At 32.1% G+C, this 72089-nt stretch overlaps 5 protein-coding genes across 5 annotated transcripts in view; 4 read left to right on the top strand and 1 right to left on the bottom strand.

Moving 5' to 3' along the window:
* Positions 1 to 23904: 23904 nt before the first annotated feature.
* LOC7489087 (NAC domain-containing protein 43) lies at positions 23905 to 26091 on the top strand. The gene is made up of 3 exons (XM_002317023.4): positions 23905 to 24283; positions 24407 to 24675; positions 25060 to 26091. Exons 1-3 carry the CDS (start codon positions 24097 to 24099, stop codon positions 25870 to 25872), a joined length of 1269 nt encoding a protein of 422 aa, XP_002317059.1. The 5' UTR covers positions 23905 to 24096; the 3' UTR covers positions 25873 to 26091.
* Positions 26092 to 41370: 15279 nt separating this feature from the next.
* Positions 41371 to 44055, top strand: LOC7489088 (protein IQ-DOMAIN 17). The gene is made up of 5 exons (XM_002317024.4): positions 41371 to 41722; positions 41826 to 42140; positions 42420 to 42665; positions 42889 to 43026; positions 43147 to 44055. The coding sequence occupies exons 1-5, from the start codon at positions 41597 to 41599 to the stop codon at positions 43978 to 43980; spliced, it is 1659 nt and encodes a 552-aa protein (XP_002317060.2). The 5' UTR covers positions 41371 to 41596; the 3' UTR covers positions 43981 to 44055.
* A 1503-nt stretch (positions 44056 to 45558) lies between these two features.
* Positions 45559 to 47489, bottom strand: LOC18103464 (benzyl alcohol O-benzoyltransferase). The gene is made up of 2 exons (XM_006377832.3): positions 46863 to 47489; positions 45559 to 46687 (listed from the first exon to the last, which is right to left on the bottom strand). Exons 1-2 carry the CDS (start codon positions 47304 to 47306, stop codon positions 45734 to 45736), a joined length of 1398 nt encoding a protein of 465 aa, XP_006377894.2. The 5' UTR covers positions 47307 to 47489; the 3' UTR covers positions 45559 to 45733.
* Positions 47490 to 55538: 8049 nt separating this feature from the next.
* LOC7455041 (uncharacterized) lies at positions 55539 to 56830 on the top strand. The gene is made up of 2 exons (XM_002317025.4): positions 55539 to 55816; positions 56073 to 56830. Exons 1-2 carry the CDS (start codon positions 55661 to 55663, stop codon positions 56547 to 56549), a joined length of 633 nt encoding a protein of 210 aa, XP_002317061.1. The 5' UTR covers positions 55539 to 55660; the 3' UTR covers positions 56550 to 56830.
* An 8119-nt stretch (positions 56831 to 64949) lies between these two features.
* LOC7489090 (protein MOR1) overlaps positions 64950 to 72089 on the top strand; it is an 18755-nt gene continuing 11615 nt past the window's right edge. Inside the window, exons 1-15 of the mRNA XM_024581075.2 lie at positions 64950 to 65292; positions 65403 to 65508; positions 65586 to 65709; positions 67804 to 67883; positions 67970 to 68147; positions 68260 to 68324; positions 68774 to 68856; positions 68944 to 69029; positions 69159 to 69272; positions 70032 to 70151; positions 70334 to 70436; positions 70889 to 71025; positions 71323 to 71388; positions 71474 to 71591; positions 71710 to 71750. Of these exons, the coding sequence (XP_024436843.2) occupies positions 65133 to 65292; positions 65403 to 65508; positions 65586 to 65709; positions 67804 to 67883; positions 67970 to 68147; positions 68260 to 68324; positions 68774 to 68856; positions 68944 to 69029; positions 69159 to 69272; positions 70032 to 70151; positions 70334 to 70436; positions 70889 to 71025; positions 71323 to 71388; positions 71474 to 71591; positions 71710 to 71750 (1581 nt within the window). The 5' untranslated portion in view covers positions 64950 to 65132. The remainder of the gene's footprint in view (positions 65293 to 65402; positions 65509 to 65585; positions 65710 to 67803; positions 67884 to 67969; positions 68148 to 68259; positions 68325 to 68773; positions 68857 to 68943; positions 69030 to 69158; positions 69273 to 70031; positions 70152 to 70333; positions 70437 to 70888; positions 71026 to 71322; positions 71389 to 71473; positions 71592 to 71709; positions 71751 to 72089) is intronic.

Raw genomic sequence — 72089 nt, forward strand, 5'->3', positions numbered from 1 at the left:
ATGAAGAAGAAGGGATCGAGAGGAGAGAGGCTGTCGGGTTTTAATTCAATTTAAAATTGCCAATGAAAATTCTTAACAAGTTATTAATGCCGATGGAATTGTCAATGAATTGTTTTTCTTATTTTTGTTCTATCAACATTTCCATAAAAGAAAAAAATTTTCTAATAAATCGGTGTTTCTGTTGTTGTTTTTAAATTTTATGTTGGTTCATTATTTGTTTATAGCCTAGTAGTTGAGGCCAAGGGATCATGGTCCGCCAGCTCCTTAATTTCAGGCCCATCAAAGTTAATTTAATTTAAGATCAGGTTAAGAAAAAAAAAAGAAATTCTCATAAAAATCAGCTAATTAGAACATGAATATCATGTTCTAATCCGTAGGTCAGGCGTTTATTTATTTGTTTTCTTTTTTCTTAATTTGGGTTCACTGATTTTTAATGCTAAATTAACCTTTCAAGGCTAGATTTAGACTTGCCAACGCACTTGGAAACCTGCCACAGTTTGAATAGACTAACCATTCCACAAGCATATCTATTATTAATTAGGGTTGAAATTATTAATCAAACCAAAATTAATAATCAAGTCAAATAAAAAAAACCGGAAAAAACCGAGTTAATTGGCTGGATTTCGGTTTTTGCTCTAAAATAACCGAACCGAACCGAAACCGGCCGGTTTGAATCGATTTCGGTTTTTTTTTAAAAAATTAGTTTTGTTATTTTTTTAGGTAAAAACCGAACCGAACCGAAAATGATCATCCCTAGTTGAAACTGTATTTTCACCAAAAAAAAAAAAGAAGACAAATCTATATATATATATATATATATATATATATAATCACGTTATAATTGAAGTAAGGTGACAATTATTGTTTCTTGTTCCTAAAGTCGACAAGGTGCACTGGAAATCAATCTCTTTTAATTCAAGATCGTGATTAAGGATTGGAAAATCCATTTTTATTTTTTTATTTGTTTTTGTAAAGTTGAAAGGAATAGACAAATCAGGAAGAAAAAAAAAAGGGGGGGGATACATTTATATAAGCAATTAATGGTTGGTAGTGGATTGAAAATCGAAATAACCCCAGCCACACAAATCTCTATGAACTTCGAAATCTATTTTTTGATTTATTAAGGTGGACCGACTATGTAGCTGGGCATCACACTTCAACAAAAAAATTATTTATTCTCACCCTACTTTTATTGCCTCTAAAAACCCCCGAGTTCTTGATAGTCTCGTACAGCAACAACAACACATGAAGGTTTTCTTGCTACAACTAAATACATTCCAAGTATTCCAACTTCTTTAGTTATGTTTGATCAAGAAAGCGATATGTTTTTTTATTTATTTTTAAACATGGTCAAGTTTTCTCAATTATAATGTGATTAAAGGAAGTTACTTTCATTATTTAAAAATAAATTTGTTCTTCGACATTGCATTGAATTGAAATTGGGTTAGTTGATTTATTTTTTTAAGAGTTATAATGATATCAAAATAATATTTTGATATTAAATTGATGCTTAATTTTACAAATAAAAAAGAATTAATTTTATTGCTTGTATAGTCTAAAATCCTTAACCTTCCAATGAATTAGAACAAGTATCTAAATAATTTAAAGGTAATACGACGATACATACTATGGACACTATTTGAAAATTAATAAATACAAACGGAAATATTGAAGGAATATCCTCGTTGGTAAATTTTCAAGGGATTTTACCGACGGGTATATTCTCTCGGTATATACCGAGGGAATTACAGTGGGAAAAAAAAATTAAAACTAAAAAATTCCGTCGATATTTTTCAGAGAGCTCTAGAACAGTTCACTTTCTAACAACATTGTTAATTGTTGTTCTTTACAGACGAAATCACCGACGGATTAAAAAGTCATCGGTGTTATTTGGTGTTTTTTTGAAAAATTTCAATTGATTTATAATTTTCAATTAAATCTTACAGATGAAATCACCGACGGATTGAAAAGTCGTCGGTGACTTTTGGTGGTTTCTGAATTTTTTTTATTAAATTAATAGTCTTAGATCATTTACCCTTTCGAAAATGCAGGACAATTGAAAATGTATACTTATACGTTCCTTAAGAAATTTGACACTTGTAAATTAATTAATTAGTATTATACATCTATATATTTTACTTAACTATTAATTAGGACATATAAGCAAGGAAGTCAAAAAGGAGCCTTCCTGTCAAGTCCTCATTACTCTTTAATTAGGGTCCCAATATATATTATTTTCATCCGAAAAAAAATCATTGAATAATAATTGCCTTATTATAATGGCCCCCTTTCCCTTTATAAAGCTGCTTTATCAAGATTTTGCTTAGGAGAACTGTACTTCTCTTCTTTAATTATAGAAGCTTCATCAATTAATCTGGTTGTTGTTGATGTTAAATCATCTTTAATCAAACTCTTTAGTTGGCAAAATGGGGCCTTACACCCTTGCCTGAGACACCTATGAGTATCACTAATCAACAATAAATTTCCGTGTGTGTGTGTGTGTGTGTGTGTGTGTGTAGCTGCCTGATTATTAACTACTAATTAATTACATATTGTTCTTTATAGCTTATATATATTCTTCTCATGTTCTTTTAAAAAAATTAATTAAGGATATTTCCATTCAAACCATGAGAAAATTGATTTAACCCTTGGTGATGCTAGGGATTTAACAAAATTGATTTTGTTAATTATCTAAGAAGCATGATCAGAGGAATTAACGGAGAAAATTTACCAATTAAACACACAAAAAACTCACTAAGTTATACAATTTAATTGCATCATTTTTATTCTCTCCGTGCTCGAGAAAATTATGTAAAAAAAGAAAAAATTGTTCACTTACGAATTAACTTAGTGAGATTTTCTCCCTAAAGTTTCACGAATTAACTTATGAATTAACTTAGTGGATCCCCATTTTAATGAAAATTCTCCAATTAACCCTCTCCTTCAATATTTTTTCCTTTAAAATAATAAATAACGAGGACTAGTTTGTCTTAAAGTAACGTTGTTCTGTCATTATTTTAGTTTTGAGGTTAACTTAATGATGTTTGATAAATGAGGGATCCAATTGAAAATATATTTTTATTTGGGACCAGATTTGAAATCATGTGATAGTTTGAGGACAAATATATCATTTACCCCTTTTTTTTTCTTAAGTTCGTAACGGAACAATCTAATGGCTAATATTTGGGATGATTTCCATTTCTAGTTCTTACTTTCAAATCTTGTAAGAGATGAAGTGCAATAATTTAGCATTGGAGGGGGTACCATCAAATCTATTATATCCAAAGATCTATTAAGCTTCACTAGATGTGTGCTAGTCTTGAATTTTTTTCATAAAAAATATTTTAATGCAGCAAAAACATTTTAAAAAAAGAAGAAAAATCTACAACTTGAATATTAGACGTGACTGAGTCAAATAAGTTAGCTCTATTTTAATTAGACAATACAAAAATAAACAACAACAACATATAAACCAATTTTTTTTAAAAAAATTGTGATCATAATAACATGGGGAAAAAATATTTTTCTAAAAAGAGATAAATTATATAGCTTAATTCTCAACCTATTAAATAGGAAAGACCAAAATTAGGTAAAAAAAAAGAACTTAAAAAAGTTGATCTAAGTAAACCCGAGTTAACATGATTAACTTGTAACTCTGGTAATCAAAACCGAGCCAACTCGAGTTACTTGTTTAACCTGCATCCCTAATCATGAGATTAGGACAACACAATAGAAAAGAAAATGAAGAAAATCACGAAGCCGCATTCAAATAATAATAAAAAAGCACCTAAAAGAATAAGGATGAAAACTAAAATACCAAATAAGTCTTATTTTTTATTGAAGGGTAAAATTGAAAATAAAAATGAATTTAACAAAAGGACCCTAAAAAAATAAAACAATCAAAAGAATGAAAATCAAAATTGAAATATAAAAATAAAAATAAAATTTTGATTGAAATGTGAAATTGAAAAGAAAAATCAATTTAACAAAAAAAATCCAAAATAACACTATCAAAAGAATGATGACTAAATTGAAAAAAAACAACATATCACAAATAGGGATTGAAGGGTGCAATTGAAAACAAATCAAAGTTTTACATAAAGGCCAAGAACAAAAATTATAAATCAAAAGAATAAGAATCAAAGTGGAAATCCTCATAAATCAAAGGACAACTCTAAAGTTTTTCATGACCAACATGAATTTCAAGGGGAGAAGAGAAAAGAGAAAAAAAGGTATCGTCGGCGACAAACCGTACCAGTACCAACAACCACACACGCCACTACAAAAGGAAAAGGATGACGTTGTGCTTCCAACAACACAACAGAAAAGGGATTTTGGTTGTCGGGAGGCGCTGCACGCACTGCTCAAAGGGCGCTAAAACGTGTGTTGCACACTCTCGCAACTTTTTCTATTTAAATAATATTTAATATTTACAAAAAGACTAAATTATCCTTGCTCTGCTTGGCAATAACAAGCTTTAAATTTTTTGTTTGCAAGGGTAAAGTTATCATTATAATGTATTTTAAAAAGTAGAACGACAAAAAGGCTTTTATATACCATCTTTGAAAATTTTGCCTTCAAGGGCAATATAGTCATCTTATTATGCTTAAAAATTCATAAAAGACACATTGATCCACAATCAATCTTTTAATGACTAATAAGTCGTGAACTGCTATAGGTACATTATTAATTTCTTTTGGTTATTAGTCCTTGAACTTTTAAAGGTACACTACTAATTTTTATTATTTTGGTTTAATTCGCGTCTAATGATGAAATTGTGGTGTTATTGCTTATTTTTCCTAAAAAATCATGATTTTTTATTAGTTTTATTCAAAAATTAGAATGATTATCCAAGTTTAGACTTTTTACGGACTTAGAGCGTGTTTGGCAGTGTGGTTGCGGGTGCTTTTCAAATAACTTTTCGTGCCAAAATGCATGCCAATGATGTTTTTCATTTTTTAAAAATTATTTTTGACATCAGCACATCAAAACGATCCAAAATGTACAAACCATAATAAATTTTAGTAAAAAAAAAAAATTAAATTTTTTGGGAACGCAGCCGCAGCCGCGTTCCCAAACGTTCCCTTAATAAGAGAATTGTTTTAGGTTAAAAACATATGCTAACTTTATTGTGAGGACACACTAAAGTACTTATAGTTTTTTCTAGTTGTATAAACAACTTTTTAGCCAAAACTTTTAAAATCAGGTCCTTTTAGCTTTCACTTTAAGAAGGAAAAAGAAAACCTAGATGACAACTCTAATCTTTATGATTGTATTGAGTATTGACGTTGGGTGTGACATTTACTATAGCTCATAAAACATTTTTTTTCAAGACGTTGGCTACATAATTTACAAGACTATGCATTTAATAGTTAATGATTTAAATGGAGGGCTGTCAAATTAATTAATAACTCCAAAGAAAAACAATTTGATTGCATTTTCCAACATTTGATTCTCTTTTTATATAAATTATGCACTTTTCACTGTTGTCAGATTCTAATATATCTTGAAATTAAACTAGAAGACCCACGGGCATTTTACTTTTTATATATATATATATATATTTGCGATGACAGGGTGCATCATTACCTACCTAAGATTTTATAAATTGGATAGATTTTTGTTTTTTGTTCGCTCACATTCCCCCTCTTTTCGAACAAACATTATTATCCCTTTGATCCCCGAACTAGACACCAGAATTCACATGGTATTTGTCGCAGTCAATATTGCATTGATTTAAAATTTTTAGAAAAAAAATAGATATCTAGCATTTTATTCTTAGAAAAAAAAATTTGGTTTATGTCACCTAGTATTATAGTTACTATAAACCATAACTGGTTAAAATTTTTTTTATGATATGTGACTGGTTATACGAAAGAAAAGATTTTATCACCTCTTAAGCATCCTACCTGAGATAGGTTGCGTCGCTGATTTTGTTTAAAATTGCTGAGGGTTTGTTGTATTATGCAACTGATGATCTGCTTATAATATTTCTGACTCTGACGCTAGCGAATATTTAGCTATGAATACTTCTAACTCTGACATTGATAAATATTACATAACAAAAAAAAAAGAGTATGATATTCTTGACTCTAACACTAGTGAATAAACCAGTACCATTTAAATTGAAAGCAAAAAAAAAAATATTTTTTTAATAGAAAAAAAGTAAGGAAAAGACAAATATGTATTGTATACTAGATTCGCATTTCACAATATAAGTATATCATCCAATATTAAGTCAAGTCACCCAAAAACAAAATGCGAGGGACCAAAAGGATCCTTGATTTTTTTTAGAATTTTCTAATATCTAAAAATGTCTGTTTGGCTATATATCAAAGTAAATAAGAGTGCAAAAAAAAAAAAGACATAAAGGTGTCACCCTTAGCCCAAAAAACATTAGGCCCGAGGCCTAGGCTTAGACCCATCTCAATCCTTTTTTTTTGGATGGATCTAGACAACTCGTATGGGCTAGGCTTGATCCAGCCGGCCCAGCCTAATCACTGACCCAAGCCCCCAATAATAGCGAGCACACGTGTATCAAATCACTCATGGTTTGCATAGTAAGAAGGTAATTAAAATGCAAAATGAGGGAACAGAAGAACTTACCAGGTTCGCTGGAGACGAAGCTAATGATGGTGCGCTTGTTGGCCAATGCTACTTTCCTCCCTTCTATTTTTTTTTCCTTTGTTTCTTATATAGTCTTCCTTTTCTCTGCTTTGATTTTTTTGCCTTTTGGGTTCCTTCCTTTTCTGCCTCTATCATATTATGTTTGTCTCTCTTTATGTTTGTCTCTCCTTCGCCCCCTAGCGAGTGATCTGTCTCTGGCTTTTATAGGGCAAGAGAATGCCCTAGCGGTTCGTCTTATCTCTCTCAGGATAACGATCCTGGGGATGAGGATAAGCATGGATCGTTCCTCCATGTTTGAGGAAAACAGGGCACCATTGCAAGACTGTTGGAGACGAACCATCCTTGCATTGGAGGAGCAACGTGTGGGTGAAAGAAACTGAGGCCACTAGTAGGTTTGGTTAGAAGATAAATCCAATCCATGTTTTGGATCAAATTTGGTGCAATTTTGGATGAGCCGGTCTCTTCTAGGATGAGGAGGAAGAGGATGAACAATTGGTTTAGAAACATCACTATTTTTTTTCAACTGAAATGGTCATCTTTAATTTGCCCCCTGAAGTTCTGCCATTTAGCAATTAGGCTCTTATTCATGGAAATCTTCCTTCTTTTTTTCTTCTTTTTTTAATTTCACCCTGGATCCATAGTTTTGAAACCCAACCCGGTCATTGACCCGGTCTAGTGATTGGGTCACGGGTCAGATGGGTTGACCCGGGTCAACCCAAAAAAAAAACAGCGAGAAAGTAGAATGGAATAGAAGTAACGGATTTGAAACGCCATCTTCAAATTCAATAAATGGAAGAACAAATGACATCAACATCTATGTCGGTGATTACTTATAATTTTCATGGAAAATCCTCACTTTATGGTCAAGAATCCTTTCAAAGTTTTACATTTTGGTGACCTTTTCACCTTATCTTAAAGAAAAGAGAAACATAAGAGGATTGGTTTGTGGGTCTAACATGTCCATCGACACCAATTCACCTCGTTCTCTGCTGATATGTAGGGCTAAACTGTAGAGGCAGAGCTGTAAATCAAAATTGAAAGAGAGGTAAGTAGCTTTGTATTCCTCAAGCTTCATTTCTGTTATTTGAATCCACAAGCAGAATGTTAGGGAGTTTTGCAAGAGCTTCAACAAATCACAAACAACACTATTTTCTCGAAAACCCTTCTTTATTATCATCTCTCAGACACATCTCATCAAGCAAAAGCAATGGAAATGTAAATCAACACTCATTTACAGTTTCTTACCTCGTTAACAACAGCTCATCTAACCTTATTCTTGGATTTGAAACAGCGATCAAGGATTCAAGAGTCTTCTGCTCCTCCACTCTTCTTCGCGACTGAAATGGGTTTGAAGATTTCTTGAATTAGGTTTGAAATCAATTGGGTCTTATACACTGTGTTCGTTCCTCTGCTCTTCTTGTTTTGGAATTTGGCCTTTTAATTGTAAAAGTTGAAAACGACATCGTTTCGGTCATACATATATATATATATAAAACCCGGGTCTCAGCCGGGTTTGCCCAGGTCGGCCGGGTCCCGGGTCGACCCGCCAGGTCGACCGGGTCTCATCGGGCCAGTTCCCAGCCTTTTTTTGCTTAGACCCGGCCCGGCCACAGACCCGGGTCGGCCGGGTCCCGGGTCGACCCGCCGGGCCGGGCCGGGATTCAAAACTATGCCTGGATCTATTGTAATTAGACCTCTAGCTTTTAGCATAATTTACATAATAGTCCTTGGTTTCAAGTTTAATCAATTTAGTCCTTAATTGACTCCTTAACTTTTAATTCTTTCAAAATTACCCTTGAAAAAGTCAATTAACCCTCCTATAGTATCAATGCCTATTCATTTCGGTCCCTGGAATTTAATTTCTTATAATTTTGACCCAAATTAACCTCAAACTTTGATATTTCTTCAATTAAGCCCTATTGTATTAATTAATTAATTAAATCAAAGTTTAATTAAGTCCCTAAACTTATCAATTCTTTCAATTTTGGCAAAATAAACTTCCAAATTTATAATTTCATCCTTAATAGTCCTCAAACTTTCAATTTATGTTGTCTTGATCCAATTCTCAAATTTATTTTTCATTCACTTTTTTTTTATTAATATATTTTTTCATAATTACTAACAAATGCTCTCAAAAGAATAAAATTTTAATATTCAAAATGCTTAACAATAGTTATTTTAGTAGTTGGATTATGAATTAATCATAGGTTCTAACAAAATAGTCTAATCACCATTGTTTATGAAACTTCTAACTTGTTGTAGAATGCTTGTACCTTACAAAATAATTCTTTTTGCTGAGATTTGTAGACCCTCAGATAACAAAGTCAATGACCTTTAAACAAATAATTATTAATGAATGAGAGAATGAGCATTTATTTTTAAGAACAAAAATGTTTGTTCTTAATTTTGATATGATAAATGCTCTAAAATTAAGAAGGTATTTTTGTTTAGAAGAGAAATTGTGAACCTTGAACTTGGAGGATTCATAAGGTATTTATAACTTATGAGTTTTTTTTTTTTAGAAGAAAAGGGGCTAGTGTCGCATGTGTGCGGCGTCCAACGATCATCCTCCCGAATCGGGATGGTCAGGAATGATGTGGGTGGAAAGGACAATGAATTCTTGTCATTTATCAATAAAAAAAGAAATAAGAGTCACCACCTAATATCATGGTCACAAGGAAACCTAATGATTTGCGAGGGTCTGGGTAAGGGTCTGGGTAAGGGTATTGATTATGCAAGAGAAAGACGTATCACCCCTAGTGCACCCTATCTATGTTTTAAATCATATTTTTATTCATTAGTCTATCTAAGATTCGAGAAAAATCCTTCTTAGTAAGGAGATCCTTATTTCATCAAGTTAAAACCTAATCATCCTAAAACCCAGAAAAGTTTATTTAAGATTTAAGAAAAGTCCTCCTCAGTAAATAGATTTTTATCTTATCAAGTTAAAACCTAACTATCTTAAAGGCCAAGAAATAACAAAAAGTTTTTATTTGAAATCCTGGTCAAATCCTGGTTTCAACCGACAATAGCAAGTTACAAAGAGTCAACTAAAAGGATATAATATCTCTGGTTTGATCAAATGACAATAGCAAATTATAAAGAGTCAACTAGAGAGATATAACATCTCTGGTTTGAATCTTACGATTGACTTGGAATCTCGAGTTAACAGGTTCTTTTTCGTGATTTGACTCTTGAAAGTAATCACCCACCCATGGATCGTCCATTAGTGCATCCATGATATATATAAAAAAATTGATCCAAAGATACAACCAAAATATTAAATAGAAAAAGAAAGAAAGATACTCCATAAATTCTATTCTGCACTAAAAATCTTACACTTAGAACAATGATTGCAGAAAGGAGTTTCCTACAAAACGACAAAAAAAAGGGAGAATATAATTTGATTAAAATTTCTATCCTAGTCGGTACAAAAATAATTGACAAACAATAGGGGAAAATTCAAATATTTCAAAAGAGTGAAGAGGTAAGAAGCATAATAAAAACACTTATACTGTTCAGTCACATGGTAATTACTAATTAAGATGCCAAGTTTACTTAATGTACGGTTAAAAAAAATTAAGTTTACTCACTGTTTTGTCTTATCAAGAGACTAATTTCAATTTTGAACCGCAGTGCATGCTTATCAAAAGACTAATTAATTTCAATTTTGAATGCATTTCATGTTATATGATTTTTTTTTCACGAAAAAGATTATTTCTCGATCAAATTTTTTTCATATAAAACTATTTCTTTTAGCTAGATCTTATTAGATTATTTATCTAAGCTTGGAATAAAAATAATTTAATGGCAGAATATCTTCTTAATTACCCTAGCTTTCGTTGTCTTTCCTTACCTTCTCCCACCTGATGAAGAAATTTCTTTCTCGTATATGAAATAAAATCTCTCTCACTAGATCTGGAAAAAATCATTGAAACCTCATATATTTTTTTTTATAAATTTAATATATAAGAATCCATGCAACTAGTCTTATAATCACTATCAGAAAATCGATAAATACAAATAAAAATACTAAGAGAATATTTTCATCGGTAAATTGCTGACGGCTTTACCGACGAAAATATTCCCTCGGTATTTACCGAGGGAATTACAGTGGAAAAAAAAATTTTAAACAAAGCAAAAAAAACAATGACGTGCTATTCTGTCGGTAAAATTATTGGTAAACTGTGAACACTATTCATCATGTCATTTGCAAAGGGAATCACCGACGGACTTTTCTGTCGGTATTTTACAGAGAGCTTTAAAACTATTCACTTCCCAATTGCATTGTTAATTACTATTCTTTACAGAAAAAATCACCGACGGATTGAAAAGTCATCGGTGTTATTTGGTGGTTTTCTGGAAAATTTAGCTTAAATTAAAATTTTAAATTAAATATTACAAAAGGAATCACCGACGGATTGAAAAGTCGTTGGTGATATTTGACAGTTTCTGAAAATTTTTGATTAAATTCAAAATTTAAATTAAATATTACAGACGAATTCACCGACGGAATGATTAAAAATATTAATATTTAATTAGCCGTCGGTAAAACACCCAAATAAAAAGCCTAGAATCTCTAATTTCACAACAGACTCGTCTCCTTTCTTCTTCTTCTTCTTCTTCTTCTCTTCTCTCCTCAACCCCTTCCCTTCTCCTCTATGCTCAGGTATGTCTTCTTCTTCTTTTTTCTTCTCAGTTTTTTTTAATTAGTATACTTTATGAATTTTTTTTTCTCTTCTTAACTTCACTTGAAACTACATTAAGGTAAAAAAAACAAATCTTCTTTTTTCGTGTTTTTTTCACTATATTTGTTTTTTATTTTATTTTTAATTGTTTTTGTTCTTAATAATTGTATGAATGTTGTTGTAGGATTTTTTTTTTCATATGAGATCAATTTTTAGTTGATTTATTTGTAGGATTTTTTTAAAAAATTCATATGAATTTATTTTTTCGTGTTATTTATTTGTTGCAAATTTGTTTGAGTTGATTTTCTTCTCTCTTTTTTTCCAAGCATTTTGAGTATTATAGTGTTGATTAATATTAATTTAATTATTTTATAGTTTTGTAAAATAGATTTTTAAAAATATATTTTTAAATAATTACCAGCAGAATTACATACGGTATTTTTCCGAGGGAATTATCGACAAAATGAAGAGGGCAATTTTTTTTTGCTCGTCTTTTTTGTCAGTGAATCTATCGATAATAATATTTTTTTATTACCAACAGACTATCGACGGACAAAAAATTACTGGTGAAAGATTAACTGACGGAGCATTTCTGTCGGTGATTCCGTTGGTAAATTAATTATCAACAAAATGGTAATGCAAATACCAACAGAAAATTCCGTCGGTAAATCTAAAGATTGTGGTAGTGAATGGAAATGTACTGAGGCCCAAAAAATATCTTATAATGAGGAAACTAGATTTTTAAGAGTTATTTCTTCTTCTTCTTTAGTTTGGTATAGAACTTTTTTTTCTTTTTTTTTTCTAGTTAGCCAAATCTTTTTGCACTAACTTTTATATATATATATATAACATGCATATATTGCATCACAAGTTACAACAAGAAGTGTTTCTTTTACATTGCGTCTCATGCAAACTTAAATTCGTACCATGCACATTTGGGAATATCTTGTGTTGTATATACCATCACCAATCATCATATTTTATTTAATTTAATTAATATTCTTGCACCATCCGTGTCCCTTTCTAGAGCTAATTCAAGTGTGTCGTCACAGCCCACGTCATTTGAAAGAAGAAGATCGACTTATTTTCAAGATGGGTTATAAAGAAAAAGAAGCGTTGGAGAAATGGAGTGGTGAAAGTTCATTCATGTTTACATAGTTTTCTCCCCAACTACAACCAACCACAACAACATGTAAGGCGATAGGGGGAGGAGGATTTAATGGACAGTGCTGGTTAGTAAAAGAAGTGGTTGCTCCATCAATTGCTGGCCAAAATCATGATTAAGAATAGAATTTGGAGGAGTAACGATCATGATTAGAATTGCGACACACAAAGACCTCATAACAGAATACTTTTGATGTAGTGCTAGCTAGTGGTACCGTTATATGAGAGAGAGAGAGAGAGAGAGAGAGAGAGAGAGAGAGATGGCCATTAATCTTACAAGGTAATAATCACCACTAATATTGTGTTAGCAAGTGGCTAAAGTGAATGTATGTTGGTGAAGATAAAGAATGTTTAGTCTCTTTGCTTACTCAATGCATGCCATCATCAATGGTATATAATATATATGTATATATTTAATAAGGGAGTGTAGTGTTCGTCTCATATGGGCAAAAAGATGTGTAAATTTTCTTGTGACTAGTTAGTTAGTTAAACGTGGGATATTTGACTTGATAGGACTTCACTTGGTAACACAAGTGATCACGTAATCACTCCCCGCTTTATATGTTTTTATTATTAATATTATTTTTAAGAAAAACTCTTCTTCTTGGTATAATTATTTTTATTATATTATTTTCTTAATTGTTAACTTAAGGAATTCTGGATAAATAATGTAATGTCTGGTATAATAAAAGAGGGCATAATGTTTTATTTGATCATTGAAATAAGCTAAAATTTTACCAGATTGTTCTAAAAATTTAATTATATAAGAACGACTAGCTTGCAGTTGTTTTTGTTTTCAAGTCTAAATTAGACCCGGAAACTATTGTTTTGAAATTTTCTTTATTAATCTTTCTTATTGTTTTTAGATTATAACTTTTAATTTAACTAGGGCTTTACTAATTAGGATATTTTTCTTGTATTTAAACAACTGTTAGCTATTTTTCAGAAGAGAATTAACGGAATCAAGATTTTCAAAGACTTTCAAAGTTTTTGGAGTTTCTCTATAGTTAAGGTTTATAATCTTAGGATTTGAGAACCCTAGTTTTTTTCTCTATGGATTAGGACCGTAAAACTTTAAAGATTGAGGAACACTATCCATACTATATGTTGTGTCAATTAGTATCATAGTAGGTTGGCATGTTCGATAGATAAAGGTGTTGCTAATAACTTCTCATTCCATCATGCATGAGTGGTGGTCGTCTAGTACATTCTGAAGCTTAGAGACAGCGCAAAGAACCCAATCGAAGATACTAGTTTAAGTGGATCGTTCATTAGCAAAAATCACAAAACACTCAAACCATATGATGTTAGAGAATAATATAAATCATATCCTAGGACCTCACCTAACAGTTTAAGCTATTGCGTTGTGATGGTTCTGTGACATGGTATCAAAGCCTTGATGACCAAGCGGTCACGAGTTCGAATCTCACCATCCCCATTTATTTGATAAAAATTAAGCACAAGGTAAAGTGGACCTGTGCAAGTTTCAAGCTCAAAGGGCTTTCACTTGAGGGGGTGTGTTAGAGAATAATATAAATCATATCCTGAGACCTCATCTAACATCTTAAACTATGGTGTGCTTGGAGACTTACCTTGAGGCAAACCAAATTCTAAACCTATTTTTCCAAACCCATAAATACATCATGTTCATTTGCAGAATGTGTATATAACAAGCAGTACAGTGAAAACTCAATTTCTAATCAATTTTTTTTGTAGATGTCTTCCTAAATTTAAAGAGATTCTTTTCTTTTAAGAACATTTTTCGAAGAAAGAATTTACTAAATGACTATCGGTCTTGAAAACATATTTTTTATTGAACAAGGCTCCTTGTTATAAAAAAAAAAGTAGGAATTGTCATATGCAAAATTACTTATGTTGCTGATAATTTGGTGGATTAAAGTTCTAGAAGTAGAGCTTATACTGATAAGCATATGATTCAATCATAAAAAACTATGAGAAAATTATTAATTTTAGAGTTGGTTTAAGATGATTAGAGTTGGTTTAAAATGATTACGATGAGATTTTATGTGTGGCATATGAAAAATTAAATTATTATTAATAGCTTAGAAAAATACAGAGGATGAGATTGACGGAGACTATAGAGATTTTTCTAATTACAATAGAACTATACCTAAAAGGTGTTCTCATTAGATGAATGAATTTTGTTTGAAGCTTGATATCCCTAGTTTCAATGGAGATATGAGTTTTGAGGTATTTATCAACATTTTTCGGGAAAAATGCATTAAAAAGATATTAATTATAATAAATCAACGGGAAATTTGAAAGTAGCCTTGGATTACTAATTGTGATAGAGTTATGAAATATTTAAAATGATCTACAGAGGAGATGAGGCAATTGGTTGAATTCTAATTAAGGGGAATAGCTTTTTTATATATGGTGGAGACAGGTCCAAGATACATTTTTTTTTTATTAGAAAGTAAGATGTATGTTCATTGTTGGTTTCGAATGAAAATATTATTGAGGAATAGATTTGATCCGCTAAATTACACGTGGAAATCAAAAACTACTATGTACTATTGTTAATTTGCAAAAGTGATGAATACGAGAGATTACAAAGTAATGAATTTGAGATATTATAAAGGGAAAAATTAGAAACGAAAGTCTCTAGTTTTGAAGTTGTTAACCGACCTGTAGTTAGTGAAATTGTCCGGCCAGTTTTCGAGAAGGCTCCTTCACCAACTTCCTAGAAGAAAAGTAAACTCTAGTAATGACTTTGATAATGGTAGCTCGAATTCTGAAAAATCTTTCTTTGAAGATGAGGTGAAAACTAAAACTACAACCCTGGCTGCTTTAAAAGTTCTACCAAAGATGAGTGACGAGAATGACACTTCAGAAAATGAATCTGATGAGTGTAATGAATCTGACAATTCAGACACAAACGAAGTCACTTTTTGACTATTTTGTATTATTAAGTGTTTTTTCTTAGAAAGAACAACCTAATTAGCTCTAATCCATGAATTCGTACGAAATTTATAGTTGAATAACTAAAATATATAACGTATAATAACTAATCGATTTGATTTAATCATTTTGAATTCTGCTCTTTCAAATGTTTGGCCCGATTCACATTGACTGTAAGAAAACATAGTAAGAAACATATTTTTACTTTTATTCAATGGTCTCAATTAACTTTTCAAGTTAATTAGTTGTTTAACATCATATGATAACATATTTAACCAAGTGATTGCGGAATTCAAATGCAACACTCTACTCCTCTCTTTTATATATATATATATATATATATATATATAGACAATCACACGAAGATTTTTTTGGAAATAGTCTAATTGTGAACGTTCTTGTGAAGACCTTTTTTAATTATAGTTCATACTTATGATAGAATTCCATATGGGAAACTTACCTCGGAATTTATGTAGAAGGAGTCTTTTGTTTGGTTGCTAGGAACCACAAAATTCTTACTTGCACATTCTGGTAAGGTGTTGTTTTCAGATTTCCAGATATATTGTCATTGGTACAATATGAACTCATGCATATTGGAGCAATAAATTAGGTACAAGAGAGGAGTCATCATTACATTACCACTTCTTTAGTCCTGATAAAGACGATGCTTAGAATCGGACTCATTAACTTATTGCATTACAAGGGAAATTAGAAATTTCTTACCCCATGTAGAACAAAGGATGACATCAGGATCGGTCATGAAACTTGGTGGTGTTCCCCTCCTGTGAAAGGCGACTATTGCGTTCCACTAAGGCTCTGTTTATGTTGCTTAATTCTTCTTGATCTGCTTTGATGATTTTAAACCAAGATAAAATTGTAGGACATATCGATCCTTCACACAATATAGCGTTCACGTCCCACCTTAAAAGAGAGAGAGATCTTGAGTTTAAATCTATAGATCATATTCAAAATAAATAGTTATTACTCTTATCTCCAACCCCATGAAATTAATTCGTTCAAGACTAGATTGTAATAATTATTCTACTAATTAATTTCATAGTCCTAAATCAAAAAGGTGAATTAAAATTATCTCTAACATGTATCCCTATTAATGAAAACATTTTATATTTGAAATTTATAGAAATTCATTATTATCTTATCATGAAACTTAATTTAATTAGAAAGAGTGAAGATGATTGGACTTCAACTTAGAACAAAGTTTTATCATAAATCCCTACCAGATTTAATAGTTTTACCGACAGAAATTTATATCGGCATTTACACTAGCAGTCCATCAATACATATGTTACCGATGAACTCACAAACAGAAACAGTACGTCAAAAAAACTATCGTCGGTAATTTATAGATTGTCGGTAATAAATTTGCAGACGAAGAAAGTGCGCCAAAAAAATTTACCCGCTTTATTTCATAGGTATATCCATCGGTAAATATAACATATCACCGACAGAATACCACATGTAATTTCATCGGTGTGTTAACAGTAACAATGATATTTTCAGTAATTCTTTTTCAACTCTATAGAATATATTGACGGTCTAGTTTCATCAATAACCCAATTAATAATAGTGGCATTTACAGTAATTATTTTCTAACTTAGTGAAATATACTAATAGAGTTGTGTCATTAGTAACCCCGTCAGTAATATTAAAAAAAAATTGGATAGAAGTAGAAAAATAATTAAAATAAAAGATATTGGGCACCGTAAAGACTAAGTTGTGTAAAATTAATAAATTTTATGGAAAAAGACTTACATAAGCCAACTTGAGTAGGCTAGAAGCCAAACGATGAAGAGGACTCAAATAAAAAATAGCAAGACCTCACCAATCAAGCAACAAGGAGATTGAGAAAAAATAGAGGCCTATATTTCAAATCAGATAAAGATGCATGGGTATCATTTGACTCCAAAACATTGAACAAATGTGTTTTGCCAAAATTCATAAGAAAAATCCCCGGTGGGATCCATCAAAAGGAAGGCCACCTCGAAATGGCCAAGAATTGAAAATGTCTTTGAAAATTTTTCACTTTTGAGAAATTTTTTACCCGAGCAGGCCGCCCATGAGAATTAGGCCACATGAAAAATCTTTTTATTTTTCAATTGGAAAGGTCACTCATCACAATGAGATCAATGTTGAAAAAAAAACTTTCAAGTTTTTCACTAACGGGCAGGTCGCCCATGAGAATTAGACCTCTTTTGAAAAGTCAAAGTCTCTGACTTTTTTACCAACAGGCAGGTCGCCTTGAATAATTAGACTACTTTAGAAAAATCTTCGTATTTTTCACCAACATGCAGGTCGCCTAGAACAATTAGACTACTTTCAAAAAATCATTGTATTTTTCACCAAATAGCAAGTCGTCTGGAACAATTAGATCACTTTTAAAAAATCTCTGTATTTTTCACCAACAAGCCTAGAACAATTAGACCACTTTAAAAAAAGCTTCGTATTTTTTACCAACGAGCATGTCGTCTGGAACAATTAGACCATTTCTGGGAATTTCTGGATCTTAATTGATAAGGTAGGTCGCCTTTCAAATGACTAATTGTTTTAGATTTCACTCTCTCTCAAGGAAATTCATATGTCAGTTTACTACTTTCGAAGTTTTCAGGATTCTTGAAAGAAGTAAAAGTTATTTTCCATAACTACTTTTCTTTATAAATTTGTTACGCAAGGCCAAAAGGAAACAAGATCTTTCAATGGCTTTACATCGTAAATATTATAAAAAGAGGGCAACTGTCATAACCTAATTTTTTTAGTTTCTAGGAAAGTACAATATATATATATATATATATAATTTGAGAATTAGGTCAAGATAACAAAAATTGAAGGTTTGGGGGTGAAAAGAAAAAACAGAGACAAAGGAAGAAGGAGAGGAGAAACTAGGGAGACAGAGAAGGAGAGAACCTAGAAAGTAGAGAAAAAGAAAACCTAAAAAAAAAAAGGAAACAACAGAAAACAACAACACAGAAGCAAGGATCTGGTGTTGATTTGTCCAATCCAACAAAAAAAACAGAGAGAACAAAAAGGGAGATTACACAGAGAAAGAGCAAACAAAAAGAAACACAACAAAATAGAAGGAGCCAGAGAGAAGAACAACCAGAGAGAAAACAAACTAAAAGAGGAACAGAAAGAGCATTGTCTAGCCAACACACCATCACCCTCAACTTCGCCTTCAGCAGCAACTCACAAGTAAAGTCATTCTTCTTTCCCCGTATGTAATTTTAATTACTATGACACTGTTGCAAGCATGCATGAATAATTCACACATGCCTACTGCTATGACCAGCTTGGTCACTGGTCTAGGCTAGTGATCAAGCTAGGCCGGCTGGATCAAGCCCAGCCTATATGGGTGGGCTAGATCCAGCCCGCCATAAAAAAGACAAATATTAGGACCGGCCTGGACCTGGACCTTAGGCCCAGTCAGCCCAATTTTCTTTAGGCTAAGGATGTGTTTGGAAAAACACACCCTTATGCCATTTCCCTTTAATCTTACTCATAATTATTTTGATATCTAGTCAAATAGGCCTTTTTAGATATCATAAAATTTTGAAAAAAATTGATGACCCTTTTGGAATTATTTATGGCTCCCTCATATTTTATTTTATTTTTACTTCACTGAGTATTTGGGTTATAGACTTTTACTATAAAATGTTAATCTAGTATGCGATACATATCTGTTTTTTTCTTTTTCTCTAAAAACAATAAAATAAAAAGATATGTTTTGCTTTCAATCCAAATTTTACTGATTTATTCACTAACATCAAAGTAAGGAATACCATACTTTTTTGGTTACGTAATATTTACCAACATCATAGTTGGAAGTATTCGTAGTCGAATATTCACTGGCACTAGAATCATGAATATTATAAGCAGGCCATCAAAAACAAAATAAAACAAACTTGTGGCAATTTAAAACAAAACCAGCAATGCAACTATCTCAGGTAGGACGTTTAAAGGGTGATAGTATCTTTTCTTTTGCGTAATCAGTTATGTACCGTAGAATCTCTATTAAGTAGTAAGGGTTTTTAGTGACCGTAATACTAGGTGGCGACTCCTTAAACCAGATCTTTTTCCCCTCTAAGAACAAGATATCAGATATATGTTCTTTTACCATAAAATTTTAAAGGTCGTCGTGATGTCGAGTGTGACCTAATTAATTTCAACCAAACTATGATGGGGATCTATTATGATTCCTCTATTAGTGATGTCATACCAATAGTATTTGAATAAAAATACTCTATTATACTTGCTATGATATTGCAATTCAATGACCTCTTCTAACTTCTCATAGTAGTCAACTTCAAACTCATTGAAGTCGATCTCTTATAATAAACCTCACTGTTATATGTCTTTCTACCCTGCCTAAATTCTTTAGTATGAAACACATGTCCATTGACAAAATACTCATTGTAGAACTTCACCTTTTTTTAAGACCTAGACCTAGTAAAGATTGTCACAGCCCGGTCCAACTTGCAAGATATTGTCCGTTTTGGACCTTACCGCCCTCACAGATTTGTCTCGGTGACCACGCATAGCTCTAAAACACATCTGAGAAGTTAGCAACCAGCACTACTAATAAGGCCAACTACCAACTCCTCACTTGTCAATGTGGGATATTACAATCCACCCCCTTTAAGGAGTTTGGTGACCCCGTCGGCACAACTGGACAGCCAGTAAGGCCGGCTCTAATACCAAATGTCATAGCCCAGCCCAACCTGCCAGATATTGTCCGCTTTGGATCTTACCGTCCTCACAAATTTGTTTTTGGTGACCAAGCATGGCCCCAAAATGTGTTTGACAAGTTAGCAACCAGCACTACTAATAAGGCCAGCTACCAACTCCTCACCCGTCGATGTGGGATATTACAATGGTCACTCCCCCTTGCAGAATATTGTCAGCTATGGCTCAGCCCAACCCGGCTTCCATGCCTCACGGTTTTATTCCTAGCAGCCCACAGGCCCCAAAACACGTCCTACAATGTTAGGTACCAACTGCCTTAATTAATATGTCCTGGCTCTGGACACTTTTCTCTCGATATGGGATGTTACAATCCCCCCACCTTAAGAACGGGCCATCCTCGACTCTGATATCATATGCAAGGCCCGGCCCACTCCCCTTTGCAGAATATTGTCCTCTATGGCTCAGCCCAACCCGGCTTCCACGCCTCGCGGTTTTGTTCCTAGGAGCCCACGGGCCCCAAAACACGTCCTACAAGGTTAGGTACCAACTGTCTTAATATGTCCTGACTCTGGACACTCTTATTTCGATGTGGGATGTTACAAAGATAAAGTAACATTAACATTCTTTCCCGATTGATAAATTTGGTACATGAAGTACAACCATGAAAAGTTAATAAGAAATGTGTAATCAAATTAAGTATCCCGAGAGATAAAAATAATTAATCGATGAAACCTGATTATTCAGCTTTCATGAGGAAGTTATCATCTTTGTTGTGTGGGTTACGTGATTACGAGATTCACATCAGCATGCATCATGTAAGCATCAATGTACTTCTCTCTCTTTCTCTCTCTCATGACTGAAAACCTGGTAACGAAATTTGTTGGTTAATAATTGTGTGTTTGTGCATATGTATGATGGGTATTAAATGTATGATATGTTAAATATTTAATTAAGTTGAGTGAACGTAGATAGCTAGCAAGCAAAACAATTGTCTTCGGGCAATCATTGAAGCAACCAGATGCATCAATATTGGCACCATTGTTGTAATAGAGAGAAACACGCATTGTCAACTTTTATTTTAGTCTGTTGTCATAAAAAGGAGTGACCCAATCGCTCAAATTGTGTGGGGGAATGCTTCTAATTGATAATTTCCCTCCTGTTTTGATGAACGATATATAAATCTCTGGGGTTTATTGTGGATGCTGCCTGGCAATTTGGTGTCCCCATAGAAGAAATGTCAAATTAATAAGACCACTAGCTAGCTAGACCAGTACCATCTTTATCATGAATCTTTTGGATAAGCCTGAGCATTCCATAAAGATGTTCACCATGAGTACTTTTCCCTAGGATGGCCATTAGTAAAATTAAATTTATGGGATGAATTTAACCTAGCCATAATTTAATTTGAAACTATATATATAGACACCCGGAATCTCTTCCAATATATGTAGAGCCTACTTACACAAGAGTATTAAATCAATGAACCATACTTCATGATATATATATATATATATAAGCCTCGTTTTTCTCCTTCAGGCATGTGAAATTTCTCAGATCCATATTGTAGGAGAATTAATAACAATAAGTTCTAAAGAAATGTTTGCATACATATATATGCACTCAATATAGAGGATTTGGTTTTTGGAACTTAACTATCCAATCTAGCTAGTTTTGATCCTAAATTCACAATTTTTTTAATTATATTTATCTAAAAAGCAAATTAAAATAAATTCTATGATAGATTTACATAGTTATGTCATTTCATAATTCTCATTATTATATATTTTTAACTGTATTTTTCTTATTTTAGTGGAAAATATCGTATATCTTAATTACCAATATTGGATAGAAATATTGCATTTGTTTTAAGTGTCATTAAATTTTAATTGTATTTGAAACAAATGCCTTTAAATCATAATTACTAGTAAAAATTGATATAATTGCTTTTAAAGGTAAATAAATGTCGTTAAATATGATTAATAAAAACAATTGCTTGAAATTTAATTATAACATGTACTTGTAATGACAATTTATTCAAAATATCGATATAACCATCAAACAATTGCTGCTAAATTTTCATTTTGTATTAATGTCACTAGATAACAGTAAATTAATTTATACCCATAAATTGTAAACTATCAATCTCGCCTGGAATAAATAAATAATATATATAATTAAGAATGAAACATCCACCATAAAATTTAAATTATTTGAATGAATCTCAAACTCAACTATTTGATATTATTTGAGGCCTATTTGTTTTTACGTTTTAAAAACGCTTTTGAAAAAAATTAAAATTTTTAATTTTTTTCTTTACTTCAAATTAAATATTTTTTTAGTATTTTCATATAATTTTAATGTATTAATATCAAAAATAATTTTTAAAAAATAAAAAATATTATTTTAATACATTCCTAATCAAAAAATAATTTTAAAAGCAATTATTATATCACACTCTTATTAATATCTCTAATAAGACCCAATGGATGAATAAAGATCCTAGAGCCCTACTCATTTTTAAAATATCAAAAGATATATTGCAAGCGGGTAAAAATATTAAAATCACAAGTACAATATGGTATAAAAACAATATAAAATAAAATACAAAGGTGAAAATATATCATCAATTCAAACTCGATCATCAACTTTGATCATACTATACAGGTTTCAAAGATGCTACTGCATGAAACCGGATAGACAGTTTCTATCTTTCAATCGATAAAAAGGGGAAAAAGAAGAAAAAATGGGAAAGCTTTATTGTCTTCCTCTCTCACCAATTCTTTCTCAGTGGTTGCGATCTTGACTCAAGAGGAAAATTGTATCTTCTTTTATCAACGAAAGATTCAGCAGATGCCATGTACAATCATGGAAAGGGAAGATATAATAAGTTCAAGAAAGGAAAATGCAGATCTACAAGAGAGTCCTCTCTCACCATTTTGTGGGTACATGACCATTCTGTAGGACTGATCTCCTTGGACTCTAGTAGCCATTCTTATTAAGGTTTTGCAAGGCACGTGTTTGTAAATTATAATATACGGAGACTGATCTTGATATATGCAGTACCATTTGCACTAGTAAAAATGTTTTCTTAAGGGCACCTTTTGTTTGTATTAATTAATTTTGGATAATCTGTAGTCTCTCGTTTGAGCAAAATATTGATCACTCTCATGTTATTCTTATGCTAGCTAGTACCATGATGTACACAGTTGGTGTCTACAATGATAAAATGTGAATAAAGAAGTGAAAGGTAGGGAGAAATATAGAAATTACTCAGTCTCCACAAAGCCCATCATGTCTTTCTCCCTCTAGGGACCATGAAAGGTCAGTGCCTCCCGACCCCATCATCTCTCTCTTGCCCTCTTGTCGTTGAGGTGGTTGCACAAGTAAAACGAGTGATGCTTAGAGAGAAAAGGAGGTAGAGGGAGAAAAAAAGAGAGATTGAGATTTTTTCTTAGCATAGTGGTGGTTTCAGTGGTGTTTTTCAAATGGATATTCAGGTCATGGGTCGTAGTTGAGATGGAGGCGTGCCCCCTGCACATACAAATACAAATAGTTACCTCTAACGCTTCTTCTTCTTCTTTTTCTTTCTTGATGGACCCAATTGGCCAATTGTTAGTACCTATATTGTGGGCCTGAAAAAACCCTACCCTCTTCTCTATCTTTAGTCTCTACTTCTAGGTGGTTGGCTCTTCTCCAAGGCTTAGACCCCACAGTAAGTACACTAATGGAATTGATTCCAAAACTTTTCATGCATTTTTGGACCCTTCCCCCACATGCCCTACAAACCATTATAAATTATCAGGACTGCATTACCCTTTACGCACCCTCTCTCCTTGTTAATGTTGTCTCTCATTTTTGCTTCTCTTTCATATTGATCTCTAGCTATTCTCTTTTTCTCTCTATCATCATCTTTTACATGTACGTTGATCATCTATCTATATATACACATATATTCACTCCCTAGCCAGCTTTATACAATAAATTTGTCCTAGCAAAAATGCCTGAAGATATGGTGAATCTATCGATCAATGGTCAGTCTCAGGTTCCTCCAGGCTTTAGATTTCACCCAACAGAAGAAGAGCTTCTTCACTACTACCTGAGGAAGAAAGTTGCTTATGAGAGGATAGACCTTGATGTAATTCGTGAGGTTGATCTTAATAAGCTTGAGCCATGGGATATCCAAGGTAAATTGAGCTAGCTAGTGTCTCCATGTTTATATTTCTCTACATATTTTTTTTCTTCCACATATATATTCCAAACTTGCTGACTAACCAAATTTTTCCTTGTGTCAAACTGGGACTATGTAGAGAAGTGCAAAATAGGATCTACACCTCAGAATGACTGGTATTTCTTCAGTCACAAAGACAAGAAATATCCCACAGGGACAAGAACAAATCGTGCTACGGCCGCCGGATTCTGGAAAGCTACTGGCCGTGATAAGATCATCTATAGTGGGTTTAAAAGAATTGGATTGAGAAAGACTCTTGTATTTTACAAAGGAAGAGCTCCACATGGTCAGAAATCCGATTGGATCATGCATGAGTATAGGCTTGATGACAGCACCCATGAAACTAATGTAAGCCATCTTCTTTATGCTTAAGCATATTTTATATGTTTAATAAAAAAATTACATTTTATATGCTTTGAAGTCCTACCATACTCCTACCTCTTCTTGTCTTGTCTTTTCTTTTTTCCTCTTTCCTTTTTACTTTTTCTATGTAAAAAGTATATACCTAGATCATTCTTGATAATCAAAAGTAAAGTTGATTTCATAAACGAAAATTAAACAATTCTATCTTTTTATTTATTTTTATTTTATTTTGTGATAAAAAGAAAATTTAAATTTGAGATCTCATAGCCTCCTTCATGTATTTGGTCTAAAAAAATATTAGTATTTCTTCTAGATTGATCATTTCTAGCTTATATGGTATTCATTTTGTTCACTCTCTGAATCCTGCAGGTTTCAAATCCTATAGGAGAGGCAATCCCAGAAGAAGGTTGGGTGGTTTGCCGGGTATTTAGAAAGAAGAACTATCAAAAAACCCTTGAGAGTCCCAAAGGCTCATCAAGCTCATTGGATTCAAAGGCTCACCAGATTCTTGGTTCAGGGAATGAAGGAGTTCTTGATCAGATACTTATGTACATGGGAAGGACTTGCAAGATGGAGAATGAAACATTTAGCAACATGAATATCTCCAACAACAGCAACAGCAGTAGTTTAAGGTTTCTATCGAACAACTGCATCAGTGAAGGACTCCATGAAAGATTCATGCACCTTCCTCGGCTAGAAAGCCCAACACTCCCTTCTATTCCAATCAGAAGTCCATCTTTCGATCAAGATCGAAGTTTCATTTCTTGTTATCATCAATCATACGATGAGATGCTGACAGAGAATGAACCTTCCTCTCCAAACCAAGTTGGCAATGGCATCTTCGACATGACCTCATCCTCAATGACTGATCATGACTCCAAATCCGGGCAACTTAATGATTGGGTAACTCTTGATCGTCTTGTGGCATCACAGCTTAATGGGCATGAAGTAGAGACATCCAAGCAATTATCTTGCTTTAGTACTGACCCAAATGCGAGTTTTGGTCTTTCTCCTGATGATGGCATGCAATTATCACACAAACAGCATTCTCATGGATCATCATCATCAAACATTCAAGCAAACTCTTCCCATGTTTACAGCAACGAGAATGACCTGTGGAGCCTTACTAAATCATCATCTCCATCTTCATCATCCGACCCATTATGCCACTTGTCGGTATAACAAAAGTGCTCGATATTTTATACCCTATTGAATAATATAGAAACCCTGAAAATCTAGGTATGTATACGTACGTTATAGTCAGTCGTCTTTATCTATATATAATGCATGCATGTATTGCATAAATAAGTTTGGGTGATATATAGGCCGGATATATCTATATATTTTGAGATGGGATGGCATTGTCAGTTTACACATGCACCATTATGTTAATATCTCAAATAACGATGCCATCCATATATGTTATTCACAGATTGTTATCAAAGAATATTACAGCTATAGTTTTTCTTAAAAAAACTTTCTGTGTGATTTGCTCTTTCTACTTGTAATCATATCCGCAGCTGATTGAGGTCTTACCTAAATTCGTTAACCAAATTGAAAAAGCTTCACAAGGCAATTATAGCACAGAGCTGACTTTAATGTGGTGTTGGGGTCGACCCAAACTCACACAAATGATAATACCCACATGCCATGGTGATATTGGAAAGAGGTCAATTATCAAATATTGATCAATTGGTTATTGTTTTGTCGAGGAATAGTGAGGCCATGGGGTCTCAAACCCAATCTACGTACCAAGAAAGATGATAACAAAGAGAGAAAGGTGACTATCTTTTTGCCATAGTTCAGATAAGATAGAGTACACATGATACCACTCATAATTCATTATTTGGGAACAATAGACTACACATGATACCACTCATAATTCATTATTTGGGAACAAAGCCTAGTGCATTGGTCTTGTCTTAGATATAAGACTTCTAAGGTCATATGGTTCCTAGATAGAATTAATTGTATGCTTTCCTCTCTCTCTTTTTTTCTTTTTTGGAAATTATTTTCGTGGGTTTACTTTGTTGAATTCTGAGTCATATGACTTGACTGATTTTTTTTATCCATTAAAAAAACACAAAGAAGCTAAATTCTCCAAAATTATATATAACCAACCAATTGAAAATGTGCTCATAATTCACACTTAAAAATTGATCCAACTTGCACGTGGTTACAATTTGGTAATGAAATATTATCTAATTTATAGTTTAAACCCTTCTATCTTTGATCCTATGTCGACCAGAAATTCAAAGCGTATTACCATGTTGTCTAGGGTTTTATATTTTCAAAATATATGGAGATATATAAAAGAAAGTACAAACCAAATACGAGGTTTAACTTATGACAAGAAGTGATAGTACGTTCGTTTTTATTCTTCAAACTCAATAATTACAATCATGGTATTGAAAAAGAATATTAATTATTTCTGTAATCACCAAAATTGCCAAGTGCTCCAATATTCAAACTTCTTTGAATTTCGAAGTATTAATTGAGATGAGCTAAGCTTATTTAATCTTATCTCTAACAGCTAGCCTTGGATGAATGTGGACTGTCCAATATTATATGATAATGTCATCAATATATTATTTTGAAATGACATTTTGTGAGTAATACTTGTAGTTTTGACTAATTAGGTACACCTAAAATAACAATAAATAATAGGTAGACAATTGTTATGTCATCCAGTGCTATATTTTATTTTATTTTATTTTATTTTATTTGAAATTAAATGGGAATCGTAATCATCAGATGTATTTGTGAATTTTGTGATCATTAAATCTAAGAAATTGAAAGGCCCTCTATCAATTCTCTAAAAAACAAAATTGCTTTCTTTGCTTGGATATCTTTTGTACACGTGTCACTTAGTAATGGCTCTTTTGGTTGCAATTTTGAAGAAGAAAATATGGTTGAAGTATTTAAGAATATATTTAAGATCATCTAAAAGGTATGAGTATATAGAGGATTTTAAATAGGATTTTTTTTTAATCTTCATGCACTTTTTAAAACGCCATTGATGGCCCTTTTTCTTTATTTTAATCATTTAAATTAACATGGAAGTTTTTCTTTTTATATATATTTCTCGTTAAGTCGAAATAATCCTTGAACAAATTTATTGATAAAAATTAGTCCTTCTTTCAAGTAGTGTTAGGTTTATTATATCTTTTCTTTTTTATGATAAAACATGCCAAGCCTCCTTATACTATTGATCAAAGCATAAATAGAAAATGAATAAATTATTTAACACAAAGTGGATCCTTTTAACAATGAGCGGCATTGCATTTATAGGAGCAGTGAGTGTTTGGTGAAGTGGATAAAATTAAGGATAAATTAAAATTATTCTTTAATTTTGTTGAGTGGAATTAATTAGATTTTCATATAAATTTTTTAAAAGTAAAATGCTTCAAGTATCCATGTACTATATATTTGTATCATGTTATTAAGTGGGCTTCATGACATAAGCTGACAAAACTCACTAATGTCTTCATGACCTCGCCTCATTTACCTTGTGTTTTCAATTCCTGATAGAAGATGCCTCGAAAAGTAGTCTTTTGATTATTTATTTTATTTATTTATCTGAAATTTTGAGAATTGATTTGGAATATAAATGTTTTGAAATTGCCATGTATATATCATGAATGAGCTCGAGCAGTTCATTTGGAGCATGGATGTGAAATGTTTTTTAAAAATATTTTTTTTAATTTATATTTAATTTTAGTATCAACATATTAATACGAAAAACTTGAAAAAAAACACCATGTTGATATTTTTCCGAGAAAAACATATATAGAAAAACATATATAAAAGATAGTTTTATTAAAATAGGATAAAATAAAAGAGCATGGGAAAATTTCAAAAAAAAAAAGAACTTGAAACGTATGAGTTGGCGTTATATTTGCTGGATTTATTTTAAAAATCTGCCTGAAAAGTATAACATCACAGTTTCTTTTAAGGAAAAAAAAGGGAAGAATGGAATAGGAAACCGTACGTTACATGATCATATGAATTTTCTTTATACTTATTTTTCTCTATTTTTGGTTTCGGATTTGGGTAGAATCTAAAAGATTTTCAAAGTGGAAACAAAAACTTTTTTTCCATGGAAGACTAGAATTTCATTGATCGATTGATTTGGCAGAGAAAATTGCTGTATACTACGATGAATAAAGAAAATTTCAACGGCGACATATGAGTAAGAAATACAGTAATTGTTAGGAAAGCCTGGACCGCTTAATGAAGTTATGGCCATGGCATGGATTAATGTTTGTAAATCGTACGTTATCTTTGAATTAGGGACCATTTTGGCTTGGCGTGATAAAATTGACTAGTATCTAAAGGTATTTTCGATTTTCATGGTGGTAGAAAATGAGGTTTTGGTCTCTAGCTACTGGCTTTGCCAATGATCAAAACGTTGCATGTACTTATGATGAACGCAAGATCACAACCTACTATATATTTAGGAATTGTGTAATTAATTGGTTAAATGGAAGAAAAAAGAGAGGCTAATATACACATACACATGATGCATATATGACGATTGATTAGGGAGAAAGACACATTTTCTGTGAAGCAGCTTCCTGGAGAATATTTTACAACCTTTAAACAAGATTAGACAGAGAAATGACAAATCAGAAGCTTATCTCCATTCAACCAAACTTTAATTTGTTGCTTACCATCTGATTATGACTAATCAATCGTTTTAATTACATTCCAAATAGACGTTAAGCTTCATCGAGAATTTTTCATAATAGGGTCCAAAGTTTTTAATTCATACGTATTTTTGATAATCAGTCAGCTTTGAAGGACCCATCAACAGCTTTTTCGGTGCACAAGTAATTGACCAAGTTATTAGTTCCCATTAGTGATCACAACTAAGTTATTGATTAATCAAATTTGATGCAATTAAGATTGTAATTAACATAGAAATTGATTAGGAGAAGCTTTGATTGAGATTGAACAATTACATTGGATAACCAAACAAGTCTTTGTATATTGGTAAGGTTAATCTATCATGTAGGACTTAATGTATGTTAGGTATCAAGCATTGAACCCAATTAATTTGCAATTCTCCTAGCACACTCATTGGCAAATGGACTGTAATTTTGGCCTTGTACAATTATGCACTTGATAATATATAGAACACTCACAGCTCACCTTATTATATATGTATATCTATATATATTTCATGGGTTTTTTTTTTTTCCTTTGTGGATATTCATTCTTCATGATCGATCGATTATTAGGAGCTAGCTAGCTAGCTAGCTAGCTCATCAAATAATAATTAACATCAAGGAGTTATTGAAGGATAAGGTTTGCACGGGGAAGAATACAAAAGGCTTGTAATGATGGCTCTATTGGATGTGATCAAAATTTGTTGGAACAGAGATGTGGTTACCAAAATTAAAGGCCTGTGTGCCCAAAATTGTATCTATATATGCATGAATCGGTTGAAATTTACGTGAAGGGTTTTGATGCTCCTACTCCTCCAATTCAAAGAGATGGAATTCTGGTAATTATAATAGGGTTTAATTACTGTGTTTTTAAGGTGCGTGGCGTGATGGCAAAGAAAAATTTGTGCAGATCTTGAGTTCGAGTTATTTCTTTGTCAATCTCAGTGATGTAACATCTACTTTAATTACCAACCAGTGATGTAACATTCTTTTTGCTGTGCAGATCTCGAGTTCGAGTCAGGGCGTGCATCTCTTGTAAGAGCCTGGGATAACCGGGATTTTACTCGTTTACCTGAGCCCACAAAGTACGCTTTCCGAGGGTGGGCTTTCCTCGAATTAAAAAAAAAAATTAATTACTCGTGTGTGTCATCTTTATTTTATATATATATATATAGGTCTAATTAATATTAATGAAATTTGTATATTTATTTATATTATGATTAAGATTTCATTCTGTCCGTATAAATACAAGCACGTAGTTGTTATGTGTTAAGATCAAAATAATTCAAACCATAATATATTTCTTTTCCTCTCTTTTCTTATCAATTAGAAGCTTTTCGTGTCTGTTCAGTCTTCCTTTCTCGTTCAAAATTAATTAGATGTGTGTCATGGATGACCAATTGATGAAAAATTAAAGAAGCACGTACCAGCGAAAGGGATGTTACATCACTGGTTGGTGGCTGAGCAAACAAATTAAAGAAAAAATAATTTTTGGGCACTAAAAATGAACCAGAAGAAAATGGGAAACAAACATCCTCCATATGTATGTCCATAAATACCCTACAAGCCTGCGTGCATGAACCAATTAGAATTAATAGCAATATAAATGAAGTAACATCGGTAGTTGGTGGATGCAGAGGCTTGAAAGAACATGTTAAGGAAATATTTTGGTAATAAATTAAAATAATTTGACAACATTTTCAAAAAGTGATTAAGGTTGGTCGATGCAGTCTGTATTTTAAGTCCACATCTTCATACACTTCAAATTATAACTACAAAAACTATCACAACATCAAATACGGGATAAAGAATCCGTCAGGTTATATATAAATTCTTTTTTTTTGTCCGGAAAATCATTATCTTTGCATTCTTATGAAACATATATTTGACAATAAAAGTTAATGGAAGGATAACGGGTAAACAATATGATTGGTGTGGAATTTAGTAGACATATAGTAGTGGGTGTATATTTGTCTAAGATTTATGTTACTGATCTCCTCCTAGCTCCCGCCTAGTGGTAGTGGTGGAGGATTTTGTTTGTTTTTCTAACAAATGATCTTTGCTTCTGTTAGAACTGAACTATCAAGGAATGGAGAATAACATAATCCCATTTTGAATTTGGTTAGATCCCTTTGTCGTCTAATTGAAGTATAGGTCCGAAAGTATTTTTAGCATGCATTTGGTCTTGATAATATATCATTGGAATATTTCTGTTTCAAATCCTTTTTTAGTGCTAAATAATCTACGTTCACGAGGTATAATTCTGCCGTTGAATTATGAAAAAAAATGTGGTTGGTCGCCTTTTTAAACTATATGTTAAAGATCCCTATAAATAATCAAATTAATTATATACTTGCAATATTCATACTCGGATTGCATAGCCACTGTTACGGCAGAGGCTGGGAGCATGCAAATAGTGGGCCCGAGTGCCCACTTTGTGAGATATACCGACTGGTCCCACAAAAAGGGAACTATGGGTTAATGGAGAGGTCCATTCTACCTTGTAGGCCCAAAATACTGATGTCATATGGAATTTTTTTATTTTTTTTTAAATACCGTGGTTATAGTTTCGTCCAGGTAAGCCAATCCAGTAACTAGCCAATTTGGTGACCGGGGATCGGTTCATTTTTTTTTTAAAAAAAAAAAAGAATTGATTCTGTTTAAGTTGACTATAACTCGTTGATTTTAAAAAACAAAATATTAAAACAATATTATTTTTATTTTTTAAAGGGAGTTATTAATTTTTTCTAATTTTTGTGACTTGGGTCTTCCCCTCAATCAAGAATCAAGCGAATGAGGTTTGGTAATTTTGGCCTTAGATACATCTAGATTAGTAGCTGATGACATAGTGGTGATGTTGTTTGTAGTTTAAAGATTGTTCGTTATAATCCCACCAAACTAACTAATGTTTGGAACCCTATATATATATATATATATATATATGCTTAATTAGTAGAAAAATAATTCAGTAGCTGTAATCATGGTCATAAGGACACTTACCTGCATAATTAGTTGAAAATTATTATAGTCGCCTCTTAATCATAGCAAGATGGAAAATTAGTTGCATAATTGGACTCAGATGGTATAATATGATGGTTCTATCTTCCATTCGGATCATGTCAATTGTCATGGTCACTACTTATTGATGTTTATCAAGAGAAAGGCACCAAAATCCCACTCTGTCTTGTGTACAACTACATGAGTTGCCTCTATGGTTGGATCTCTCATGTACATATAAACAGTACTATTTTTGTGATATAAAATGTACGTTCTTGATGTTGCCTTCAACAGAGCCTGGGATGCCCTAAGTGGTCCATCTTTGTATTGGTTTGCCCTCTCCGCTTTTGTATATTTTTTTTTATTAATATAAGTGTCCGGATCAGCTTGTACGGGTTTTAAAATTAATAATCATGCAAGTCTTCAGTGATCCTAAAATTTACAGGAATCGAACTAATGACCTTTAAAAAGCAAATCTAGAATACGACCAGTTGAGTTATACTTTCTTAAGGTTATCTGTAAATTTTAGGATAGAATTTGATGTAAATAGATAGGTTTTTTATAAAAAAATCAGTTGGGTAGAATTTGATGTAAAAGAACAAAATCGAATCAAATCATCATAATTTCAAACGAGGAAGAATAAATAAAAACAATGGGTCCTGGTCCATTTTTTTAACATGTTTAAAGAAGAAAAAAAAGACATTTTTATTGAGCTTCATTGAGTTTTTGTTTCCTCAAAACGTAGCCAGCCAAACACTTGCTCTCTTTTTTTTATTTTATATTATTTTCTCTTTACTCTTTCAACATTTAAGTACTGAAAACATGGGGGAAAAAATAAAGTTTCATGCTAAAACTAAAGAACCTCGACAAAATATATATAATTTAAAAATTGAGAGACGAAGTTAAATTTTTCCATGCCATTTGAAACTACTGTCTGCCTTGCTTTTTTTTGTTTTTATATTGTTTTTTGAATTTTTATTTTGTAAAATCAAGTTTGAATTTAACGTTGAAATAAATATTCAGTAAGACATCTAATTAAGGAGAAAGGTGTGAGGGACCAGATAACAAGGAGGAAGGTAACATCTAGGAGATTGAAATGGAGACACAATGCTATAATTATGAAATTTCGTAGATAAATTGGATGCTTAATCATCGTTTGAAAAAACATGGCACTTAGAATAGATATTCTTCCATATATAGTTTCTTGATGTGATTTTTTCTCTGCTCTCGAAGATGCTTTAGCACTGGTGTTGATGGAAACAATGCCTTGCACGAAGATGTGTGCAATCAAGGCTAACAGGATGATTAAATTTATTTCAACGTCTTTGCAAAAGAAGGTGAATCATTGTCAAATCATACTGTTTTACCAAACCATAGGCTCAACCATATATATGCTACGATTAATAGACAGAGCATCTTATATAGTCAGGATGGTTAAAGTAAATAAATAAATATATATATATATAGATCAGAGAGAGAGAGAGCATGAATTGTCTTGGAAAAAAAATTAATCAGAACAAGAACAATAAAGAGAGGTGACTAAGAAAAATCAATGGCAGAAGTTATTTTTTAAATTATTTTTTATTTTGAAATATTTTAAAATAATATATATTTTTTAAAAAAAATTATTCTTAACATCACCCCATTAAAATAATTTAAAAATATAAAAAAAATTATTTAAAGAAAAAAATTCAAATTTTTACAGCAAAAATAAACTGGTCAAAATCTAAGCACCCAGGATAGTGAGGTGATCGACCTATCAAGTAAGCACACGACGAGAGCATATAATGGTAATCGACCTATCAAGTAATTCTCATACCATATTAGTTTTTTTTTTAAAAAAAAAAAAAAGAAGCTATGGTTGGCCCATACCAGTTATAGAAATACTCCTCGATCCAAACCTAGCCCATGCCAGACCCAGGCTATTTCCATCATGGAGTCAGTCCAATCAAGCAAATCATCTTGGAGGGTGACAACGGAGGCATCTAGCTCCAATCTCTCCACTTATGGAGGTGCTAAAATGCTAGAAAGTAGGCCAGGAAATATAAGCATCTCTCTCTAGAGAGGTCAAACTAGGCAGCATCTGAAGAAGCCTTATAGCTGCTACCAGATAGGGTACTCAGAGCAGCCTTGCAGCCCAAAGTCCTCACCTGAAGGTAAGCTATGCGATGTCACTCAGGCAGTAGGGATGCTATGGTTGAAGATCTTTCACGTACAATTTAAGCCAACTGAATAAAGGAACATGCCTGTAGTTAAGAATTGGCACCATCTTCTCAAGTCCTCCGAATTGGAAACAAGAAATTCCTATTTCTAGGCAATCTTGTTTTAACAAAGATCATACTCAAACTTTATTCATGTTTTCGTGTGTTTAAGGGTATAGTGACTTCTGTTTTAAGGATGTTTTATTTAAAAAAATATTAATTTAATAATTTTTTAGTGTTTTTTAATAGCTTAATGGGTTCATGTTAAAAATATAAAAAATTATATTAACTTATTTTTAAACAAAAATATTTTAAAAAATATATTATACAGCACAGTACTTGGATACACAAGAAAAAAAAAAAAGAATGGAATCCAATACTCATACCACAAAGCACCATATGTTAAGCAACCCAATGCCATCATTACATGTCCCATCTTCTGTTCTGTCCTCTTTTAATAATATGGGGACAACCCAAGGTTTTTTTATATAAAAAATATAAAAAAAAAATAGCACAGTCAATAAAAAAGAAAATTAGCAAACTAACACGTATGAGAACTAATTAGTGAAATAACCTCCTTCAAGTAGTTGTGTTGTTCATATCATCACAACTTACTAAAACTCAACAAGATGCAGAGATAGGAATACCGCAACCAAAATTCAATAAATTACGTTGTTCTACATGGTTGCCATCAGCGCAGACTATAGAATATAAAATAAATAAATAATTTAAAGATTTATAATAACATATTATTTAGTATTGTAATAACAGTTGATTTTTAAAGTGTTTATTACTTATAAATACATCAAAATATTTACTTTTTAAAAATTTATTTTTTACATCAATATATCAAAACAATATATAAATATAAATAATAAATAATTTTTAACCAACAGCATTTCAACCACAAGCTCAAATTACCTGAAAGTAACAACACAACCACTTAAATTGTGTTATTTAGCCTCTCTCTTTTTCCCTCAGCTGTGCTAATTTGCTTCTCTTTTTTTTTTTCTGACTGTTATTTGAAAAAAAAAAAAAAACCATAAACCCCGGACCCTTTTATAGTTAAATTCATTTGCCAAAATCAAGGAGGCATATTATATAGCAATTTCCTTGAAACTTTTTTTTTTTTAATGTTGTCTCTACACGCTACAAAGAAGTTCGGCAAACCAAACTTTGGATGGTAACTTTTAAGCACCTCCCATTTGCATAATGATGTTGCACTAGCTAGAGCTTCTGCACTTCAAAAATGATTCTACAGTGTGCAAAGAACATGACATGGTACAGAAAACCAAAGATGTATAGTTGATTTCTATGAACTTCTAAGGAAACTGAAGAGTAGGAAAATTTTACAAAGCAAGACCATGCTGCCATTGCCAACCTGTAAATCATGATGTTCGAAGTTGCAACTAGCTTAGTGTTAACAAATAATTGTGTTAAGGTACGCATGGTAACTGGTGACAATCCTCAAACTGCTAAAGCAAAGTGTTTCATGGATATTCAGATGTAGAAAGAGATGAAATCGCAGGGAAGATTTCAGTGATGGGAAGGTCTTCTCTGAATGCCAAGCTTTTGCTTGTACAAGCATTGAAAACATGTTTCGGAGGTCAAAAATACCAATTTCTAGGGCCTGATAGTGGCTGGCTTTTATGAGCAAGTTGTTGGGATTTCTAGGCAATATTTTTTATGTTATCGGAAAGAATATTATCTTAGTTATATAATTCGGACCGGTTTTGATTTATTTCTTTACACAAACACCTTTGTTATGCTTGATTAATAGATAATCTAGGGTTTATATATATCAATAACAAGTTTTTTATGGAATTTAGTTTTAAAGTTTTGATTTTGAATCGAAATCTATTTTGACAAAATCATGATGTTTAAATGATAATTAAAGTAAATGGATGCTAGATTATTCACTCTTACATGATTTTCGACATGTATGTGCCTTTCTTTTACCATATTTGGTCTATTTTGGGTTTCATGTTGTTGGGTTTGGGTTTCAGTGTTTTTTATTTATTTTGGAGTTTGATCCGTTTCGTTCAAAAAAAATTTGTTTTTTTTTTTTTGTGTTTAATATGTTTTTTTTTTAGCTTGTTTTCGAGTCAAACCAAAACTTTGGGTTCAGTTTATGGTTAAATCAAAAATCTCACGTCAACCTGATCGAGTCAAAATTGGATTAAAGGTTTAAGACCCTATTTGGTTTGTCATGTTTTTTGCTAAAGGTTTTTTGGTTTAAAGGTGTTTTTGGAAAACAAACCTTAGATCTATTTTGATAGTTTTATTACAAGAAAAAATGAAATTTTTGCCAAACAAAATCTTAAAAAATAATAAAACATAATGAATATTTTTTTTTACATATGACCAAATTCTTAAATTCTCATGCACAATTTATTTTTTATATATAAAAAAATTTTCATTTTTATCATGTTTTTTATTTAAAAAAAAAAAGAGAAAATACTAGAATTAGTCAAAGTTTATCGTAACTAATTTATAATTATCCGTTAGAACTTGACTTACATTTCAAAACACAAAAAAAAAAAATTCATATACAGGATTATAAATTTATACGTAAGACATATTCTTAATATTAAATCAAAAAATATAGTTCATTTTATTTTTTATGTTTTTATATTAAAATAGTTAGGTTTTAAATTGATAAGATAAAGACTTCTTTATTGAGAATGATTTTTCTTAAACACTAGATAGACCAACGGTTAGAAAAAACAACATTACCTTAGTTTAAATCAGACAAATAAATAATGCAGCTTACCTCAGGTAAGACATACTAGAGGTGTTAATACCTTCACTTTACACAATCAATCCTCATATCCAGACTTTGAGACTAGTGAGAGTTCCTAGTGACTAAAATATCAGGTGGCGACTCTCATTCTCCATACTTTACTGATAAAGGACAAGAATTCCACCCATATTATTATCGATAATCTCGATCTGGGAGGGTGATCATCGTGACGCCACACATGTGTGACATAATAGCGACTACACTAGGGACCTATAAATTAAACTTTGTTTGTTTGTCTGATCATCCTTGCTAAAAATTTGTTTTTGATTCATTCTTATGGTCTTTCAATAATATTTCAGACTCTGGTGTCAGTGATTATTCGTCCATGAATATTTCTAACTATGGTGTTGATAAATATTACGTAACCACAAAAGTACGGTATTCTTGACTCTGGCGCCAGTGAGTAAATCCATAAAATTTGGATTAAAAGAAAAAAGAAACTATTTTTTTACTTTTATATTTTTTTACATAAAAAAACATATATTGCATATTAAATTCATATTGCACGGTAAAAAGTCACAAATCACATATACGGTAAAAAACAACATAAAAAAGTACGTGGGACTCATAAATAAATTAACAAAGATCTCCAAATTTTTCTGTAATTTTTTTATAAAAAAAAAAACACGTTCGGCCAAATATCAAAATAAAAAGATGCGAAATAAAAGGTGTAAGTTATAAGGGTGTGTTTTGCCCAACACACCCTTAGCCCAAAACAATTTGGGTCGGATGGGCCTAAAGCCAAGATCTGACCCGGTCTCAATTTTTTTGTGTTTTTTTTTGTTGGATTTAACCCAGTTTTACAAGCTGAGCTGGACCCAATCAGCCCAGCCTGTGACTGCCCCAAGCCAGCGACCCGGCTGAACGGCAGCACGCATGTGTGTTACACAGGGCGAAGGTGATTATAATTACCTTTGCACGGTGTAATGTAAACATCATCACATGCATGGTAAATGCGAGCACAATTGCAAAAGCTAGGTACAATCATTATTTAGCCTTTACAAGTCACTCAAATTTGAAATTTTGAGGGGACTGTGGTGCACGCGCTTCGGCCTTCGGGCTAAATTTAATTCAAATAAAGGGAGTATGTGTTGTGGGCCTTGTGGCCGGGTTGCCTTCAAATTTGAAATTTTGAGGGGACTGTGTGTTTAATTCGGCTACTATTTTGTTCCCTTGCCTGCCTCACCCATTCCTAGGTCAATTCACATATTTCCACATGGTAAAGACTACACCGCCAAGCTCACTTTAGTTATTGCCAGATAATATGGTAATAATTATTTTTTAAAATATTTTTTATTTTTAAAATTTTTAAAATAATAATATTTTTTTATTTTTTAAAATTTATTTTTAATATTATTATATCAAAATAATTTAAAATCATTAAAAAAATTGAACAAAAACATTTTTTAAACGCAAAAACAAACACACTCTTATCACAATTCATAAGTGCGAGTATTTTCTATTAAAAAACATTAAAGTGGTGTTTAATTAGTTTTCTAAAATAAAAATGATAGAAATAATAGAAATATAAATATATTTAGTTGAAAAGACAAAGATAGAGATATAAAAATAAATTTATCTTTGGATAATTTTAGAGTGAATTTTTATACTTTCAAAACAAGAATATGGAGGGAACATATCTTCATAGATAGTATTTTTTATTTTTTATTCCTAAAATATCCTAGTAAAAAACATTTAATTTTAAAATTGTCCAACTAAGACATGTAAGGATAAAAATGATTATTATCATAGTTTTAAAACTCAACTTAGAGGTCAATTTGAGGCCAAAGCTCAGGTCACTGGTCAAGGCTCAGGTTGACATGAGTCAGTGTAAGAATAAAAGTTGTTAATATTATAGTTTTAAACCTGATTCGGGGGTCGACTTGGGGCAAGGCTCGGCGAATGGGGTTGATTGTTGACACGAGTCAACATAAGGACAAAAAAAATTATTATCATTGTTATAAAACCTAACTCGGGTATTAACCCAGGATAAGGCTCGAGTCACGTGTTAGGAGGGTCAACACAGGTCAATATAGAATAAAAACAGTTATTATCATAGTTTTAAAACTTGATTCGATGGTCAACTCAGGTTGACCTTGGTCAATGTAAGGGTTAAAGTTGTTATTATCATAATTTTAAAATCGAATTCAAGAATCAACCGGGACAAGACCCGGGTCACGAGTCGAGAGGATAAACACAGGTTGACCCAAGTTAATATATGGATAAAAATGATTATTATTATCATTTTAAAACCCGATTTGAAAGTCGACTCGAGGCAAGGTTTATTTTGTTTTTTAAAATAATTGAGTTAAATTTTGTTTTTTTATTGAGATTTATTTTTTACCCAACTCTTTTTTATAACAAATATACATGTAAAGTTTAGAAAGTTGTTTTTAATAAACTATTTTTCATAAACAAATAGGTCATTACAGGGAGATGGGAAAAATTAAAGAGGTTAAAGTTTTAACCAAGATGGGGTGAGAAACGTTTTTTGGGATTTACGCTTTTTTTTTTCTGTTTTCAAGACCATAAATTGCTTTGCTCTTTCAGGTCCAATAAACATATATTATATATTATATATTTTCAATTACATTTAATTTAAATATTGATTCAAATATTGCTTTGCTCTTTCAGGTCCAATAAACATAATTTTTTTATTCTAAAAAGTTTTTTTAATTTATTTTTTATAACTACTAGACAATAGAAAACAATTCACCAACTTTTTTTAAAAAAAAAACTATTTCCCACTAAATAAACAGTATCTTAGTCTTGATTTGCTCCTTTGTTAACTATTGGTTCAAGAGTCAAGACGCAGCACATCTACATTTATGATTTGTCCTTGTATTTACAAGTTCAGACATTTTTGGAAAGTAGACCGCAGAATCAGAAGTGTTTGACCAGTCTAAGGAAAATGAAGCCAAGCCCTTTTCATTAGCCCAAGAACATATAGATTCCTCTTCAATTGTATAGTTAACTTGGTCCTGCGGTGGTGGTCTTCGAGGTGTGTTTTCATTAGCTCTCCCTCTCGTCCTCTAGCAGCTCATACACGTGAAGCCAAAGGGGGGGGCGGTCAGTTGTTCTGCAAAAAGATTAAACTAAAGGCAGGCATGCATGCATGCTAGCTAGCTGGCTAGATAAAAGTTAGCCAAGGAGATACATTGCTCTTGTGGTCCTTCAAGTTTCAGATTTCTGTCACATTAACCCCTCTAATGCATCACAATTTGGGTATGCCAAGTTCCCAACCATCCAATTTGGCTGGCAGGAGCCCCGTCCCCACAAAAAAAAAACATGAATCTTATGTCCTTTGTATAAAGAACATTTTTAAATTTAGTGTCAAAACTATTAAAATTTAAGTTTTGTTTTCCCTATAAATAAATTTCTAATCTCGACCCATAATGAAATGTCATATTTTCTCTCATTAACTTTCTTTACAAGGAATATTCTAAATTTTCTTGGTTAAAATAAGTGTCTTCGAGTTTTTTCATAGATATATATATATATATATATATATATATATATATATGAAAGATGTAATATTTTTTTACTAAAAGTATTGGCCAGTCTATTTCTACATGCACCTATTTGTATAGATAAAAATTGAAAGGCTTTTTATGTACCCAAAATTGTGGTGAAGGAGTGAGAAATGATCAGGATTTGAAAATTGAGGGACTAGACACATAATTTACCTAGTTATTCTTAAAATACATTTGTTTTTGTGTGTCAAAAAGGTTTTTTTTAAAAAATGAATTTTTTTTGTTTTAAATTATTTTTTAATGTTTTATATAATATCAAAAATAAATTTTAAAAAGTAAAACAATATTATAAACAAAAATATAACTTTAAAAGACAATTTTTATTACAATATCAAAGAGGATGAATTTGTATTCGTGCGTGCTACTCATAATTTACAGTGTTATTGACAATGCCTGACACACCTCCATTATAAATTTTTTTTCCCCATGCGACTACACTACACCAGAACAGAAGTCTTGGCGGATATATTGGAGCTGTACTCTGCTACATTCACAGACTTATAATCAATCTCTAGCTATCTCTCTCTCTCTTATTGATTTCACTTCCTTACAGTTATAATAATTGTGGAAGAAATCAATGTCCTTAGAATATTATTACCATGCACCTATATCTAGCACCCTCCCCCACCTCCCTTTCTAGGCACTTCTTAGCTTCTAGTGTGATGTAAAGAATTTTTTATTTCTTTCTAGCTACCTCTCGCTATGGGAAAGAAGGGCGGTACCTCATGGTTGACCATCGTGAAAAGAGCATTCAGGTCTCCAAGTAAAGAGAATGAGAAAAAGAGTAGCAGAAGGAGAGAAGAACATGACCAGGAAGAGGAAGAAAAGGTAATGATACTATTATCATGAACAATGACTAGCTTTAGTCTTTATGTTTATAACAAAGTATTGATTTCTTGGTGCATGGATTTCTGGGTTTAATATTTTGCAGAAAAGAGAGAAAAGAAGATGGCTTTTTAGAAAGACGTCGTCCAGCACTAACCATGTCCCAGTTCAACGATGTGAAGAAAATATTGCAATAACGAACACAACAAGTACTACCACTGCACCCTTGAGTCCTACTTTGGATGCTGAGAAAAAACTTGCAGTGGCAGTGGCAGCAGCCACAGCTGCGGCAGCTGATGCTGCAGCTGTAACAGCCCAAGCAGCAGTAGAGATTGTTAGACTCACTAGACCAGCTTCCATCTTTGTTAGAGCTAAACTCTGGGCTGCTATTGCCATTCAAACGGCCTTTAGAGGCTACCTAGTAAGTGTGTTTTTTTTTTGTATTGTAATAACTTTTGCTGTTATAATTTAAAAAAGAAATTATAAATTATATTTTTTTAACCAAGATCAAAAGGAATCTCGAATAGGATCCGTGTCAAACTACATAGTTATTTTTATTAACTAGATGTGATTAAATTTATAATAAAACCATATAAACAAATGGATCCTAACTCATCACTTGCTATGTTGTATATTTCAATATCTTCATTTCTTTCTTGTTTAATGATTTGGTATTTATTAATCTTGATTGATTATTGAGGCAAGGAGAGCTCTACGTGCACTGAAAGGGCTAGTGAAGCTTCAAGCTTTGGTAAGAGGACACAATGTAAGAAAGCAAGCGAAGCTAACACTTCAATACATGCAAGCTTTAGCTCGAGTACAAGATCGAGTCCGTGACCACCGAGCAAGGCTTTCACATGAAGGGAGCAGAAGGTCCATGTTTTCTGAGACTAATAGCTCATGGGAGTTCAAATATCTCCACGAAATCCGTGAGAGGAAGTCCATGGTCAGTCCTTTGCAACCCTATGAGCCCATCAGCCAAACTATACTTAAATCTAAAATGTCTAGGCCCATCTCATTTATTAAAAAAAATATATTGTATACGCATCAATTCTCAGACAATTGCTGATGAGAAGAGACACATACAAATCATTTATAACGTTCAAACCACTTAGGACATGAAATGACATGCTTCTTCTTGATGGGAAATTAATGGCTTTTCTTAACAGTCGAGAGATGTAAGCTCTGTTCTAGATGATTGGGATGATCGTCCACGCACCAATGAAGAGATTGAAGCCATGGTGGAAAGTAAGAAGGAAGCTGCATTAAAACGTGAAAAGGCCCTGGCTTATGCTTTCTCTAGCCAGGTTTGTCTTCTCACTCACTATGTGTTTGTTATATAAGTTAATTTTGGGCTCTAACATAATTATATAGTATTTTTTCCTAATTAATTAATTTCTCAAATGTCTACTTGACTCAAAATCAAGATATGGAGGTCTAGAAGGAACCCATCAGCAGGGGATGAAAAGGAACTTGAAGACAGAACAGGATGGCTTGATCGCTGGATGGCAACAAAGCAATGGGAGGCAAGTAGCAGGGCAATAACAGATAGAAAAGACAACAGTATAAAGACTGTAGAAATGGACACATCTAGACCATTTTCATATTCTACTACAACTTCTTCTCAAAGATTACAAAGCCAAAATCACCTACAAAAACAAACCCCCAGACATTCTATTGCTTCTCCTCTCCATAGATCACACTCCAGTCTTTCTCTCCACCAATCGCCAATCACACCCTCTCCTTGCAAACCCAGGCCCCTTCAAGTACGTTCAGCCAGTCCAAGATGCCTAAAAGAAGAAAAAAAATGCTACTCAGCAGCACATACTCCAAGCTTGAGCTCTAGATATTTCATGAACAATGGTATTGGTCGACATGGAATGGTGGGTGCAAGTGGGGGCACTGCTACAATCTTGCCAAACTACATGGCAGCAACTGAGTCAGCAAAGGCTCGTGTTAGGCCACAGAGTGCACCAAGGCAGAGACCATCGACACCTGAGAGAGAACGTGGTGGATCGGTTGCGAAGAAACGTCTGTCATTCCCAGTTCAAGATCATGGACCACATGGAAATGGTGCTGGCATTATTGACTACAGTAGCAATAGGAGCTTCAGTCAGAATTTAAGGAGCCCTAGCTTCAAGAGTGTGCATGGTTGCCACTTTGGAATGGGAGAGCAATCAAATTATTTCTCATGTTATAATGAGAGCATTGGTGGAGAAATATCTCCTTGTTCCACGACTGACCTTAGGTGGTTAAAATAAGAAATTTGTAATTGGGTTAGTAGTATTTTAAGAATGTAGTCATTTATAATTAATTATCTAGCAACGTTATTGAAATTGGCCCATTCTCATAATCTGACCCAAGATTTAGCTCATGAGTTTTCGACTCTCATTCCAGATTTAAATTATGAGTTAAACAAATGAACTCTTGAATTAATTTAAAACAGCATCATTTAAAAAAAATTAAATTAAATTTTATAAAACATAAAAATTATAAGATTCGAATTTGATTATTAAAACTTTGATATTATATAAAATAATCATTCAATCTCAAAAATTAAAAATAATACCTTAATATTTACAGTATAAAAATTAAAAGAAAATGATGGAACAATTTGTACATGTAATATACAACCAATTGGAAACCCTGCTAACAAAAGACCTTCACTCTCTCCACCAGATCATTCATCCATCACACCAGAAAGAAACATATAAGACTAGTCGATAATTATTTAAACACAAGGTTGAATTATTCATCCTACATAATTATTATTTAGAGAGTCATTTATATTTTATTACACCCAATAACATCACAATATTATAATTTTATATTTTCCCAGTTTATCATTTAAGAACCCTAATTTAAAATTAAACAATATTCCATAAACTTTGTTAATCTTTAGTTAAACTTGTACAAATAAATTCATAGTTTTTTACCTAATAATTTTATAAACTTTAAATGCTAACCAGTTGAATTTTTCTACCTCTACCCCTCCTCTTTTTTCCCGTCATATTCCATGAGCTTTTTCTCTTTTTTTTTTTTTCCTCACTTGATTTTTCTTTTAAATCTTGTGTTAAATGTATTTGAACATACACTCCCTCATGTATCCTTTTCAAATTCCAGGTTTCACTTAATGGTTTTTAATGGTGGAAGCTCACCAAAATTTCTCTGTACCCCTTATTTTCCAACTTTGGCGGGCAATTTAAAGGATAAATGTCATTAATGAGTTCATATTTTATTTTCTATTTGATTGTTGATATTTTTATAGTCTTTCTGTACTTTAATTGCTCTAAAAAATTCAATTTAAGATAAAATAATATATCAGGAGATTATTTTTTATAAAATTTCAGCTCAATTTGATGATCAGTTTGAGAGTTATGCTCAATGACGCAAAATTAGTTAGTAGATAATTTTACAACAAAAATCAAGTTTTCTTATGTCATCCTTACATGAATCGTATCAGTTACTCTACTAAATACTCGGTACCATTTTCATATTCTAAAATATAATTATTTTATATTTTCATCTTTTAGTTCATTTACAGACTTTTTATCGTTTTACGGTAACGTTACCAATTTTCAACCGGAATTTACACCAACACTTTTTCATGTCATTCTTCTTTTTCTTACCTATTAATCACATATTTAAACTCGTTTTTATTTTTATTTATTTATTTTCTGTTTATTTTATTTTTAAATTTCCAACAGTTTACAACTTCCATAAGAAAATATATTCAAACTTAATCAATGGTTGTTGTTATATAATATACTCCAAGTCATAATTAAAATATCACATGTTGATCAAAACCTTCAATTCGCCAAAACCAACATCAACCAAACTATTGGGAACACAATATTGATCTTATTATATATTGAATTATATGTAAGTGATAACACATTGAACAAAACAACACAACAGTCATCAGACTATTAATTTTACATGTGTAAACTCTTCGAAAACCAACAAATCATCAAACTTCCATGGCAACAATATAGTAATACCATAGCTTCTGTCTTAAAGGGAGCTTAGTATCATTTCTTGTTGTCCTTGGCTTCTTTCTGGATCATTCCTTGCCAATTCCTCTAAGAGGACTGCAAATCTCTCCATAACTGGTGCGCGTAAGGAAACTAACAGCATAACCCCTCGCTCTCCGTTCTTGAATCTATAGGGCAGAAAATAGGTTCCAGCAATAGAAATTTCATCAGGCATGGCCTTAGCTGGCCCAGCATAAACTGGCTTATCCCACCCACAATCCACTTGATCAAACCCAATACTTGTTATGTCTGACACAACATATGACTGTAACCCGATAGGCTGGCCTTTGGTGATCTCTATTAGATCAGCCAATGATCTCATGTACTCCTCAGTTATTGCATTCTTGGCATTCCTTATCAACTCCATTGCATACCCTAATGAGTTTAAACAAAGGTTCTTAGCATTTGTTACAGCTGCTGGCAAAGCTAGCACGTTACCGTAATATCCTTTTGGTAATGGTGGGTTGAACTTGGAACGTGCATTGACAAGCAATTGCATGCGCATCTGCTCATTAGGGTTTGCTTGAGATGCTATGGCATAGCATCTCCATAAGCATGCACTTATGACCTCAAAATTTGAACAAGGGTGTAAATGAGAAGGAATCCATCTACGAATGTTTGATAATTCTTTGCGGTTAAGAACGAAACTACGGTGGGCTACATCGTAAACTTCGCCGTGGAATTCAGGAACGTTGGTTGTAGGACCAACAACAACTGGACCATCATTACCATATTCACTGTGTCTGCGAGTAACGCGTGGTGGATTCCTAGCACAGAGAAGTTCCCTTTGCCACACAGGTAGAATTGAAGGGGCTTGCGCACCTCGTGCAATCTCCCCTATGGCACTCAATAGCTGAACTATGCCAAGAGCATCACTCATTAGGTGATTCAGACGATAGGCAAGTACAAAACCACCACACTTCAAGCGTGTCACCTGTTAAAATAAGTAAAATTATTAGTACAATGGAAAGAAAAAAATTATTATTTTCTCTAACCTAATTACATAGACAAGTACCTTCTTCTTTTTTTATACTTTACGTGGTCTATTGTCAAAAACAATTTACAATAAATGACTGAATAAACTTAGTCAATGATGTCCTGTGACGTACCTGAAAAGACAATAATGGGGTATTGTGGATCCCTGCAGATCCTGGGACGTTGTATAGAAGTTCTTCAAAGCAAGGGAATGGAGATGGAATTGGATCACCAAACTGCTCAACTGTAGCATCGGCATCGGCTTCGATGAACAAAACACCCTCCCCAGTACATTCAACTATAAGCTTATTGTCTGGCCCTTGTCTAATCCTACCAGCAAAAGGGTAATAATAAACAAGTGTTTGTGCAATCGCCTCTTTTATTACCTTCACGGGATCTTTCCCTTGCATTGAGGGATTGTGTGCATACAAGTTGTAATTCGGTGATTGGAATTGGAGGTATAATTGGCGATCAATATCAGAAAGCTGTCTGAGTTCATGAGGAGTGGCTTTAGCTGGGGCAACCAATTCAGGTTCGCATCGTCGGACCGCAAATGATAAGGGAGTAGATGCTGCCATGGCATAAAATTAAATAGTGAGTGCGGCAAACTGTGATCAATGGCAGCTATGCCACGGCCGGTAAGAATATGGGTTGGGAATGGGATACCTGTAGTTGCAGACTCTCTACATATTTATAGTAAGCATTGTTTAGACGAAGCATGCATGAAGTGGGTGAACGATAAAGACTATCAAGCTGTGTTAAGTAATATATATATATTTATCGTTAAAAAGTAATTTGAAACTATATTTTAGATCTCATTTAATATTTTAATTTTGATTTTGAAATAGTTTTTCAATATAGTATTAAAGTTTAATAATTAAACAGTAAGGAATCACTACAAGATTTAACAGTTTTACCAACACATATTCCATCGGTAATTAATTTACCGACGAAAATTCTTCGTCGGTGTATCTTTCGTCGGTAATGTTTTGTCCGTCGGTAAATCCGTTGGTAATAAAAAAATAAATTTATCCACTTCATTTCGTCGGTATATCTCTCGGTAAATTACCAACGGAATTCTGTAGGTAATTATTTAAAAACATTTTAAAAAAATTCATTTTATAAAATTATAAAATAATTAAATTAACATAAATTAACACTGTATAATATATACTCAAAATGCTTGGAAAAAAGAATAAGAAAATCAACTCAAACAAATTTGCAACAAATAAATAAAACGAAAAAATAAATTCAACTAAAAAAATTCGTATGAAAAAAATAAAGTTGCAATTGCTAAAAATTTAAAAATCCCATAAATAAATCAACTAAAAATTGATCTCATATGAAAAAAAAATCTCACAACAACATTTATACAATTATTAAGAACAAAAACAATTAAAAATAAAATAAAAAACAAATATAGTGAAAACAATCATGAAAAAAGAAGAAAAAAGAAAAATCTTACCTTAATGTAGTTGCAAGTAAAGCTAAGGAGAGAAAAAAATTTTCGTTAAACATATTAATTAAAAAAAAAACTAAGAGGATAAAAGAAGAAAGAAGAAGAAGACATACCCAAGCATGGAGGAAAAGAGAAGGAGATGAGGAGAGAAAAGAAGAGAAAAAAATATATATATTGATGTTTTTTACATATAGTGAAGAAGAAGAAGAAGAAGTAGAAGAACAAGAAGAAGAAGAAGAATAAGAAGAAGAAATGAGTCTGTCTCTTATGAAATAAGGGGATTCAGGCTTTTTATTGGGGCGCGTTACCGACGGATTTACCGACAGATAATTGAATATTAATATTTTTTAATTAATCCGTCGGTAATTCCATCGGTAATATTTAATTTAAATTTTCAATTTCGTAAAAAGTTTTCAGAAACCGCCAACAATTACCGATGATTTTTCAATCCGTCGGTGATTCCGTCTGTAATATTTAAATGAAAATTTTAAATTAATTGAATTTTTTCAGAAAACCGCCAAATAACACTCTCTGGAAAATGCCGACGGAAAATTCCGTCGGTGATTCTCTTTGTAATTGACATGATGAACAGTGTTCATAGTTTACCAATGAATTTACCGACGGATTGAAAAATCGTCGGTAATTTTGTTGGTAAAAATAACACATCATCATTTTTTTTTGCTTTGTTTAGTTTTTTTCCCACGGTAATTCCCTCGATATATACTGAGGGAATATTTTCGTTGGTAAAATCCCTCGGAAATTTACCGACAAAAATATTCCCTCGGTATTTCCGTTTGTATTTATCAATTTTCTGGTAGTGAATTTAAATCTTACAATTTATATTATATATAATTATACTTAATTAAATTAATACATTTAGAATTGAGATAGTTTTTTTAACATATATATATATATATATATGTTAATAACAATAGAATGAGAAAACGAGAAGGCAAATGAATGTTAGTACCTCTGGTCTTGATCAAAGGAGTGAGGAAGATAACCTTGAAGTGATACTGGTGGAGGCCATGTAAATAGAGATTCAAGAAAGAGATAGGGAACCCTGCCAATCTTTTCTCTCTCTTTTTTTTTTTTTTCCATACTGCTTTAATTTGATTCAACGAGAAATTTGGGCTCCGAGAACCTAAAATTTACCCTCCCAAAATCTAATTTTTTTTCCCTTAAAAAAATGAAAAACGTTAAGATTTGTAAATTAAATTATGCCCTTAAGATTCGCTTGATTAATTGCCTCTAAATATGGGCGGTATTACCTATGGCCTCTACAAATTAATAAATTTAATTCTCTAGCGGCACTTTCTAAAATTGCCTCGACATAGCTGCCTTCGTAGGACTACTTTGTTGCAGTGCAAATGTCGCGATAATAGAACACATGGATAAAGAAATTTTATGGAATAAAAAAAAGTAAAAAAAAAAATGATGAGTGATATAGTTTAACTGTTCAATCTCTAAGTTTGTTTTTTAAAGGTTATCAGTTTGAATTTTATAAACCTCAGGACCACTAGAAATTTATATGATCGTTAACTTCAGGGCTCATATGATTAATTGAGGTGCACGCAAATTAACCCGAACACCTATATTAATTAAAAAAAGAAAAAAAGAAGTAGAAGAAATCATAATATCCATGAAAGACAAATGATAAGAGAAAATACTCGTTTAAAAAACTGATCTTGCCAACTCATGTTCTTTCATTGTCATGTATATACAGATTGGAGGAGATTCCATCCAGATTTCTTTATATATATCTTCTTAGACCATTATGTTATTGAGTTAATGCATGTTGTTCTAAGCAACCTCTTCAATTATTAAAATATATTTCAGTAACATCGAGGAAGTTACTCAAAATTTCAACTGCAACTAATTTCAAAATTTCACTAAGTGAGTGGGAAGTTTTTTAGATCAGAGTACTATTTTCATGCTGTGTGTTGATATTTTTTAAAATATTTAAATAGCTTGAAATAAACTCTTATTCAAGAAGCAAGTTAATGCATGTTGTTTAGCTTTTGTTTTTTTTTTCTTTTCTTTTTCTATTCTAAATTATTTTCCTCGGTTGTCATCTTCTTAATGGTGCTATTTTACTAAAATTTAGCTAAAAAGACAAAATACAAATATGCATAAACTCAAGTTTAGCAGATTTATAAAATTAGAAGGCCAACAAGTCCAAGAAACCATAAAACATCAACGACAAACAAAAGATACAACTTTGTCTTCGCACTTCCAAACTCTCTAAATTTCAAAGTGATACTTCGAAATTTTCTATCGAAACTAAAAAAAATAAAAAATAAATAAAAATGGAGAATAACGTAACCATACAATGAGATCTCAGCCAGCCTCCTCGGAAAAGAGCTCGATCCCTCGTGAGAAAAAGAATTCAATCATATATAGTTTCCTGAAATTGAACTAGCTTCCGCCTACCTATAACTAGGGTTATATATAAAAATGTTGGGTGGCTCAGCCTGTGCATTGAAAGGAAATGTCTTTACTAATACAGATATACCAAGTTGAATAACTATATATATATATATATATATATATATATGGGTAAGTTTACGTTTCAAAAAAATGTTGGTGCGTTTGGGATTTTATACATATATAGTTATAGATAGGTAAATCTAGTTGTCTAGCTCTATATATATTGGTACGTAGTTACGAATGCATGACGACGACTAGATTGATAGACATTTCACCTCGTTGTTGATTGTGGCTCTTGGCCAATAGATCGATATGGCCTGCCTTTGTGTCTCTTCAAAATTCCCATTTGTTTTTTTGTGTGGTAATTAGCTTCAACTGAGGTTTTTTTTTTTTAATGTATGTTGTATTTTGTACATACATATTTGTTGGTTATTGGAATTCACCGACCACCATCCATCTTAATTTTTATTTTTATTTTTCAATTGCCAAAAAAAGAGTCAATGTGCCTTTTCGAAGTCATTTCTCAAGTAGTTGCTCATAGAAAATTACAAATATGAGATGCATGGATTCTTAAGATGAAATTATAGATGGTGACATTTCAACAACACAAAATCCAAGGGCTGCCGACCTTCTCTTGGTGAAGGAAAAGGAGTTGGAATTTTCTAATTTGGACTTTAAAGTTAGAAGTTATGCATGTATTAAAGAAAAATCTAATGATTGGAGCGTCGGGTTTTGACCGAGTCAAGCTCGGGTCGACCAAGCTAGCTTAGGTTTATACTTTGTTAAGAAACATCTGAATTCTTTTATTTTGATTCAAAAACTTTTGTTTAGAAGTGCATCTAAATCAAATTGATATTGTTCGAATCTTGAAATGTATATCGCAAACATTCTAATTACCCAAGTGATTATCAATAAAGTTTTAAAGATAAAGAATGCATCATTAACAACAATAAAAATTTCATTAATGTGTTCCAACAAGTAAATAATCTCATTTATTTTAAATTAAACATAGATATTTTTTTGAAAAAAAGAGTATCATCTCATTATCAAGCATTCGACATATATAATTTTTTAAAATTAAAATACAGAATCTTAAAGATGAAATATAGATTTACGTTTCCATACAAAAAGACAGAAGAAAGAAGGAAGGTTTAATTAGAGAATTAATTTTGGCATGGGCTCATTCTTCTCAAGAAGGCGTTTTTCATTCAAGTGGGCTGATAGCTTTCTAATTTTTAGTTCTACAGATAACGAAATAGATCATATCTTCCTCCATTATCTCTACAGGAAAAAAAAAACAATAAATTCTCTCAATTTTGGCTCTAAAATATGATTTCAAAAGATAAAAAAAAAAAAAAAAAAAAAGAGTTGAATCTCCTTACCAGCAAGGGCAATATCTTTGGTCTTCTCGTGCATTAATCTGGTGACATCTAAATCATATAGGTTTTCATGGAATAAAAAACCGACTAGGTTGCTTCAAGTAGCCCAAGGGACTTAACCATTTAGGCTCAGCTCTTCACTTAGGCCTTTATTTTCTATCCAATTTCTATTCCTCTCGCAGAAATGGGCCTATTTCCTAAGGTAAGACTTGCCTGATGGTGTCAATTTTTAGCAAATTACTACATTAGCACGACATGACATTATTATTGTTTGATATTGTGGTAATAAATATTTAAAAATTATTTTTTATTTAAAATTATATTAAAAAAATTATTTTTAATATTAATATATCAAAATCATTAAAAAAGAATAAATATATTTTTTAAGATAAATATATTTTTAAAAGACATGTGAACACAGTTAAAAAAACACCAAAAAGGAGGCACGTATCCTATACCAGAGTACAAAAGACGAAAGGGCATCGAAAGTGACTAGAGACGACAGTTATCAAGAGCTGGAATGGCAGGCATGCTTATTCATGTTCTCCAATTGCTATTATCTCGGTCCTCCTCTCGGCTTGCTTAGCTGTTCGCACGGCTGAAAGAACCCAGACCTTTTACATCTGTTGGCAAATTGGTTTTTGCATTTTAAAAATATTATAAAATAAATTAAAATTTTTTATTTTTTTCTTTATTTTAAATTAATATTTTATTTTCAGATATTTTGATATGCTAATGTTATTAATAATTTTTGAAAAATAAAAAAATATATTATTTTGATATTTTTTTAAATGAAAAATACTTTATAAAACAACTGCAATCATACTTTTAAACAATTCAAATCTTTTTTTTTTCTTTGATTTCTTTTTTACACTCTAAAAACAATTTACTGATTCTTCACGTGTTTTTTTTTATTTTTGACATGTTTCTTAAGTATTATTATTAAAAAAATTTATTTGAATTTTAATATTTTTTAATTATTATATATTTGATCTAAAAATAATAATATTAATAATAAATTGTTTAAGCAGTTTCGATTGAAATCAATTATTTATAATTAAAATGTTTAGATACATTTAGAGCATGATTTTTATTACATTTATATTTTTAAAACTTCCAATAGTACTAAACATAAACAAGCTGTTTTATTAATTTTTTAAAAAAACTTGCTTTAATAACCATAATTTCTTTTTAAAAAAATAGAAACAATATTAGATAGGGTGGGAGGCTGCCCTTCTCCTGAAGAAATCTAAGGTCTTCTCTTTACTATCAATGGTAAACAGGGCCCACGGTCGCTGCTGAATCTTCTGGTGTGAATATCGACAATTTTAGTATATTAATATTAAATTTAATCTTAAATTAGTATTAAAAATTCCATTTACGAACAAGTTACTAGCTAGCTTCTTTTTATCTTTCTCTCAAGCATAAAGAATAACTTGGCCATAATTTTATTACACGAAGACTAGGAGATAATTTTCTTACATTCCTTCCTTTTCTTAAAATTCAAATCTATATTTTCTATACCATATATTTAAGTTTGAGTTAAATAATAAATTAGTTTATTTTCTATATTGTATTTTTTAATCTCAATTAAAAAAATTCAATTTTTTTTAAAAAACATCTATAATTACTCGAATACTAATAGATTCAATTTTAATTATTGTTATTATATTCAATCTAGTAACTCGTCAATCTGAGACTTAATAAAATCAGATAATTAGTTAATTTGAAATCTAATAAACCTAATATAGCCATGTTTTAGAAGGAAACATGAATTGATATAATCAAGCTTAATTATTTTGATATATAGCAGTTAATAACCATGGTCTGTATTTAAAAAAATTAAAATGATATTATTTTAAAATTACATAGTATTCTAAATTTATAGGATTTAATGACTATGGATATAATATAAAAAATCTAACTAAAAATGTATTAAAAAATACTTTGAAAACATGCTGTCATCATGCTAGTTTGTCTAATTAAATGATAATTAATGATGGCATAATGAAATTCCTGACTCCATGTGAAGTTCAATGAATAAATTTGGACTTGACTAAGTATCTTTATTGAATGAATAGATTGAGATGTCCAATTACGTAGCAATAACGTCAACCATACATTACCACTCGTGTGTGTTTTACGCGTTTAGATTTTCGAAAATAAGACTAAGCGAACTTCACGTTCCAAACACGCGCCTATATCGAGAGTACAGTTTTATGTCCCTCCTGGTTCCCAATGATAAAGGCAGGTTTTTAACTAAAGAGAACAAAATGCATTAAATGAGGCCTCTGCTTTTTCTTCACTCTCTCTCTCTCGACCTCGTTAACTACAACCACCAACTAGTAGTAAGGAAAAGTCCATTCTATCCTCGTTTATTTAACATTATTAACTAGCAAGGTTTTAATCCAAGTTTATTAGGCGAGCCTCGTTTGATATAACGATGGAGTGGATATTTCAAATTGCCGCAGAAGTTAATTTAAAATTGTATTTTTATGAAAAATATATTAAAATAATATTTTTATTTTTAATATTAATATATTAAAATGATAAATAAATATTAAAAAAATATTAATTCAAATTTTTTATAAAAAATCAAAAATTTAAAAAATATAATTAAACTACACTCTCAAACAACTTTAAAATCATGGCTTTTAAAAAAAATAACAATAAAAAAAAAGAAAAAAACTTAGTGAAGAATACTAGCCTACTAGAGATATTGGTCTTGAGTTTGGCGGATAAATAAAAAAATTATCATTTTAAAATTTATTTTAAATAAAAATAAAATAGTTTAAAAAAATAACATGTTATATTTCTAGCACATTAAATTTGACTAGATTAATTCTCACCTGATATGATATAAAACCTAACCCGAGCTAGCCCGAACCATATATTAATTTATGGTTATTATAAAATGGAATTTTAGTATGCTATCATGTATTAATTTGTTATATAATTTAATAAAATATTTTGCAGATATTATAGTTAAAATAGAAATTATATAAGGATGATAAATGAATATGGTATGAATGTAATACAAGTTACCACAATCATTTTTTTTTATATATTTATTTTAGATTTTTGTGAATTTTCTTATCATTAATTGATGTAAATATGAATGTTAATAAATTAATTATGATATATAATTTATACATGATTAACTTCTTGATATTGAAGTTCTACCCTATAACACTCACCACAATTCACTTTGTCATAATTAGAGATAAATTTGTTATTTAAAACTCATGTCATATATTTAATATTCTTGATTGTTAGCATAACTTTATGTATATTTAAATATCTAATTAATTTTGATTGATAGATAAATAAATGTAAAAATATTTCTTATCATAAAACATATAGTAATGTATTTTTTTCATGAGAAATTAGATATTATAGTAATTAATAATCCATTTGCGTGGTAGTATTGTAATTTGGTCATAAAAGGAGTGATTTATAGGAAATTTCAAATTAAATGCACATATAGTAATAATTACCAATTTTTTAATGGGCTTCATTGATTTCAGCTTCTCACTATTTATTACTTCCATCTTGCATCGTTACTCCATGTATCTCTTATCTTTTCCCTCGTTGAATTTGCTCCTTATAAATTTCTTTCTCTCTCTCCCCTCTCGACAAAAGGGTTAGAGAAAAAAGGTTAGACATGGCAGCAGATGTCAGCTCAATCGTGAACAGTACTAGAAATTCAGAGATTTTGATCACAAAAGACTTGCTTGGAGGGTTTTCAAAGGTTGCTAACAAAGATTTGGATCTGGACTTACAAGTCACAAAAACTTGGGATGCGCCTCATGATTTTAAGGTATGTTTTTATTCCCTTTCTTTTTATTTATATCCAAGAAATTCAGATGTCTGGTTTGTTTCTTTGGTATTGATGACCAGTTTTTGCACAGAATTTAGGCTGTTGACAATATTTTTTTAAAAAAAAAAAACCGTGTAGAAGAACTGAATATTCTTGTTTTGTCAGTGGTCAGAGATTTTTTTTTTTTTTTGAGAAATCATTAAGCTATTTTGTTGAAGTAAAAACAAATTGTTGATGAGTTGGGGTTTTCATGCAGTCTTCAGGGAAGGTATACTCACAGAGATGTAATTCTGTAAGCTCACCATTACCATCCCCTAACAGCATGAAGCACCACAAACTGAGAACAGCCCAAGAATCAGAGGTTCAAGATTCTAAGTTTCCACCATTAAAGTTCTTGGAAGAAAGTTGCCTGGAATTGAAACTTGTACCGTCGAGTCACTGTCAAAGTGTGTGCACGCTTGACAAGGTAAAATCTGCTTTGCAAAGAGCAGAGAAAGAGACCATGACTAAGAAGAGATCTCCTCCACCACCAAACCCACAAACCAGTGACATCAAAGAAGACAGAAATGGCACTGCATCCTCTTCAACAGGAGTGTTCGCTGCTGCTTGTCCTGGTTGCTTGCTCTATGTGATTACTTTGAAAACAAATCCCAAGTGCCCTAGTTGCAACTCTATCGTCCCATCTCCATCGGCTACAAAGAAGCCCAGAATTGACCTCAATGCTTCACTTTGATCTTGTAACCATGGGGATCAAGATTCCCAAAAGAGGAGAACTAGTCTAGTGCTAGGTGCTAAATACTTCCAAATTATTATTTGTGGATGAAAAAAATAGGTTATTCTGTTTATATGTTGTAGGCCAACCTAGGATTAGGTGAAATTAACCACCGATAATTGTCTTGGTGTTGAAATTCTTCCAAGAAGTTAAATAGATTTAAAGCCATATCCTATGCCTTGTGGATCAACCAATATAATTAATGTGATGAGCCATCTACCACTAGCTCTTGGCCTTGAGAATCTGTGATTGTTCTTTCGGAAAGGTTTCGAGGCTATGAAAAAGAAAATCATTCATTGAATGGCTTTCATAATGCTTTAAAAGAAATTATCAAAGAGCTTCATGTGAGTTCCACGCTTCTTTTGCATGGGATTCGCGAGCTAAGCCGGGAAAAAACGAAGGACTTCACCGTCCCGAGTAGCCATTAATTTCCTCCCTGCCATGTTCGATGATACCATCAATAAATTATTTCATTTTTTTCCATTTTCAACGGCACAATTAATAAATCCATTTTGGATGGTTCTACCAGTTCCTGAGGCGCTGTGGCAACTAAACGCAGGGCACATTTATTTATTCGTGTAAGCCAGCCAAGTTGTCTCCCCAGCTACGGCCTTTCATAGATTCATCTTGGATTGGCTATATGATCAATTGCGTGTTTCACTCAATGACATTTGTCTAATGTACTCGAGAAATAGAGCCCTGGGTTTTTTTTGTTTTTTATTTTTGTTTTTTGGTACGGTTTGCAGTAAAAACTATTTTATCAGAGTAATCTGACAAAAAATTCACACTGCTAATAATAATAATAATAATTGGAGGTGAAGAGCAATGATTTCTTTTGCACATGTTCATATAACAGCTAGGACCCGATGATGAGAGCATGATCCAAAAAAAATTGCTGTTTCACTTGAATTATATGCTTAAAAGAATGATTAATATGAATTGAAGGGATTTAAGGGATAATGTTGATCTCTGCAATTTGATCGAAGATAGACTCTATTGGTAGGGATGAATTTAAGGGATGGTCAAGGTTCCGAAGTTTGAGAATTTTCTATGCACTTTAAAAAACTTCATAGAACATTCATCTCTATTAGTTATAATTCAAAAAAATTATGTTAAAATTAATGTTATTAAACATGATTTGATTCAGGGGTGAATCAAGACTTGACCTAGAAGATCTTAGAAAAATAAAATGAGGATTGAAATTAATTTTTTTAAAAAAATAAAAATTAATTTTATTGATTTAAATTAACCTATTTAACTTGTGACATGAGGTTTGAGTTGAATTTAATTAATTTTGTTTAAGGTTTTATTTTTTAAATCACTTGGAATTTAAAGAGAAGGATACTTGATTATCCTCGTTAATTGTCAAGCTAACCTTATTAGGTTGAAGGTCAATTACTTCTAATTAAGCCAGGGAAAATCACCTACCAAGCAAAAGCATGAAAAAAAATGCACCTCTCGCGAATGTCCACTCGTATAATAGAGATGGTCCGACGCTGACGTCAGTACATCATTTAATGAGCCACGTCAAGATCAAGCAATTAAAGGGAGAAAATCTCAACTCAACCTTGGACGATAACTATGCCAGCGTCTCTTCATGACACGTGTCTCTGTATAATTGATCCGGCATTTAATGGTTCTTCCACTCATGCGCCACACGTCAAATGTTTCGGTGGCTGCCATTAATGAGGCTGTCGTTCTAAGCGAGTCAAGGACGAAACTAATTAATGAGTTGATTTTTTTGAAGTGAGAGAAGGCGTAGACAATCAAGGCAATGCATTAATTGAGCTGCACGTCGTTTTGTAAGTTGTAACTTGACAGGGCTGGCTGTTTTTTGTGCAGTGCCACGACAAAAAAAAATGAAATTGGGATTGTACAGTGCAATTAAATCAATTAATTAGACAAGTGAAAGAAAAAGAAAATAAATCTTGCATGGGTCACTACTTGACTTGACAGTCCTTTCGGTTTTTGTTTTTTATATAATTAGGTCCTCTAGTTTTTAGTTTTTATGTTGGGTTCTGAAATTTTATTTTTTCATGATTATTTGGAGGAAAAAAAAATCAATGAAAAAGAAAAATCAAACATGGAGATTTTGGTGGGCTATATCTTGGCCACAATAAAATCCATCTAGGTGGTGACCCAGTAATAAAAGTTTCGAACCAAGAGGTTTGCTCTCTCTGTGGTCTCAGGTTCGAGCCCTGTGATTGCTCATATGATGGCCACTGGAGGCTTACATGGTCGTTAACTTCAAGGCCCGTGGGATTAGTCGAGGTGCACGCAAACTGGCACGAACACCTACGTTAAACTAAAAAAAAAAATCCATAATGGATATTTTTTGGACTTTTTTATTTTTGTGTTTTAAAAATATTTATGAAAAAATTTAAAATTTTTTAATTTTTTTTGCTTTAAATTAATATTTTTTAATGTTTTTAGATTATTTTGATGCGCTGATGTCAAAAATAATTTTTAAAAAATAAAAAATATATTATTTTGATATATTTCCGAGTAAAATACACTTTGAAAAGTAATTACAACCACACTTCCAAACACGTCTTAATTAGTGTACTTTAAGTTTTTAATTATATAAAAAAAAATAGATCAAGACTTCTAATTTTTTTTATTTTATTTTATTTTTTGTTTTTAGAACGATTAGAGATTCTTCATCATTAATCTGCACTCATTGACACTCGTAAAATGATATGTTTTACAATTATTTTATAATATCTTTTTACATGATTTATATGAATAGATTTGAGATAAATCTAGCTAATTTAATAATTTATCTTGTTTAGAGGATAAATCCCTAAAAGCTACCTTTGTTTTTCTCTATCGGGGTGTTAAGATAAATAATAATTCTAGGTAAAAAAAATATTATGTTTACTAAGATAGATAAGAAATATGTTAATAGAAAAATTATCTTGATGAAAAAAAATTCAAAACAATTATATTTTTATATTTAATAATAATAATCCTTCGAGGACAAATATTTTGTTTTTACATGTAAGATTTTTTTGGTACCCACATCATCATATCACGGGCATACAATCTAGTTTGCTATCTATGCATTGTTCATTGATTTGCATGAAATTAAATTACGTAAATTAAAACGGTATTTTATAAATATAAATGTGTAGTTGTTTCTTAATATAATAATTATTTTTGTATTTCCAATGAGTTCAGTTCTACCATGAGTTCTTGATCTGGGCTCCAGTTTTGGGTTCCAATGCAGGCTTAGCTAATACTGTTGGACATGAGCATGTTCTTACAGCAATTGGTCCAGATTTATTGGACTCGCTGTTGCAGTGTGCTAACGACTGTATACGCGGGCTTCAATACATTTGATTCGGCTTATAACACAGCCCAGATAGAGTTTTTTTTTTTTTGGTGAATTCATGAAAAACTGTGATTTATACATTATTCTTTGTAATTCGTTATCCAGATCCAATAATTTAATGATGAAAAATTCAAGCTTTAGCAGCATCTTATTGCTAGTTTATTAATAATTAATGTATTGACAAATTTTATATATAACTTATTAGTTTAAAGAGGCTCATAAATAGAAGGGTCAAAGGTAGGGTGATGACTTAACATGTATAAGCTTAATAGAATAACAAACTCACACGATGTCAGTCTAGCTCTATTTTCAAATCCAACACCCTTGAGCTCATCTATGTCATAAGCTCAAACACTAGTGGACCTGGTAAAATGTCAGACCCAACCCCCTTGAGCCTGGCTGTGGGTCTGGCAAGATACCACATCCAACCCCCTTAAGCTCGCCCACCTTTGATTCTAGCAAGTTGTCGGACCCAACCCTCTTAGGTTTGGTTTCACGCTAAGTTTAAGTACATGTGAGTTTAACAAGTTGTCAGCTTCACCCCTATTTACATTACACACTGATCTCGAGTATCTATGGGTCTAGTAAATTATCAAACGTAAAATTCTCAGGCTCAGCAGCATATTAAGCTCAAGTGCAAATAAGTCCAACAAGACGCCAGACCCAAATCCCCTGGGTTCACATAAGGCCCTAGTGTATATGGGTTTAACAAAATACCAAATCTTAGGATAATCATTCCTCTACATCCCTAGGTGTATAAAAATCCTTTAAGAGCCAACTATATTTCAATCGACATTACTGCTATGATAGAGTTATTCCTATCAACATTAAATGTTATGTACGGAATAAGATATAAAAGTCTTTTATAACTCAATTGTTTGTTCATCAGCACTAATAATGTGTAAGGGTAATTCCCATCAATATTAATATTATGCAAGAAGACATTTTCATCAGCATTAATGTTGATGTAGCTCACTTTTTCTTTACTCATATATTAAAGAGGAAAAGATTTTTAGGACAATAAGGCTCAAAGTACAAAAGTTATAAATACCCGTCAAACCATCGAGGTAAAGGGATTAATGATTTTTATTCTTCTATCATACATTCTAAAAGCATTTTTTACACAAAATCTAGGAGCAAATGTCCTTGTTCTTCGAGTTTAAAGCTCTTATCTTTATTTATTTCAATCATTTACTATAAAGTCATCGACTTAATCGCTATAGGGTCCCTAAACCCTATAAAAAAATATTGTTTTGCAGAAACTGTGACTTCTACCACCAATCATTTGTTCTCCCTGTCTTTATGAATGAAATATTGACGTGGACGTGTGATCATCTATTTTTCAAATATTCAAACTCTATCCCCGAGCATATTGGATTTTGGGAGATCGTCAATAATTAAAAAAGACCATGATACCAACTCCAATTCACCTAGTGAGATTTGATGTTACATAAAATAAAAATAAAAAATCTTAGTTGTTTGGGTTGGGACCGAATGGCCTCACTCATATCAAATTACACTCGTTATAAGTTGTCTAGTATCTTTACGCATGCACACATATCGATGTATTTTTTGAGTTTCAATCAAAATAGCACCGCGCACGATCCGCTGCGTGTTATATATTTTCTTTGTAGAGCATCAACCTCTTCACAAATAATATAGTGAAGCACCGCAATCAATAACAATCATAAACATTCTCCACCAATGACACAACAACCAACAAATTAACCTTTTTTTTTTAATATTCTCCATCATTGTATCACTCTTCACGAGGTAAATTAATGTAATCAAGTATATAAATACCTTGGGTTACCTTGTAAACATTCAAGCCATTGAAAAATATTCAAGAACTACACACAAGTTCATTTAATCACACATTTTCCATGATATTGATTTTATTTTTCTTTATTGTTCATTAATTCTCTTTCTATATTTATTTACTTAAACATTAAAGTATCCTTTATTTTAATAGGATACTCATTTTTGTTGTAACAATCAAATCCAAAGATGAAACATGTATTAAGCCCACACATTTATGTTCAACGCAGTCATGAAAAACCCAATTCAATAATAAAGTTTTCACAACTTCATAAAGATCCAATCCTTTTTTATATATACAGTTAAAGACAGTTTATTGATATGAAATTAGGGAATTTATGAACTTTAGACAAGTAAAAGCTAGGTAGCATTTTGGTACAGTTCCTATTAAATAAAAATCAAGGAAGCTTTGACAGCGACCTATTCCTTAATATACATGGACAAGTGAATTTCTTCATCTCATTTGATCATGTTTGCCTTTGATAATTCTACGTGATTGTTCTGCCTTCATACAAAGTTTGATTGTGGGATTAATTCCTTCATAAAAAAATGGTGATATTATCAAAAGATGTCAAGGGACCATTAAATTCATCTCCAATATATAATATGATATCAATAATAGAGATTCGATCATATTTGCCTATAACCTATGCTATTGCCATGATATAAATTTGAAATAATGTGAGCACATTACAAGAAATGATGTTTCAGGTAATATGAAATAATAAATATGGTAAGAAAAAAATTGGTTTCTTTTTTCAAATTTTGTAGGCGGAGAGTGTCTTTGGTGAGCAACAAACACTCAACGGTCGGATACTTTTTGGTAAATCCAAACATTATAAATTATTTTTTATGATTTTTTTGTTTGAAAATATATAAAAATAATATATTTTTTTTATATCAGCACATTAAAATAATAAAAAACATCAATTTAAAACAAAAAAATAAAAAAATCTTTGTAAAGTGATCCAACCGTATAAACAAACACACTCTAAACAAATATTTTGTAAGCCTGTCCATTGAACAACGAGAGCTCCTAAGCAATCACAATAAAATTTACAGTTATTAAAAAGACTCAATTAATTAAATTGATAAGGTTATGATTCAGAATCTTACTATGATAGAGTTTTAAATAAAATTGATTTTGACATTAATTTAACTACATCATTTCAGCGGTTGATCTCAACCAAACCCAACTAGATTAAAATCAAGAAATTTATAGAATTAAATAACATATTTTTAGATAAAAAATATGTTTTTTTATTCTATATGATAATTTGAAAAATGACTCGGCAATCCAATGACCATTGCATTTCCGTATAAGACGTCGTATCGAGTTCGTGAGTATAATAAAAACTCCATTATAATCAAATATTCAAACTCATGACATGTAGAGATTTTTTTTAAAGATTGTTAACTAGAGCATGGTGTTATATTATGGCTTGGTTCGGATGGAGAAATTTTATGGTGATTAAGGAGTTAGTAGTATTCTATTAGTTATTTCCTGAATCAGTTTTTTTTATAAAAAAAATAGATGCAAATAGGAAAGATAATTCTAGATGGTGATATTCTTATCATTTTTGATGAGTCACGAGTTTCATCTTCCCTATTTTTTTTATATCCGTTTTTTTCTTCAAGATGAGCCCAATAAATAACTATTAGAATGCCACTAATTACTTTATGAACACCATAAAATAACTACTACAGTTGTAGTAAAAAACATTGTTTTATATCATTTTAGTTTATTTGTTATTGTTATTGTTGGTGTTGCTGTTATTACAATATTGAAAATGACCTTGCCCATAACCCAATTTATGGTTTAGGTCATGGGTTGATTATGTTAATTTGAACTGATCTGGTTCAATGAAAATAATGATTTTTTTTAATTCAAAATGATTTTATTTTATTTATTTTTAAATCAACTTAAATTTTGACTGTGTCATGAATTAATCTATTAGATTATAACTTTTTAAATCTTAACCAAGACTAGAAAATAGGTCGATGAAGCTATGAATTTACTTGTTGGATCAAAATGAGTTTACTAAAAATAATTATTACTAAAAATATTAAATAAAAGTATTAAATTATTGTTTTTTTAAATACTTTTAATGTATCTATATTAAAAAAAATATTTTAATAAAAAATTTAACTTAAATGAATATCACGTAACAAAAATTCAACACACACACTAGGTAACAAAGATTTTTTTAAAAATTGTTAATTTCAGAAAACAAAAGGTGTTAACACATCAAAATCTCGGTTAGGGCGGGGCTATATGAACTTCAAGATAAATCATTGGATCACCATCCGACTACGACAGCCATAAAGCACACCGAATCCCATACGAATCCAACGGCTCCAAGAATGTGCAGCAGGGCCATCTCTATGCAGTCTAATGGTAGAGAATCATCCATCACATATATGCACACACCTGCTCCCTCAGTGCTTATGTTTTGGACCCCACCTCTCAGGTCCCTCCAAGAATTACTCTGCTCAACCACAACAAAAATACCGTCAAGAACAAGCACAAGCCCACGCGCCAATGAACAACAACAACCCCATTTCCCACGGGATCTATTCTCGTATTTTAAAAATTATTCCATGTAAATAAATAAATTCAATTCTGAATACATGGATTATTTAACTAGGATATATGAAAGAGAAGCAATTAATACATGTTGAAGATTGAATTTATATTTGAAAAAAAAAATCTTTTAAATATAAATTTATTTGATAATATAGTAAAGTTTATAATAACAATACTTTATATTTTTATTGTGATGAGATAATATTGTATTATGTGATCATAATAACATAATAATAATAGTAGTTTGGTACGGTGATTTATAACAACAATAATAAAAAGAAATTTTTTTGATAATAATTTAGTAATTTTAAATGCTTGAAATAAAACAGATTTTTGTAACTTTTAAAGTTTTGTGTATAAAATAAAATCTGTATAAAATGGTAAAACAGGTAAATAAAAAAGGAAAAATATTTTTTATTTTGTAAAAAATCAAATAATATACAAATAAAAAAGGAAATTGTGTTAATGGATTAAATTATAGTAAAATGGGAGTTAGGAAAAACCCCCTCTCCTCCCGTCAACCGTTACCACGTGCAGTAAATCACCCCACACCGCGCGTCGAAAAACCTCCAAAATTCAAAAACTTGCAACTCAAAATACCTCCCCCCTCTCTCTCATGATTTTTGATTCACCAAAAATTAAATAATAAAAAAAACTTATCGTTGCCCCTCTCCTCGCCCCTCCCTCTCTACACCTTGATTTTGTCACTTCCTCTCTCCCCGCTCTCGCCGGCGAGTGAAATTAAAAAAAAGATTCAAAATTCAAAAATCCGCCATAGATCTAAATATTGTAGAGAGGAAATAAAATGTCGGAGGAAGAAAAGTTGTTAAAGGAAGCAAAGAAATTGCCATGGGAAGATCGGTTGTTACACAAGAATTGGAAAGTTAGAAATGAAGCCAATATCGATCTGGCTTCTCTCTGCGTCTCGATTTTCGATCCGAAAGACTCCAGACTTCGTGAATTCGGTTTGTTTTCGTAAAATTTTTAGCTTCAGATCCGATTGATCTGTGAAATGCGGATTCGGTTTCATGCGTTTAGCGTTTTCGTGACTGTCGTTTTGTGTTTTTGTGCTTAGCTCCGTTGTTTAGGAAAACGGTTGCGGATTCGAATGCGCCGGTGCAGGAAAAAGCGCTTGATGCTTTGATTGCTTTTTTGCGTGCTGCTGATGCGGATGCTGGAAGGTAGGGTTTGATCGTATTTAGTTTTTTTTTTTGGCGTTGGTTTTGTGGTTTTGTAATATGTTGTGGTTTGTGCGTAGGTATGCGAAAGAAGTGTGTGATGCGATTGTGGCTAAGTGTCTTACGGGGAGGCCAAAGACTGTGGAGAAAGCGCAGGCGGCGTTTATGCTGTGGGTGGAGTTGGAAGCTGTGGAGGCCTTTTTGGTGGGTGATTTTATGGTTTTTGGATAACGAGTGAAAATGTGTGTTGGTTTTAATTAATTTTTTCAGGATAGTTTGCTGTAGGAATGTTTCTTTTGTTTAGTCGTTAGTTGAGAATGAATGAAATGTTATTACGTTGTTTATGTTGAATAAGTTTATGGAAATTATAAGTGAGGTGTACAATTTTTTTTTATGCTCTCCTAAAATGGTAGTTGCATTTTGGTTGCTAGGTATTAGTTTGTTAATTAGTTATAGGATTGAATGGGAGCTTTGTGTGTCATTTCACTTGTCAGTGTAATGGCTAACTGTTCTTCAGTTGGTTTGTATTCTTCCGTAACTTATTAGCATGGTTAAGTGGATTTTGCAGCAAAGAGTTTTCGATGTTAAGTGGATATTTTGCAAGCTTTGACCATGCCAATCTACTGTTGTGCAGTGAAATTAGGTGCTGGTTTTGAATTTAGTTGGTAAATGCATTAGAAAATGATATTGGTCAAATAGCTGAGGAGTTGTAAGCATAACAGGTTAGACATATTCATTATGTAGAGACTGATTTAGTTGGGCGAGCTTGTACTTCTGTGGTTATTCATAAGCAAATCTTCAGAGCAGTTTCTTATGAATTTAAACAATAAGCTAACTCCCATGGAAGCAAAATCATACTGCAAAGTTCTACAGCTGCACTTCTTATAGATGAACCCAACTAGATTGTAATTGAGGATGTGTTTTTGATGTTCTAAAGTAACTTGAGAGATGATTTTTATTCTAGGATGGACAATGTGGGCAAAAGTTGTGCTTTTGCGACTCTGTATGTAGAGTGATCTCATCCATATTAAGAATCTGTTAAAGGGGCAATGAAAGTTAGCCATGCACTCTACTCTGATACATCATAAGGACATAATTGAGAACAACAGAGCAAGAAATGGTCAACGCAGTGCTTCATGTAGAGGTTATAATGGAGCTTGTTCAGGTTTACCTTTTTGCCTATATCGAGTTGGGGGTGCTTTCTGAAAACACCTTCCTTTATGTAATATTTTAAAACTTTAACTCGACTCTCCTCTTTTGTTTTTAAAACTCCATAAAGTAGGAAAAAATTAAATTTATGTTTCACAAAGGCTGCACGGTACACCAAGGAGTCAGGGTTTGCAAATAAGGGAGTGAAGGGTGTAATCTTGGAGTGGGAGAGAAGTTAATGTTTGAAACTTTGAATTAAGAATGAATATTGAAGCTGTAGAAAAGTGATCAGAAGGAATTGTAAGAAAAAGAAGCAGAAAGAAAACAAATGAGCAGTGTCATCACCTCTTCTTCTCAGGATTTCACTTTTGCAAAAAATAATCCAAGATTATTCTTGTTCCTATATAATTCTCATGTTTATGAATACTCAGAATAATCCAGTTAGGTATGCATGCTTTTCAAACCAAAACAAATTATCAAAAGCTTTCCTTTTTTAGAAAAAGGTGCTCATATAGGCACCAGAATTTGTAAGTGTTCTCAACTGAGCAGGTTAGAGATCAAAATATGATTGTAAAATGATAAATAAAAGAGAACTCCTAACTCCTAAGTAAATATTTTTGGTATACTGAGCTTCATTTTTTGAAATTAAGGACCTTTCTTGTGGTTGTTTCATCCTGCTTTGGTTGGGAAAAATCAACTTCAAACCTCGTAATCTCGTAGCATTAGAATTCGTTGAACTTGCACAAGTAGGTAGGCTATAATGTTTCTTGAAACAACTCGACTTCACTTGGAAAGTGGCACCTAGTTTCATAGTGTCTTTTATTGTGGATTGAAACCCCTGATTTTCAGTGTATCTCACTGTCTTTTATGCTGTGGTTATTTTGAAATGTGAATCATTGCATGTGGCATTTCTTTTGTCATGCTTCAGGATTTTGTAGCATTCAGCGTATCTGTCATTTTCAATTTCTTTATTTTATTGTTCCTTCCTTCCTTCATGCATTCGATTAAATTTGTTATCCATGTTTCGTAGCTTGGTTTCTAGCTGTTGCTTGCGGTGGAGTTTCTTTGCTCACCAAATGCTCAGAATTTATTGCTGGAATGGAACTGGTTATTTTGTGTAAGATTGTTACAAGTGTTTGGTGGTTGTAGGATGCAATGGAGAAGGCAATCAAGAACAAAGTTTCCAAAGCGGTGGTGCCTGCAATAGATGTCATGTTTCAAGCCTTAAGGTTTGTAAGCAATATTTCTTGGTTGCAAAGCACTGATTCTTTTATTCATCCAATTGTCTCTGCTGTTCTGTTCTCTTTGCTAATAGTGAATTTGGAGCCAAAGTTGTGCCCCCAAAGAGGATTTTGAAGATGCTTCCAGAATTGTTTGATCACCAGGATCAAAATGTTCGTGCATCATCTAAAGGACTTACTCTTGAACTTTGTCGGTGGATTGGAAAAGACCCTGTTAAATCAATTCTGTTGGAGAAGATGCGAGATACAATGGTACAACAGATTTATTCATTAATTTGTATGACTTTGTTACTTCCTTCATTTTACCTATATATTATAACAAACATTTCATTTCTCCTCCTTCTCCCCATGTTCCTGCATGAAGAAAAAAGAATTGGAGGCTGAGCTTGTTAATGTTACAGGAACAGCTAAGCCATCCCGCAAGATTAGGTAAATGTAGCCAGGAACCTTTTTCCACTTTTTTCATGCATTTTACTAGAAGTACTGTAGTTCTCTTGAGATGTTTCCTTAGGATCTGGGCTCATAGTCTGCCAACATAACTATGCTTTGAATTGATCATATGCTGTTCTGTCATTGTGATCCTTAGATTTACACTCCTGTTCTTTTTACACCCCACCAATTGCCCCTTGCATACATACTGTTCTTCAGTGATTTTTCTTCTATACAACATTGGTTTGAAATTAATAATGGAACAAGATTACAATTATTAAACCTATCTGCATTTTCCCAATACTCTGTTGCTTAAGCAATTTTATGCTTCCAGGAAATCTACATTTATCCTTCCTTTACCAATTAGTTTAAAAATAAGATAAATCTTGTTGAGGTTCGTTGTGTCATACTTCGGTTGGAATGTAGAATTAACATGTGTATGTGATCAGATCTGAGCAAGACAAGGAGCCAGAGCCAGAAGGAGTATCAGAAGTTGCGGGTCCTGGTCAGTCCGAAGAAGTTGCACCTGATGGTATGTGATTTAACTTGCTCCCATAATATCCGAATCTTTCATTCAATTGACTAACATGCTATTACTTGGACATGTTCTGATTGTCAGCTCCTCAAGAAATAGATGAGTATGATCTTATGGACCCTGTTGATATTTTATCACCCTTGGAAAAATCTGGATTTTGGGATGGAGTGGTCAGTGCTCCTGCTTCTTGTTTTCATTTTTTTAGTATTTTGGATATCTAACTTTATTGTTATGATTTTCTAAATATGCCTGTTTTGCTGCTTACTGCTAAAGTGTAACAATTTGTGTCTACCTCTTAGAAAGCTACCAAATGGTCAGAAAGAAAGGAGGCTGTTGCAGAGCTGACGAAGCTTGCTTCCACAAAGAGGATAGCACCTGGTGATTTCTCTGAAGTTTGTCGGACATTGAAGAAGGTATTTTTTTCTTCTTTAAGCTGGAACCTCCATTTTAAATTGTCTATAATCATCTCCCTTTTTATTGTCAGTATATCTGGGGCTATTTTGTCTTCTTTGTGTTCCTTACTTTTTTTGTTTTTACTTTATTAGTTTCCTTTCTGGTGTTTGAATACTATTGTTGAAAAAGCTTATGTTATTTGGTGACAAATATTTAACTTGATTCTGGAGAAGTGAATTTGTTTGGTCAATTTGTGAACAGGATGAGAACCTTCATAAACCAAATATTATTAGGAAAAATATTTTTGAAGTACGGTGCCAAAACACATACACATTACTAGCTGTACATGCAGGTTTATTATGAGGTTACATAATATGGTTGATGAAATTCTTCTGCTCATCCCTTTCCCTTTCCTTTTTAAGCTTTGGCTAACGTGAATGGAATCAAATTAAAAATTTCGTAATTGTTTTCTAAGCACAAGGATCTGATTAAGATATTTTCCATGGAGATTATGGTATGCTTTTCCTCAATAGCAATTGAACACTACTGAATTTCATTATGTTAACTTGAACCTGGTACTAAACTTGGAACTCGTAGGATTACAAATGCTTTTCTGAAATTTGTATGTTACTGGTTTAAGGTGTCCAGACTTCAGAGTGACTTTTCAGTACGATGCTTTTCTTATCCTTGACATATCTGTGATCCATTTTACCACCATCTGTATAATCATTTCATTTTGTTCCCCTATTAGAAGAGCTTCACTATGTTTTTGCCTGCAGCTTATTACAGATGTGAACATCGCTGTTGCAGTTGAAGCCATACAAGCTATTGGAAACCTTGCGCGTGGTCTAAGATCCCATTTTTCTGGCAGCTCTCGGTTCTTATTGCCTGTTTTGCTTGTAAGTGCCGTATACACTTTAATTATGACACATTCCCATTTACTGAAGCTTTCAAACCTTGGCTATCTGGGTGTGTTGAACTGATCTACATAAGTGTGTCATCTTATGTGATAAGTGGGCTATTTAAGTATATATAGTACCTGTTTTAACAACAATGCGTTTTCTATTGTTTCACCTAATAGGAAAAACTGAAAGAGAAAAAACCTACTCTGACAGAGTCACTTACACAAACTCTCCAAGCAATGCATAAGGCTGGATGCTCAAATCTTGCTGACATTGTTGAAGGCAAGTTCCACCTTTCATTCCAAATAGTTCTATGGTCTGAGAGTTTTTTCTCTACTCTTTGCTCGAGCTGTTTGAGTCTAAGAGATTGGATTTCTTAGTTTTTTGTATTTGTTTTAACCAATTCCTCCAATTTTGTCGAATCCAGAATTTGTTTTTGGTTGTCTCCATGAACTCATCATCATGGTTGCATTACAATTCATAACGGACATGTGCATAAGAAAATAATAATTAAGCATCTTTAGGACAAAATACTGCATTTTCCATCTACTATTAGTATTTTTTGCAGATTCTTTTGTAATTACCATTTCTTTTCCCATATAGTTTGCTGTTGAATGTTTATATTATTCTCCACTTTCTTTTTTTTGGGTACATATAAAAAAATATATGCCACTGGTGGTTCATGATTTACAGGGTTACATACTTCTGATTCTTAATGATTTCTGTTACTGCAGATGTCAAAACAGCAGTGAAAAATAAAGTTCCTCTTGTGCGCTCATTAACTCTAAACTGGGTGACATTTTGTATTGAAACCAGTAATAAAGCTGTTATTCTGAAGGTGCATAAGGATTATGTCCCTATCTGTATGGAGGTTAGTGTATCCCTTGTTCTTATGTTAATGTTCTGACTCATAATCGAAATCTTCACATGGCATCTTTGCTCTAATATAAAACTTTGAAGGAGAAACGGAAAATCCATTTTTACATTGTGAACTGGAACTGGCCTTTGGTTAAAGATTATTCAGGGGTCATCATCTATTAATTCTTTGCTTATGATGCATGGAGCTCTATGATATGCAGCTGTGGGAGCGCACAGATTTTGTTTATAGGCAGCTGCTTTGCCTGCTTTTTTTTTGTTTAGTTTGAAATTAAGTGATTGTATTTTGCAGAGCCTCAATGATGGGACTCCTGATGTGAGGGATTCTGCCTTTTCAGTGTTAGCGGCAGTAGCTAAGGTAGCTTTTCCATTTGAGAAAAATATTGAAAAGTTTTTGCTTCAAATTTAGCTACTATTATTTTTACTCTCAAATTGTTGGTTAGATGGTTGGCATGAGGCCTTTGGAGAGGTCACTGGAGAAACTTGATGATGTGAGAAGAAAGAAGCTGTCCGAAATGATAGCAGGTTCTGGGGATGGTGTGGCAGCTGTGGCAACCTCAGGTGGGTACATCCATGTCCATGTTGCTATCACAACAATTAATTTAGAGTTATAAAATCTTTAGCTATGTACTTGTTTTGTATTAAATTTGGCTGATCATGTTTGTTGTGCCATGGCCAGGTACTGTCCAAACTGCTCGTGGAAGTATGTCTTCTGTAGAGGTTGGTTGAGGCATTCCTGTTTTTCAAACTTTATTATTTTGGTATTGTTATTTGATCGTCTTTATCATTTGTAACAAATTCATCAATTACATTACAACTATAATTGTCTTATTTCCATTAGAAACTGTATTGAGCTGACTTCTAGAAAAGCTCTTTCAAACAGTAGATATGCTTTTTGTGCACCATGGAAGAGTGGCATTGGTTTTGAAATCTGCAGCTGTGGTTTGTTCAGATTCTCTTTAGGGTGAAGGGCCCTATGTTTTGATGATGGTCCGTTGTTGCAAGGTCACTAAATTTAGCGAGCATGATACAGCTGCTCTTCATTGGACAATAAAAGGA

This window comes from Populus trichocarpa, chromosome 11, assembly GCF_000002775.5.
Source record: "Populus trichocarpa isolate Nisqually-1 chromosome 11, P.trichocarpa_v4.1, whole genome shotgun sequence".
Taxonomy (NCBI): Eukaryota; Viridiplantae; Streptophyta; class Magnoliopsida; order Malpighiales; family Salicaceae; genus Populus; species Populus trichocarpa.

Bases quoted from the DNA above. Each gene is read 5' to 3' on its own strand.
- LOC7489087 (XM_002317023.4), top strand. From the start codon at position 24,097: ATGCCTGAAGATATGGTGAATCTATCGATCAATGGTCAGTCTCAGGTT. The intron at 24,284-24,406 runs GTAAATTGAGCT...GGGACTATGTAG, and splicing joins TGAGCCATGGGATATCCAAG to AGAAGTGCAAAATAGGATCT. The intron at 24,676-25,059 runs GTAAGCCATCTT...TGAATCCTGCAG, and splicing joins ACAGCACCCATGAAACTAAT to GTTTCAAATCCTATAGGAGA.
- LOC7489088 (XM_002317024.4), top strand. From the start codon at position 41,597: ATGGGAAAGAAGGGCGGTACCTCATGGTTGACCATCGTGAAAAGAGCA. The intron at 41,723-41,825 runs GTAATGATACTA...AATATTTTGCAG, and splicing joins ACCAGGAAGAGGAAGAAAAG to AAAAGAGAGAAAAGAAGATG. The intron at 43,027-43,146 runs GTTTGTCTTCTC...CTCAAAATCAAG, and splicing joins CTTATGCTTTCTCTAGCCAG to ATATGGAGGTCTAGAAGGAA.
- LOC18103464 (XM_006377832.3), bottom strand. From the start codon at position 47,306: ATGGCAGCATCTACTCCCTTATCATTTGCGGTCCGACGATGCGAACCT. The intron at 46,688-46,862 runs GTACGTCACAGG...TTATTTTAACAG, and splicing joins CCCCATTATTGTCTTTTCAG to GTGACACGCTTGAAGTGTGG.
- LOC7455041 (XM_002317025.4), top strand. From the start codon at position 55,661: ATGGCAGCAGATGTCAGCTCAATCGTGAACAGTACTAGAAATTCAGAG. The intron at 55,817-56,072 runs GTATGTTTTTAT...GTTTTCATGCAG, and splicing joins ATGCGCCTCATGATTTTAAG to TCTTCAGGGAAGGTATACTC.